General features: G+C 33.5%; 1 protein-coding gene across 5 annotated transcripts; it reads right to left on the minus strand.

Annotated features, from left to right (window-relative positions):
* Window positions 1–13,130: 13,130 nt before the first annotated feature.
* On the minus strand, window positions 13,131–60,475 carry LOC133192017 (frizzled-5-like). 5 transcript variants are annotated; one of them, XM_061327845.1, is made up of 4 exons: window positions 60,188–60,475; window positions 59,581–59,916; window positions 35,006–35,086; window positions 13,131–16,479 (listed from the first exon to the last, which is right to left on the minus strand). In XM_061327845.1, the coding sequence occupies exon 4, from the start codon at window positions 15,742–15,744 to the stop codon at window positions 13,969–13,971; it is 1,776 nt and encodes a 591-aa protein (XP_061183829.1). In that variant the 5' UTR covers window positions 15,745–16,479; window positions 35,006–35,086; window positions 59,581–59,916; window positions 60,188–60,475; the 3' UTR covers window positions 13,131–13,968. The 5 variants fall into 5 exon arrangements, with proteins under 5 accessions (XP_061183829.1, XP_061183831.1, XP_061183832.1 ...); XM_061327847.1 differs by lacking the exons at window positions 59,581–59,916; window positions 60,188–60,475 and adding an exon at window positions 50,915–51,022; XM_061327848.1 differs by lacking the exons at window positions 59,581–59,916; window positions 60,188–60,475 and adding an exon at window positions 46,959–46,976.
* Between the last annotated feature and the right edge of the window lie 11,614 nt (window positions 60,476–72,089).

Consider the following 72,089-nt stretch of genomic DNA (forward strand, 5'->3'; position numbering starts at 1 on the left):
CGAAAATTTCTTAGCCGGTAATCTCATGTATTTGCTCTCAGTAACTCTGGCCTTGGTACCACGAACGTCGTTGAGCATCAGAGAGATGTTGGCAACACTCCATGTTTTCTGAAACACTTCAAACAGTGATAGTCCATAGATCTGATCCTTAAAGCAATATGAGCTGCATTTTTGAGAATTTTATTTTGCTGTTAAAATGTGTTATTATGATTAATTTGTATGTAATTTGAACCTTTTTGATCAATTAGACAGAAATAAAGTATCAAATTGTTTCAGAATAAAGGATTCTGTACAATCAAATATGTAGTATTATATAAGAAATCAACATTGTACAGGACGACAATACTGTAATTTTGCTTCAATCAAAGCTTATAAATAGTCCTACCGGTGGAACCGGAGGGAACTATAGTCCCCTACCGGTGAAACCGGAGGGAACTATAAGTTTCCTCTGCGTCTGTCAGTCTGTCTCGTTTGGTTTTCCGCACTTTTTCCTAAACGCTTGCAGATATTTAGCTGATTTTTGGTATGTGAGTGTATCATGATGATTTACAGTTCAAGTTTGCATTTCGTTCCGCTTCATTGATTTTTGACGGAATTAAGTCCTTTTCAATTTTTAAGGGTTTTTCCGCATTTTTTTTCTAAACGCTTGCAGATATTGAAATGATTTTTAGTATGTGACTTAACCTTGATGAGTTATAGATCAAGTTTGCATTTCGTTCCACTTCAGTGATTTTTGACGGAATTTTGGCATTTTTCAATTTTTAACGGGAACCAGATTACACTTACCGGTCGGGGACTAGTATTGCTAATGCAATACTCTCAGAATGCCTGTTGTTTTTAAGCATTGTGAAAATATGTGCATGTGTAAGAATGATAACTTGTGATATACTGTTGAAATTTGATGCTGATCAACAGACACACCTTAGAAATACACAGTCATTTATTCAATCTTCAATTTTCTGACAGGCGGGAATGGAGTTATCTACTGTTAAAATGACTCGATTTTTTTTCTCTAGCATCACTAGTGTAAGCGCTTGTGCACATGTGTGCAATGTTTGATAGAAAAATATATATATTTCAAATAAAAGTTATTATTATGTTAATTTTTTTTCGGGGGGGGGGGGGGGGGCTCAGGGTTGTCAAAGAATTTCTGAGAGATGTAAAGTGACACCTTCAGTAGGAAAATGACTCCTAAATTAAGCACTATTTAATATCATGACGGTTTTTGTGTCTTCGGCAGAGCAGAGCAACACTTAGGAATCACTTAACCCGGAGTGTGTCTGTCCGTCTGACACATGCATCTTGTATCTCGGAAACTATACGAGGGTTGGATTTGATATTTTGCACATGTATTGCTTGGCACTATGGCTTTTGTAAATTTCCAACCTCCTGATCCTTGACTTTTGACCTTCTTTCAAATAATTCACAGTGCCGATATACAGCATTGTTGCAACCACAATTGAAATAACGACCATTATTGAAATAATTATTTCAATAGTGGTTGAGAGTGAATTTCGAAACTAAACACAGGTTGCAACCACTATTGAAATAATTATTTCAATAATGGTCGTTATTTCGTTTTTGAGAGTGCATTTCAAAACCAAACACAGGTTGCAACCACTATTGAAATAACGTTCACTATTTTGATTTCATATTTCATATGAAACAATGATTTGATAGAGGTTTTAAATGCATTTCAAACATAAACCAGGTTGCAAACACTATCAATAGTGATTGAAATAATGATACAGTAAGTAAAATAATTGTTTTATTAGTTTCTAACAATGTTTTCAATACCAAAAACTCATTGCAAGCCTTGCTGAAATAACCCCAGTATTGAAAAAAAAGAAGAATAAATTGTTTATTATGTTTTCCAACATAATAAATTAAATTCTTGAGTTTAAAATATGATATGAAATTTTATGGTTTCCTTTCTTTTCTAAATATTACTTTTCTATACATGGACATTTCGATTTAATTGACGTATCTAAAATTCAAAATATGCAAATGATATATCTACAAACTTTCTGATGAAAAGATGGTTACTCTTAATCCAAAGGATATAGAATGGAACTCAATTCTCGCTTATATTCATGGGTTTGCCTGTACTACAAATACATTTATGAATAGTAAATCCAACGTTTCTACTCGTCAAGACATTCTAAACAAATTTTCAAATGAAGTTAGTATAAGCATCATAATTACAATAGTGGGTGTTGTTTCAGTAGTGGTCACATATATAAAACCATTATATTGAAATGATGTCCGCTATTGAAATAGTTATCTCAATAGTGGACGTTATTTCAATAGTGGTTGCAACCTGTATTTGGTTTTGATATGCACTCTCAACCACTATTGAAATATTTCAACAGTGGTTGTTATTTCATTAGTGGTTGTAATTATGTATCCACCATTGAAATAACGACTACTACTGAAATAATTATTTCAATAGTGGATATTATTTAATAGTAGTTTTATAGTGTAACCACAATTGAAATAACAACCTCCATTGTAAAAACGCTTATACTTAGTTTCTCCGAATGGTTGTTTTTAATGTCTACACGAGTAGGAACGTTGGATTTACTATCCATGTTTGTAGTATAGGCAAGCCATTGAATATAAGCGAGAATTTACTCCTATTTTATATTCTTTAATTAAAAATAATCATATTTTCATCAGAAAGTTTGTAAAGATATATATCAGTCTTCTTCTTTTTAATGTATATATTCTAATTTCTACAATTATCTGTATTTATAATCTTTTTCTTTCCTCAATTAATAGCAAAGATGAACTTTATATAACAAAATTATTTAAAACTTTTATATATTGATTGATTGTCTGTTAGTTTACGCCGAGGTGGCCAGATTCAGCGGAAGCTTGCATATAACATTTGCATACTTTGTTTGAATTTTAAGTACGTCAGTTAAATCAAAGATGGCCGTGTATTAAAAGTAATTTCTGAAAAGAAAGGAAAACATAAAATTACATATCATATCTAAAACTCAATAAATTAATTTATTATGTTGGAAAACATAATGAGCAATTAATCTTTATACTTTTTGTCAATTATAGTGGGGTTATTTCAGTAAGGCTTGCAATGTGGTTTTGGTATTGAAAACATTGTTAGCAACTCTTAAAATAATCATTTCAATCTCATTGAAATATTTATTTAAAACACTTTTGAAATCTTTATTTCAATAGTGAACGTTATTTCAATAGTGATTGCAATCTGGTTTATGTTTTGAAATGCATTTAAAACCTTTATTGAAATTATTGTTTCTAAAGCGAACGTTATTTCAATAGGGGTTGCAACCAGTGTTTGGTTTTGAAATGCACTCTCAACAACTATTGAAATAATTATTTCAGTAGTGGACGTTATTTCAGTAGAGGTTGCAACATGTGTTTGATTTTGAAATGCGCTTTCAATCACTATTGAAATAATTATTTCACATGTGACCGTCATTTCAACAGTGGTTGCAACCTGTCTTTGGTTTTGAAATGCTCTCTCAACCACTATTGAAAAAATTATTTCAATAGTGGTCGTTATTTCCATATTGGTTGCAACACAGCATATTTTTTTTCTACATCTAAGAGGTAATTCTATGCTATTTAGCATGTGCATTGTTTGTCATAAACATGAAAAATACCAGCGTTACAATCCACTTGACCTTGACTTTGACCTACTTTTGCAAAATTACTCCGGACAGTTTAATTAATGTCTTTTAATTTTGAGAGTCAGTGTTTTAAAAATTAGCGTTTATACATGTTCATGAGGTCATGATACTGTTCTTTGAAACCGTATGATATTCATTTACTACACAAACTAAGAAAATACATCGGGATCGGTATTCCACAATGAATTCTTTGGGGATGTATTAATAATATGATAAACAATTATTGCTAATAATTTCAATTTAATTATTCCTTTGAGAGTTGAGGAACTATATTTTTTTGATTGACAGATTCTACGATAGTCTTACACTATCCGTGGATGTTTTTTTTTCTTTGCGGGCAAATGCATGAACCATAAGAAATAGCTGACCACTCTTAGATGTATATGTGTTTACATCTTTAAGTGTTTACATCTTAAAGGAAGCTACAAAGCAGACCACACATGCGTTCCATGCTAGTTTATATTTATACATGTATCCATTTTTTTTAATTTAAGCCCCCCACCCCATCCCCCTTTAAATCCGCCAGTGAAAATCAACCAATTCCACCCCCCCATATACCTCCCCATTTTTTTTTTTAAGAAAAAACTTCCATTTTTTAAACTGGCACCACTTTCTTAGTAAATGATATGACGACTTTCTATATTAGAGTTATTTCTCTTGGATTGTATAGTCTCGACAAAATCAGGAAATTTCCTCGCGGTACTGTGATAAATTTAGCCTAGCAGTTGCAGTGGCATACATGTCACCCTTGGGCTAGCCATTACACCAATGGGCGGGAAAGAATTTGTTTTGTCAGATAGCAAATTGTAAGTACGGTGCAATTACGGCAGAACAATTCATCAAAGGAAAAATAATGCACACTATTTTAGGGAGCCATATCCTACGAGATACAACTGAAATTACATTAATCTGCTAGGTCCATTTTAATCTTTTTTTGGAGTGAAAAGTTGTGCACTTCGTATTTTTCATAAAAAATTTTTTTTATAGTTTTTTTGTTTTTGTTTTTTTTTTTTTTGTTTTTTGTTGTTTTTTTTCGTTGTTTTTTTTTAAGTTAATTAATAAATGTGATACCTTTGATAGAAGTTTTCTGATATATCGTTTTATTTTTGGTTTCCTTTATGAAAAGGATTTTTTTTTTTTTAAAAAAAGTTAAAATGTTTACATATTTTTTTTAGTATTATTAAATCCAATATTTACATTTTTACTAATACATGTGAATCTATTCTTTCAATTAGTAAGATTTGCAACCCAACCATCTCAAATCTCAAACTATAACATAAAAATTATATTAGTGGCAAATACGCGTATATCACCTTTAAATTATACAATGTCTTAAAGACCTCCAGTTTATTTATTTATTTTTTCTTTATTTATCTGTTATTTATTTTGTTCACCGTGTTTCCAACAGATGGAAGACAGGATTACAAGTATAACTTGAACTTGATTTCTGCTACGTACGGCTGAAATATTAATAATTTAGTAAATGTAAGAAACGGTTTAAATCATGTTTTTTTCAGTGCCATGTTTTTAGCTCTCAAGAATAGCAAAGCCATGATTAGTCATATTGATATGGAAGCATCCTCAGGTAGTGTAGATTCAAGTTTGTTCAAATCATGAACCCCGGGGGTAGGGTGGGGTCACAATGGGGGATCAAAGTTTTACATAGGAATATATAGGTAAAAATCTTTAAAAATCTGCTTCTCAAGAACAGCAAAGCCATGATTGGTCATATTGATCATGATATAGAAGCATCCTCAGGTGGTGTAGATTCAAGTTTGTTCAAATCATGACCCCGGGGGTAGGGTGGGGTCACAATGGGGGATCAAAATTTAACATAGGAATATAAAGGAAAAAATCTTCAAAAATCTTCTTCTCAAGAACAGCAAAGCAATGATTTGTCATATTGATATGGTTGATTGATTGTTGTTTAACGTCCCTCTCGAGAATTTTTCACTCATATGGAGACGCCACCACTTGCCGATGGAGGGCTACAAATTCTGACCTATACTCGGCACTTACGGCCATTGAGCAGTGAGGGATCTTTTTCGTGCCACCGCCTACTGCAACACGGGACCTCGGTTCATACGGTCTAAACCGAAGGACCGGTCTCTACGTTCCACAATGGGATTCGAACCCGCGACGTAAGGATCAACTCCTTACTCCGCGACTCTAGAGCAAAAACTCTAACCACTGCGCCACGCGGGCGACCATATTGATATGGAAGCATCATCAGATAGTGTAGATTCAAGTTTGTTCAATTCATGATCCCCGGGGTTAGGGTGGAGTCACAATGGGGAATCAAATTTTTACACAGGAATATAAAGGAAAAAATCTTTTAAAATCTTCTCAAGAACAGCAAAAGGCTTGTTTAGTCATATTGATATGGAAGCATTCTCAGGTAGTGTAGGTTCAAGTTTGTTCAAATGATGATCCCTAGGGGTAGGGAGGGGCCACAATGGGGAATCAAAGTTCTACATAGGAATATATAGAAAAAAAATCTTTAAAAATATTTTCAAGAACAACAAAGCCATGTTAAGTAATATTGATATTGAAGCATTTTCATGTATGTTGATTCAAGTTTGTTCAAATCATGACCCCTGGGAGTAGGGTGGGACCACAATGGGGGATCAAAGTTTTACATAGGAATATAAAGGGAAGAAACTTGAAAAATCTTCTCAAGAACAGCAAAGTCATGATTAGTCACATTGATATGGAAGCATTCTCAGGTAGTGTAGCATCAAGTTTCTTCAAATGATTACCCCTCCCCTCCCCCCCACCCCAGGGGTGATGGGGTCACAATGGGGGATCAAATTTCTGCATTGGAATATTTAGGCAAAAATATTCTTCTCAGTGGAAAAGCCATGTTTAGTCATATTGTTATGGAAGCATCCTCAGGTAGTGTAGATTCAAGTTTGTTCAAATGATGACCCCCCCTTGGGGGGGGTATGGAGGGGCCACAATGGGGGATCAAATTTTTATAAAGGAATATATAGGAAAAAATCTTTAAAAATCTTCTGCTCAAAAACAGCAAAGCCATTTGTTATATTGATATGGAAGCATCCTCAGTTTAAAATTCAAGTCCCCCCCCCCACCTGTAAACTTTTCAATACTGAACTGATATGTGCTTTTTCCTAGCTAATGTGCTCAGGTGAGCGATGTGGCCCATGGGCCTCTTGTTTACACAATGATGTTATATATCCATTTTTTATATTATTCTTATCCTTTGTTGTTGGTCATTTTGTACATTATTAACAAGCAATTGATTGTATTGTTAATTAAAAATAAAAGCTAAATCCCTTTGTTATCCGTACATAGTCCATTACCGAATCTTTTTCAAAATAATTATGCATTCACTTTTTTTTTTTGTCGACAGTTTTTAGGAAGATTTATGATATACATCTTTATTGTTACGTGTTTAACAGTCCTAAAGTCCAGAATTTTTAAATGGTCGTAATCCGCTCTTGAAGATGTCAGGGAACCGCGCTGTTGACATAGTCCCCATTGTGAACTATATTTCCTGAACGGACAGCCCGGGTTTCCTGGCTCATTAGTTGCCCCTATCGATAGCCTATGTACACTCGATATTCATCAAACATTGGCGAGGACTAATCTCCGTAAAATCACCTATTGTACACACGAAATCATTGAAATTTCAATTGGCAAACACAAAAGTTAAACAGTTTGTGGACAAGTGAACGATTTTGAGGATGTGGTTCAACTAGTACTCAAACATCGAGATAGAAAAGGATACCAGTTAAAGAGCGAAACGTCAGCAAATACACATGTATATGCATAAATCATTCGAAACTATTTTATATCTACTTTTTGTTTAATTAAATAATATAAATAATTTTATTTTATTTAATCTCAAGAGAGAGAACATATCATTTTTGAAAAGATATTTTTATCATTTGTTTTATTTAATTTGTTTTATTATTAACTGTACTTTAAATTTACTGAAACGGAGTATGAATTCGGTTAATTTGACAGTCAGTTAATGAATTTTGAAACGAAAATATAGTTGCTTTTCGTTATTTACTTAAAACTCGTCGATTAAATGTAGACACGCTGTACCGAAAATTAATGAAATAAAGCATTGACAGATAAATGCAATCTGAATTGTGCAGACATTCTTTTTTGCAGAGATTTTTAAGAAAGATTAGTATAGACACAAACGTTAAAACATTAGCTCCATCAGTGCCATGACAAATTCGTGACATGCTCTGGGTGGAAATGTTTATGTACTTGCCAACGAAAGACTGATGAAGCAAGGGGAACTCTAAACCACAAAATGTAGATTTTTCAATATTATTATTATTACTGGTATCTAGAAACTTGATCGCTATGGTTTTTTTCTTCAGTAATTAATATAAAAAATGGAGAAGTTGTATAAAGAAAAATACCACACACATTTATGATAACTATGTGCGATTTAGGGGATCAAGTGCGTTTCATAAATTCAACTGTAAATATTTTTTGCAATTAAGAGATAATGCAATGTAAACTTTTCTAGTCTGAATACAAAATGTGAAAGGAAAGAACATTACAATGCTGGAGGGAAAGATTTAACAATGTGCTGCGCTAAAAGTCGACGCTACTTTCAGGATTTGCAACGAAAACTGTCGCACCGATTTTTTTTTTTAATTCTGAACGAAAGAGTGTATTTAAAACCCTCTGGATATTTAAGAATTTAGGCTACTTAGGTAAAACATATAATGAATATCAATGTATATTAGTCAAATAGGAAGACTTAAACCGCTTAGCGGTCCACAGAATGAAAAGGTATAATAAAAGGGACCTCTTATTCCGGGGCTCATTCCTTGTGCTCATTGTGTTTCAGGGAACGACTTGGCGTAATTGGACGGGTTTAAAGTAGCGGTGGCAGAACTTGTCAAGATGTCACCCTAAGTTGTTTACATTCATTTTTACATATGTTCTTAATTCAGCCTTACTTATACCCAGTTTTACTTTAAACAACAGGTGACATCTTGAAGAACCAATCACCGGCCCATTGGAGAATTTTAAAATGGGACTTAAAAGCTTAGTTAAAAAAATCGATGGAAATTTTAAAGGTCAAGTAAATATAATTATCCAGTAGTTTTTGAATTTTGAAGTTTACAAGAATTTTTTACGGCAATATTTTTATCATAGCAATTTTCTTCTTTTTTCATAAATATTTGGGAAATGCATGAATTGGAGTCTTCTTTTAGCCATTTTAAACTCTGTATATTGAAAACAAGAGGAGTGTGCTTATTCTACATGTACATGTATCATTTTTCGTAAGCAATTTTTTAAGTCATTGATGAGATCTGTTTAAATTCTCTTAAAAATCGCTTTGCCCGCATCTTTAAGAACGTGTAGCACCTTATTAAAGATTTAAAGTTTTTAATTTTGAAATTGATTTCATTCCCAGATAAAAACTGTTTTTGTTTTAAATATTTCTGATGCGCCAATGATTTATAGGTTGATGAATTTTGGTGTTAAAGGAACATGAAAGAGCTTTTTAAGGACTTGGCTGCTAGTCATGCGCGGATCTAGAGGGGAGTCGGGGGGTCAGGACCCCCCCCCCCCCCCCCCCCCCGATATTTGCAGAGTTATAAAAAAGTATATTTTGCTTGTCAAGACATTTTCTTGATTTAATACGTTTGGGATGGGATTTAGGTTTTGTTCGTTTGTGTCTTTGTTTGTTTTTGTTTTGTTTGGTTTTTTTTTCTTGTCAAGAAATTTTTGGGTTAGAATTTTTTTTTTTTTTGACTGGGATGGACCTCCTCTGGAAAAAATTCCAGGATCCGCGCCTGCTAGTTTCTTATTAAGTGCTTTTAATTACAGAAAGGTCTAGGTATAGAAATGGGGGGGGGGGATAAGTCCCAATAGAACGAAATATATTTGTTTTTAAATTAAAAGCGAATGCATATACCGTTTTTAAATTTCACAAAATGACTTTTCCTTCAAAGGTACAGATAACAGAAAGAAGGTTTGATTGTTATCCTGCTTCTAGGGAATCTAGAAATTCCTTCATAAAAATGAAAACCGTTCTCCCTAAAAAAAATCCCACATTATTTATTTTTTTTAATATACTTAATGTAGTTGAAACAGGGTTGGAAATGGAGGAGGGGGATGGTTCAATCCTCTCTCTTTTACGCATTGTTTATATTGATCATAGACAATAGCAAATACATATAGCACTGAAAAATATGTCTTCTACTGGACATTTGATAAAATCTCGATAAACTTACAATAGGAACTATCCAGGATCCGCCCCTCTGTAGTGAATATTTGCAAGTAAAATGTAATAATAATATGATAAAGTATATGCACGATATTGGTACATAATTTTCGACGATATTTGTGTCAGACCGGCACGCGGTGCAAAGACAACAAGTTAATTTGTTACAGGGGGCTCCAGTGATTTGGCACCACAACAGCGTGTCATTAATGATGACACATATAATGGCATATCTTCTCCCTGTATAGCGCTGATAAATGCATACGTCATCATTTCCACACGATAGAAATGTATCTTATGATATGTTAATAAATTACAGAATGTACAAAATTCTTGTCCTGCCGATGTCAAAGGTATTTCTGTAGAAAACATCTGTATTGTTGTGGGATATTGTAAGAGATCATTTATACACGTTGTTAAGTGTAGTTTCTTGTACATAATGACATTTCATCTCTTGATATCTATTATCGCTGTTATTTACTTCATAAAAACTAGTCGAATTTATTATCCAAAAACTAGAATATCTTTCTCGGTTGGCATAAACTAAACTCCTGAAAATGAAGGGCTGGCTGAAAAAAAAGTAATATTGCTATCATTAGTGTTTTAGCTGATTCTATGATGTTCAGAGCACAAGTATTGAAATTATATTTATTTTAGAAACTGTTCGTATATGTATATATATATATATATATATATATATATATATATATATATATATATATATATATATATATATATATATAGCTTATCCCTATTTTCTCTTCAAGGTTCGACACATAGACGTCATTATTCATATACTTATTCAAGCTGATAATTTGAAATTGTATTGAATATTTTCTGGATTCATTCCATTTAGTCAATTACACGATTTCATTTATTAACTGTTAAAGTTTTATTTAACTGTTAAAATTCACGGTATTTTTTCTTCATTTATTTACTTATGATTTCGTAGGTATGTCTCATTCCGTTTGTTAAGTTGTGTGTTGTTTTTGTTGGTTAGTTTGCATATTTAACGCTCATTTCAATTTAACATTTTATAACACATTTTGATGTTTCTGCTCTTACAAATATAGGATTACATTTTATGAAAAATCTGTCTCTAAGACTGCAGTGTGGTATTGATTTTTTTTTTCTGTACAATATATTACAAATAGATTGGCATATTAAAAAGGATAGATGTACCATTTTGTAAATTTCGATTTTACTGAGTGAAGGTAATTGCAAAATTTACAACATAACAATTTTGCATTTTCCTCCATCCATAATTTTTTTTATATTTTAAATTGTGAATGTACTGGTTGGTGGTAAATACAAAATTTACAAAATGATTTGTTGTTATTTTGTACTTACTTCAACCTAGTAAATTCAAAATTTATGACATGAAAGATGTTAAAATTTCTGACTTCAGACAAAATAAATTTATGTAACAGCAACAACGAAAAAGAAGAAAATATAATATGCATGCTCCTACCATTTCACCGCGTGTCAAATATCGATAATTATTTACCACCCAAGTTTCCAAAAACTCTATGGTAAATTGACATGCGTTTTCGAATACATCGTTATTGGTTAAAAAAAAAATAATTATCTAATCCAATGCTTCATGGGTACTGGGGTATAGAGATTGACATAAACCATTACTTTACTCATGTTACACCCTAGAGAACTACATCTGCATGTGTGGCACATCCGGAATGGTGCGTTCATTATTTCGCTCTTGTTCTTTTGTAAATGAGAGATATAGGGTTACTTTATCAACAGTAAGAGTTCAGAAAATATCGGTAGGTTTTCGCACTCCTCGTACATATTGCACATGGTGTGTATTCCGGAATTGTGTATCATTTGTAAACTTGGTTTTTATGGTTCGATTAGCAATTGAGATATACACGAACGACCCCCAAAGAATTGAAGAGTACATACACTGAGTTCGTCTCAGTTCTCAAGACAGGGTTGTTTTTTCTTCCGAACGGAAAGCTTCGCTGTAATTTTGAACGTGCCAGTCGCAATCATTTTTAGTACACATCTATTATACAATTAGTACTTTACAAAACACATTTATTTTTCAGCGTTCGTTTAAGAAAATCGGTTTTAAATTGAACATTTGTTTCAGAAATATATGATTCTACAAATAATTTACTTTTTTACTGAATCTTTTTTGTTTTAGATGAATGTGCACAAATTCTAAACCCAACAACCGTCATTCTGCAAATTCCGCTAACTTAAAAAAATTCCATAATTTAGAGAAATGTACAAGGATATATGCATTCTCTCTACTTTTAAAACTTGTTTATAACCAATATCTTATTGAAAATAAAACTAGGTTATGCTTTCTTTTTGGAATTTTGGAATTTCTATATTAATCTGTTAATCAACCTTGTTTAGTTTGTATATAATGAATTTTATGTAAAATGTTTGAAATCTACAGCCACATATTTATCATTTTGTGGTGTACCTAACACCGTTACTAATATCAGCATTTATACTTAGAAACTTTAATATTATGTAATGAGCAAATTCTAACGGAAGTAAGAAATCTCACACAAAGCCACTCTCAAATAAAACGGGGAGAAAGCCTTTACCAGTAATTTTTTTAATTTCATTTTTCATATTGATGATCCTGCGGGCGAGAAAAATTTCATTTAAGACATTTACAATCCATTACATTGAAAATTTCACTTCTATCTTGCTCAATATATTGACATAAATTTCATATTGAAATCAAACACGGATTTGTGAGGATAAGCTCTTTTGCCAATATTAAACACTGGCTGTTTGTACGCGGATTTTCTCTGTGCACCATTTGCTTTTCACGTCCAAATTAAAGTCCCTAGACCCCCATATTCAACACAGACAACAGGACTATGTTAACAGCGAAGCCTTTAGCTTATTGACAATTTTCGTAATAAAATATCAAGTATTTAATAAATCATTATCCAACCCTGAAAAAAAATCTGAGTCGTTTGCACATTTATTTCCAGATACACAAATATGACTAGCTTCATGATGCACAGGCAAAACGAACTATAGATTGAAATTTTCAATTATGTTAAAAAACAAAACATATAGTCTAATTTTTAAGAAATACTATACGAAAGTTAAAAAAAAAAATACATCTAATTCCAATCATTAAAGCACCATTAACAGACTGCATGACATAATTTTTTGTTTTATTATTAATTTTAGTTATTAAGATTTTCTCGCAATATACTTAAAGAAAATAAATCGAAGTATTTTGACCATCATTTTGAATCTTTATTTCTTGCACAAGGTTGAAATATATAGCACCTTAATGAAAATTATGGCAAAAATTTGATTCTAGATTCTTAGATTACATTTTTTTTCTGATTGTCTCTATTTTACACAGTACTTGTAAATTTTACATATTTGTACACTTTACATAAAAGATTGGCATAATTTCGTAAAACAATACCAACAATGACAAATGAGTATTTTACAACATATGTACAAAATATAAATAATATTACATAAAAAGCACTGGGGAAGTCATGAAATTAAATGCGAACAGGGCATTTTTGAACATACATAATTCACATCTGCAAGCAACTAACATGACATGCTGTAGAAAAGTTCTAATGAATTCGACTTTTAATTGTAATAATATTTTCACTTAACAAGGTGAAAAAATTCCCTTGGGGTAAACATTTATCATCATTTGACAGTTAATCATTTGTAAACATATTAATGAAAATTAGAGATCAATTAACCGATAGACTATTAGAAATTTAACATGCCATAAACTGACAAGTGAAATTATACAAAATATTTTGCTAGAGGATTAACTTTATCATAGATAATAATCTCGCTCCTTCCAGCTGAAATATCGAAAACAAGAATACTTTGACATGTAAGCCCCGATTTGTCGCATCCGAATTCCTACAGACATTGAATTTTTCAGAAAAAGAACATATATCATATCACATTCACATACTTTTTCTTTCTCATTTACATACTGGTACGCTCATAATCTTCGCTTTTTTTCAAAATCATTTCAATTTCAACAGTTCATTTTACCCTATGTTTCTTATCGGAGTATTCCACTTAATAAGTTCACACCTGACTTAAAGGAAGAGGTTTAACACCCGGGTATGTGGAATTAGTTGCTGGTTTTGAAAAACGAGAATTAAAGCTTGTATTGTCACGTCTACAACAGGGTCCATTGAAAAGTCTCTTCCAGGAATCGACCGTTTTCCCAGTCCAGATCCAGAACCCGGATGTGATTCCCACAACTAAACACATAAAGTATTTCAACATAAACACAGAATAGTCAGGCTTTGATTCACTTCCCTCACACGGGCAGTTTTTACTTCTCTCCCATTTTTGTTTGAGAGTCAGTTCGTAGATATAACAACCAATTACAATTGTCGCTGGCACGGTATAAAGAACGGAAAAAACTCCAATTCGAATCATGAGTTTTTCCAATTTGTCTGTGGTTGTCCTTCCTTGCTGTTTGATCACATTTCTAATTCGGAATAATGACACAAAACCTGCCACTAAGAAGGAAGTCCCAATAATCAAATAAACGAACAGAGGTGCTACAACGAACCAGCGCAAGTTATCCAAGTTTTGATTTCCAACGGAACATATTCCGGAAATAGCATCCCCATCCACTGAGGATTTGGCGAGCACTACAATACTTTTCACTGACGGAATGAGCCAGGCGGCAAGATGAAAATACTGGGAATAACTGGCAATGGCCTCCTGTCCCCATTTCAAACCAGCTGACAGAAACCAAGTGAAGGACAAAATAACCCACCAAATGGAGGAAGCCATCCCGAAAAAATACACCAGAAGAAATACGACTGTGCACAAAGCAGGTCCGGTGGTTTCATATCGGATAACATTTTTATTGCACGCTACAGCTTCATGTCCTGCGATCAGTCGAATAATATACCCGACACTCACCATGAAATAGCAGACACTGAGAAAGACTATGGGTCTCTCGGGATACTTAAAACGTTCAGTATCCACCAGAAAAGTTAGTACAGTCATTGAAGTTGAAATGCAGCACAGAATGGACCACAAACCTACCCAGAATGTCGCGAATGTCATTTCGTCAGGAGTAAAATAAGGACTTGTGCAGTTAACAGCACAGTTCTCGAAGCCTCCGGTAGATATTTTGTTGTAAAATGCATTCGTTTCATCAAGATGAGCCATTCTGCATTTGCAGTCACAGTGTCTGTTTAACCCGGGAGGAATGACATAGTTTTGGTCTATGGGATCGTAGGGTCTAGGTATAGGTATATCGGGTCTGTTTGGGTTTTGCTTATTAATTCCTTGGTTTGGTTTCTTCTTTCTTGGGTGGACCGGTTTATTATGATTGTCAGGATGCTCTTTCTTTGGTGGAGAGGCAGTGGATTCCGTCTGATTATGGTCCATGCACAGTTTTCCACTTCCAAAAACAGGTAAATTCTCACATTTCATTCTTTCGGGCCATTCGAATCCGTACTGAGCCATAAGCGGAGCACATCCAGACTTGGCTCTCTCGCAGACGGATCGACATGCTGGTAAGGGATGTTTGTAATCCGGAATACATATCGGAGTATACATGCTGCACAGGAAGAGTTTTAGATCCGGTGAGCAATGGATTTCGACAAGAGGCCAGAACTGGTGGACTTCTAATCCAGCCTCTTCTTGTGTCTCGTGATTAAACTGATTTGGCATGTAGGTCAGATTATATCCAATACCCTTACACATCGGGATCGTGATTTCTTGACATCTTCGCTCCTCTTCTGCCTCGACCGAGCAGATGTTGACATACAAGAAAAATGTGAAAGTTAATACGAAAAACAAATAGTCAACAAACTTATTGCAGACCGCCATCATTCCCTCTGTAAAGTTTATATACACTAATAGCTACCGGCGATACAAGGCATTATATCCTAAATCTTAACTTCTTGCTTTCTCATCAACTTGTGCGTAATTAATGAATAACGCGTGCCATTGATTAGTTCTGTACTATCCACAACACAGAGAAATTATCGACAATTGTTGCACAGGTCGAAGTTTGTTTTTTGTTGATGTATATAAAACAGAAAGCACAAAGAAATTCGTCCCTCCTTCTTGTCAATGAGTGAATGGCTAACTTAATATTAAATGTCTTGTTTTCACATGCGACGTGCTAAAAATCCTCTTATGACACACTAACGGATTAGTTCGCTTTTCAATAATGTACCCGCAATGGTTTCTAAGTCCCGTTTTGACACACAGAATTCAGCTTTATCCTCTTAATCACTGCAGTGTTCCGCAAAAAAACACAAGATAATGAAATTTAAATCTTTTTTTCAGCAGAGGCACTGTTTCTAAACCTCTCTTGGTCAAGTCACTGGGAAATTTTCGTGATAACAAAAAACTTATTGCATGTACACATGTCAGATATGATCAAATTTTTCAGTTTACTTTGGATAAACGTGTTTTATTCATTGCCCTATGAGATGACGCACGTCCATCAAATTTCCGCCAGCCAATCGTTAGTCGGGTAGCAGAGATGTCATAATTATCGTGGCTCCGCCTTCCTCATTAAGATGAAATTTTACGCTTCAAGCTTTTAAGTAAATGGACCTGAAAATACAAAATATTAAATATCAATTGTGCAACTAGAACAAACCAATGGAACAGAACACCATATGTGTATATGAAATAAGAAAAAAAAAGAATTTAACCAGTATCTCAAGTCAATTTTACCGAATACAAAAATAGCCTTAATTGTTGAAAGTTCAAACCAAGCAAATATAGGCGATCATGTCACTTGAAATATTTACCAAAAGTCTCAGCAGGATTTCGGAACCCTATTTATCAAATATGTTTACATTAGACAAAATTTGTATGTTTGGAAAAGTTTTAAAGAGGAAAATTTGCTGTCATATTTCAAGCTCCATACATTGACCGAAACAAAGGAATTGTTTGGCTTTAAATTTGTTTAACCCCTCCGTCTTAGCCAGTATTGTATGAGTGTTTTGTACATCATATAGAACGACACATGCTATTCTGATCACTATTTCAATGATTTAATGAGATTTTTTTCACTTTAGGTTCAAGCAAGTACGGTTTAATTTTTTTTCTCTTCAAATTATTTAATGTCGGTCTGTCTCCACGTCCTGGACTACCCTAACGTATCCTCCTGTCTTGTTTTAAGACAAGGTAAACATAATAAATACGGACGTTAAATAGCCACTTATTTGTCAGGGATTTCATCCAAAACTTGCAAGGAACAGCCGCAATTAAGTTTGAATGACCGTACCATGACATGAAACGGACGAACTTAAAATAATGGAAATGTTTTTTTTAAGTTGTCTTGCTGAAATTTATACATTTCTTACAAGTAGTTTATCTACTCAAGATTCATGGACATCAGTTTGATATCTTGTAATGCGATGAAAAGAAAGCATTTTGCATTTATTTTCTTAAAATCGACATGCAATATTAGTTTCTTAAGCTATAACGTTCATCTAAATACTCTATAAACTGCACAGACTAGCCCCCCCCCCCCCCCTTCCGAAACCAATACTGCATATTTTGTACCGAGTCCTCTTTAAAAGTCTACCTACAGAAATCCCTCTAAAAATGAGAGTGCATCGGTATTGCCTCTGCTAGAACCAAGGTTAAGAGTTTTCTACATGGCGAGATAGAAGGTACTATAGAGACGGACATTTGCCTCCTTACCAAGGCGGTGGACAACAGCTCGATGGGGATCCAGCGGTAATTAGTCTAATTGGGGCTCACCCTTTGTCAAGACGCACTAACAAGTGCATTGTTGGAAACTGTACAAAACATCTCTGTAGTACTTCGGACACAAGGCCACAGAAATGTGGTTGCTGGAGCGGAGAAATTTTCTGAATTTGGAAAAGAATTCAACACTCTATCTGCGCGAGATGGCAGAATTCCCGCAAATGACTTTATTCGGAAATGCTGGGGTTGACCCACTATGTATGGTCATTACAATTCATTATTTTGAATTAATTTATGGTATATTTCATTACTCATCGTTTGTGTACAATAAATGTATAATAATCATAAATACGTCTTTAAGTACAGAAAAAAGAGAGTTCATCTTGAAAGCAAGCCAAGCCCAAAGCGCAATGTTTTAATGAATCTTAGACATCATCTTTGTATTACTAAATGTATTACTGTTGTGATGAATAGCTTGAATTTTTTTTTTAATACAAGATGACATTTATTACACGATGAAAAGTTGTTTGCACGCGTACGAACATGGCCGACCCCTTGACAAACATTTTATATATCCACAAAGCTCCTAATTACATAAATTCTGTTTAAAATATCTGACACTTGCGTAAATGTATGAATTACAAAAAATACGGGTAAAAAGGTACAAGAATTTTATCAAAGTTTGTAGGATAAGTTTTTCACAATTTTTGCGTAACTGTTATCGAAAATTAAGCCAATTTTTGTCACCCCATGTTGTAAATGTTCACGGTCTTAGCACGTATGAGCAGCCACCCCATGGAGCTCAACATTATTCATAATGCGTGTCAATGAGGGCAATCTAATTAACCTTTATACAATTAACAAGATCTGTAAATAACTAGATTACCAGTTCTTTAATTTATCTGCTTAATATTTGTATTTAAAAATATTTCCAAAAAACACTAGTTTGTATTTTTGTAATTGTGTAACGTTACCTTATAAATATGTTTGCCAACAGAGTCTAATGAGCCGATTAGGTGGATCTTTTCCATCAGATTAAGATAATTCTTTATTTGTCCTATAGTGATTATCATTGTGACACAAATGTTCCCGTTGTGGACTCTTCTTGTCTTTATTTAGTCCAAACTAGTCCATAAATATTACATAACGACCCCAAACCAATTGTGCTGATAACAAATTAAGACAACGTCAAATCTATAAGCTTAGGGATACTATATCATTAGAAAAATTATTGAATATGTTCAATAGATATAGAGGCAAAAAACTTTTAAAAAATGGGGGAGGGAATCAATTTGCCCTAACGTATACAAATGACATTCAACAGTAAACCAAATTAGAATTAATTCTCAGATTTTATGCATTTTGGACAAAGTTACTCAAAATTTGACCTCTTTAATTTAAATCTAAATACCAACTGTCTTCAACAATTTTCTCATAAATCATATTTTGTTATACAAAAAAATAATGATAAATTATGAAACATACATAAACTTGAAACATTTATAAATTATCTCATATCCAAACAGAATCCCTCCTGAATTATCCCTAGATCTAGATTTTCCATTTAAATTTCTTTGGCTTGATTTTTTTTCTTATTTTTTTTTTTAACTAGACCCCATTTACACACAAAAAAAAAATCTCGTACAAATAAAAATCAATGAAGCCATTTATCAAGCATAAACAAAGGGATGGGCAAACACATTAAAATGTTTCATAATGGGGCTTAAGACCGATCCGATAAAATATTAAGAAGGTCGGGAGGATTCCTGCTATCTCGACTTAGTGTATCTTTGGGTATACCAGTGCAGATAAGATAGAGCTGAGAAATGGGTTTGTTTAGATTTTACCCACAAACTTGAACATGTCCGATCTTTTAGAAATGACCAACTTTCTGGTTGGCCAATATTGAAAGTTTTTTTTTTAATTCTGGAACTCTTACATGATAAATGTTTAAAAATATGAAAAAAGTAAAGAAATAGCAAGAAGAAAATTAATGTGAAATCAGACACTTCAGGTTTTATTATTATCTAAAAATATAATCAAAATTGTCAAAGAAAGGGTTTAATTTGCTAATAAATGCACGGTTTTTTATGCATTAAATAAATACATGTAATACATATACCCCCAGAATGGTAATGTTCAATAATTAAAATAAATAAATAAATAAATAAACCCAAGAATACTTCCGCATTATTGTGTAGAATACCAACGATAATTTTTACAATTAAAACACTATATATTTTTTTTAACAAATATAATAATATACGACTTACTAAGGAAAACACCGACATATTTATCTTTAAAAAATTATTGCATCGTAATTTTACACTTGAATTGTTCACTTAAAATGCTTTTTTCTTTAGAGCGTACGGATTGATAAGTTTTCTTTTCATCTAGATAAAGATGTTTTTATGAAAAATAAGAATATTAATAAGATTAAGAAGATAAGTAACGGATCTTTACAAAAGTAACCCTGGTACAATAGAATGTTATCATGTACGCCATTGTAGAAAATGAGATTATATTATTAAGCAAAAATGTTTTCTTTGTAATTTACAGTTATAGAGATTGCCCAGTTTTCTTAGGGGAACGATAAGAAACCAAATTTGGCCTTGTTAAAGGTGTTTTTTTTAAAATCTATATTTAACAGCATGTCAAAATAAAACGCAAGAATGGGGAAAACATTATATTATGATGTTGTAAATTTTGAATTTACTAGGGGGAGGTAAATGCAAAATTTACAATTTTGCATTTACCTCCCCCTAGTAAATTCAAAATTTACAACATGATAATATATCAAATCATTGGGAACTATAAGCTAGTAAACAAAGACATATTTTGCCGATTGTGAAAAAAAAATTCTCGGATTCAGACACTCTTTCCCAGCATTCACCGTAAAAGTTTAGAAATTTGATTTTCTTGTCAATTTGATGACATCTGTAAAATTGATAACTACTTCAAGAAATCTCTGCCTAAGTCAGAATGACTCATGTCTCTTCATTACATTGAGAAACAAAAAAGCCCTGAGGAAATAGTGACCAAACTGAAGAACAGTATCGGCAGAAAATTTGGCGTGACACACCACCAAGTCATAATCAGTGACAGGGCCCTCGATTGTAATTAGAAGCTAACGCATCTAAATCTTTGGCCGCAAGAGAAACCAGTTTCTTAACAAATATATCCTAAAAACCAGCTTTTTTTTCAGTGCATGCATTGGACGGATTGGGGCTATTAAGAACATGACATGCATCAGCAAGCACATACTCCTCAGAGCCAAATGAGTGCAATATTTTAATTTTATCCGCCATTTCACGCGCAGCAAAAACTTAAAAAGCTATTTGTAACGTTATTAACTAATCAGCTAGTTCATTAACAAACAGACTTAAAGCCGTGTTTTTTTTTATTTTTATTCAAACAATGTGAAAACGCCTACAGGAAATAAAAGAAGGTAAATATATAAAGAAATTGGATTTTTAAAAAATAAATCATCATCATCGCAGCCCATTTCTCTGCTAAGTTTAGCGATGTACATAAAATTACTATTGTACATTGTACCGTTTTCCGTCTTGGGATGTAGATGATATCTATCTTAACGTGTCAGCCTCTCATTCTTAACATTCCATCCAAAGAAACTCAGGAAAAGTGGACCTGACAGGCTATTGCTTCTGATTATAAGCCTTAATAATCCCTCCTTTATACTCCCCCGCCTTGAAGAGGTGGATATTATAGCGTGTATATATTGGGGGGAAAAACATATACTACAAAAACAGAAAGTGTATACATACAAAGTCAAAAACAAATATCATTAAAAGATAGCATTAAAGAATCCGCTTCTTGCTTCTCCGTCAGAAACTAAGCATTTTATACCAATGACATTAAATTACACTAAGAAACGAATCTTAGTTTAGCTCTCTAAAACCAGCTAATGAATCCTGCAATTTAAACATCATAAAATTACCTTCGCCTAATGACATATGAAAATCCCTGGATGAATAGTCATTCGTTAGCAATTGTCCCTATCCGCGTCTAAGCAGCCGTTCCTCGGGACAGCAGGTTAATAAGAGAAACAGTATCCGGATGCTCGGCATTAATAGACAGATAAAGGTTGATCAGGTGTTTCAATGGGAAACACTCGTCTGCTGTCAGAGAAGAGCAGACGATACCGCCTTCTCCATTAACTGACATTGTTACCCACAATTAACAACATTCATGAGCATGTAGTAATTAATATACGACTGGTAATACTATATATAAGCCTAATGAGAGAGAAAGAGAGGGAAGAGAGAGAGAGAGAGAGAGCAAGCTTCCGTTCCACTCTTCACAATGATAAATTGAGTTTCGATAAAGAAACGATTACTAGAAATCACTCTGATATCAATACAAGCGCTAAACCTCTCTCAATCCGATTGTTCCTGGCATTGTTGACCGACTGTTGAACCTCAGATCCTGGAATTTTTCCCCTGCCCTATTCTTTATAGTGTCTATGTCTTATCTTTTGAAATAAAAAGACATTGCCATTCATATATGCATCGATCCAAGTGCTAGATTTCGTAAGTTGTTTTAGATCGCAACATCTGTCAAAATCGTATTAAAACAAACCCGTGCCAAAGAACATTTCACGCTATTTGTTTTTATTTACGGGGAAATACTTTCCGTATCAACTATCATAACAATTTATTTAGTTGGAAATATCACGAAAACCGGATATTCGGAGCTCTGATTGATATTTTCAACGATTTGACACGTCATCTCAATTTTCCAATCACTGATGCCATCACAGGATAAGACGAATTATCGTCTCATTCGGATTACTGGCAGCACTTGAGCAGACATACAAACACAAGGAACAAACATCTAATATTTTTTAAGTTTACAGTTTATCAACAGTTACAGCAATTTATAAACTCTACCGCAGACATCTACCCGGAGAAGACAGATATCTGTACTACAGGACCGGAAGCTATCAACCGGAAGCTGCATAATTGCTTTCTTTTTCTTTGCAAATACAAGATGTTCATCTCACATAAATATAATTTATTTTCTTTTTAATGCCTTTTTGCATAGAATTCACAACAATTCTAAAGTTACACAAAAATTACTCATAACTAACACTGTATTTCAGCCGAATTACCCGTGAAAGTGTGATTCAAAATCAATGGTATTCGAATATGCAACCAACTATAGGGTTTTTTAACAACTGTGTTTCAATCGAAACTCATTTTGCACTTAGTGTCATGTCGGGTTTCTATAGAATGCATATTACATCATTTATAATTTGCACCAACAAAAGATGTCAGTAACCATTTCCCACTGAGAAGTTAAAAAAGGGCAATAAGATATTCTTTGGAAATATCCAGCGACACAACGAGACAGAAACAATATTAATATTTGTAGAAAGTGTATTTAACTTGCACCTAACAGCAAAGGGCGCTTAAATTTCAATTAAAATCCATTTATGCTTGTATTGACTTCTCATATAGTTCACAGCGAGGGTTTCTCCCCAGATAAAAAGATACACTATTACGAATGCACCCACTTTTTTAACGTGTCAGATTTCGAACCCACTAATAACAAAATCCATTCTGTATTACATACCAAAGTTTACACATGTCATGCGCATAATTTTCAATGGAGGAAATAGTTCTGGACGAGATAAATAGAAATATAATGTGCAATATGGTAAAACACGCAAATGTCATGTGTCAATCAATAGATATCGAGTGATTTCGCTCAGCAGGTGCAGTCCTGGGATTTCTCATTAAGAGTTTAATAATAAGTACAAAAAAGTATATTAAACTGAATAAATAATCAATTTAGCTCTCGGCTCTTTTCGTATTTGCTCTGATGTAATTCCCCTCGTACCTATAAATATAATAATTTCACATTCTATTTCTCTTCTAAACAACATAAAAGGGAGTTAAATTTCATCAATTAGGCTTTCCAGCTTCAAGCAGATCCAATTTACTCGATTAGATCTTATATGGTTGGCCAAAATTGCATTCAGATAGATAGAGAGCCAGACGAGAAATCTGGATCAGCGAAGCCTTCAAGCGAAGACCAAGGCGGAGCACACTTCTCAAGTGTGCTAAACATTTTCCGGAAAAAATGACCAGGGCTGGGATTAGATTGTAGACCCTATTGTCCACGCAAATATCCCTTAATCGGTCTGACCCGTCCAATGTTGTGGGTAACAAAGCGACCGAAGGAAGACACCCGCCGGTTTCCTCACGAGGAATAGGTCACAATCCCTTTAATGATGCTTGAAATATGAGCGAGGGGCAAAAGAGTGTGAAGAATTATTCAAATTTTTTCTTCAATTGGCTAAATCATGCAATGACAAGAAATATTGACAGCCAAATCGCTTTGACAACTTAAGTACCCCCTTGTTTTGGGCAACGCGACTGGATGCTGAATTTTTTCGGGACGAAGTGAATTCCTCTAATTTGACCCCCCGTCTAGTCTTGGTAAACGCTTTCTTCAAAGATATACTTTTAATCCGGTATTGTCATGATTGTGTGTGAATCGAGGGGCCCGCTTATCCCTCGACTAAAATGTTTGAAATCTACTGCTGTGAGATCAAGACCAGAAAAAAAAAACAACACGTGTTTTGCTCAAGTTGGTTTGTTCTAGAATGAATAAACAGCTGCCATTCGTTCGTACCTTATCACTTAAAACAAACAGACTCAAAAATGTCTGCAAACGTGACACTCTGCTCCGTTTCCTGGATTCATTGTTGAACGATCCCGATACAATTTACGTAAAATTGAATGTATATAATTTTTGCAATTCTAAGAACCAGACCTGTATTGTATAGGGTAATAAACTTTTAAAAGAGTGATAAACATATAATGGTTAAACATGAAGTCATATAACTGAGTAGACATCTTGCGATATCATTAACCAAAAAAAAAATTCTCATAAAAGAAAAAAAAGATTTAGTTATCTGTAACGCAAAATGAACCAGACTGATATTTTACTGTAACTATTTCATTCATTGTGTCAATGAATAATTGTAAAATTTATCACAGAAATACACTTTACCCCATACTCCGGGAGACCTGCTAATCTATTGTAAAAATTCTGGCAAGATGAATTTCTTCACTCAAGTTTTCTGCATCTTGAAAATAACCATGTGGAAGTGATGTCAAGGTAGATAATATAGGAACAGTTTTAACAGGTAATTATATATACTAATATTAAATATGTATGTTATCTGTAATGATTTTTAATACTATTCCTCATCTTGAGGGTTGTTTATAATGACTCCTTTACGTAAATTTTGCATGAAACTGCAAAATAGTTCATCTGAATATTCAATGTTTTAAAAGAGCCAAACATTACTAATTACAGAATTCTGATTTGTTTTATTTGGTGTGTGTTTTACTTGATATGCACAGTGTGGGCGGGAAAAGGGACGGACTTAACAGTTAGTTGTAAAAGTCGAAAATGCTCTCAGTTTTCAATCTGTTTTATACCTTATATAGTCACCCACGTCTTAAATAATAAAAAATCTTTTAACTTATCAATGTCAGCTACATTAACGTTGATGAAAACCAAGAGAAAATGAATTCCGACATGTCTTTTCAACTCATTACGACCAGTCAATAACTAAGACAGAAACTTTGACGAGCATCATTTTTTTTTCTCTTCCGAACAGCAGGGGAATCAGAAATATCCTGGACTATATGCTGCCAAAACCCTCAAACGCCCATCAAATACAGAATTAAATTAAAGATATGACTATCACTCATTAGTGTCCCTTAATTATACGCTGAAGCCATCAAATCATGAAGTCAGAGCTAAACCGCTGATTTGCTGTCATCACTGCCCAACCTTGCAAGTCTGCACCGAGACAAACGACGACCATAGAATTTTTAACTGTTAAAGTGCTCGTATTTTTCATTACATTTAAGGCGTTTAGTAGATTCTTTAAATCTAGACAAAATGAATATTTGCAAGTGTCGAACTATATTACTATCGATTTGGAACGTTTAGAATGGAAAATCTGAACACTCTGCACTAATTAATGAAAGAAAGCACGACATTAATTAGAAATCGGTCATTAAGATATTTGTCGACAAAACATCCTGTAGCTGTGACATTTATTAACCAGGGTTCTTACCTTTTTGGCATGTTAAAAGAAGCCTTAAATCTTAAAAAGTAATTTACCGTCAAATATTGCCATGTAACATATCCATAACACGTTTACCTGTTTTCCTTCTAAAAGATAATTTGATATTCTGTACCGGTAATATATTTTTTTTTCTTATTTCAAGAATTTAATAATTTTCCTTTTCCTGTAGTTTCATCTCTGAATTACATTATAAATGAATTTTGAAGAAAAAAAATTTCTTCATAGAAGCTATTGAGAGAGAGAGAGAGAGAGAAGTACATTATTCTGGTCTGAGGCTTACGCTACGTACAAGTAAGTTACATCGTTGCATTTGTTGAAAAGAAAATTGACAGTCACTAAAAGAATTTTAAGGTCAGCGCTTATAAAATTTTTGACAAGTTGTGAAATCGGAGAACAAAAATACATTTAAATCCGCTCATCAAACAGCACGTAATATTTTCAGATTTATACAATCCACAGCAGTAGGCAAGTGTGTTTTCTCTCTCTCTTCTTCTAGCTCTCTCTCTCTCGAATTTTGACCGGTTCACAAAAAACTTACTGTAATCCCTAGCTCATCAGAGATGCTAAAAACACAAATGCCACAAACTTTCTGTCGCCATTTGCTTTTTTTTTTCAAGGGAAAACATGACATCTTTTAAAGGGTAAATCTATACTTCAAGAGGAGACACAATAACTCTATGCAGTTGACTTTAAGTTACTTTAATGGTTATATTATAGAAATAAGCACTTAAAATTCTTACGTATAATAATATCTGAACGTATTTGTATTATTATTTATTAACAAACAATACAAAATTTAAAGATTAAGGCAAGAAGTGACTTGTAGTTAACAATAAAACTCATCCAAAAACTAATGAACGCTACATCAAAATAGCAGAGCGATGTATGATACAAATATGACACGTTTTACTACAGTTCACTTCATTAAATTTGTTGGACATGATTTATTGCGTATTTCTTTCTTTTTAATTACACATTTCTCACGATTTATTGCAACAATTAGGCTACATCGCCTGAAAGTCTGCAAACTGCATGTCTAACAAAGAGCACATGTTTGCGCTTCGAGGTTTATTATTTTAGAATTTAAGGCAATGTGTGTGTCCTGCATTATTTCTAAATCCATTTATTGCATCGGGATCGAGATTCAATTTATTTCTTGCGTAAAATTTATAGTGACGTAATGTTGTTCATTGTTTCCACTTTTCATAATAAATCCACAAAACTCATAAAAATCTTGTTATTGTTAAATAAAAATGACCGGATGGACCAAAAGATAAGTGTGCGAAAAAAAGGCTAGGTGTACAGAATTTTCATTGTAAAATTTCATCTGAGAATTCTTATTTGAAATACAATATGGCAGATGTCTGAGCACTGAGATATTGATTCCATCTCGTTGATTTCCTTAATTAGTAATTGCGAACAAACGACGACAAAGATGAGTAGCCAGCGGTGGTTTGTCCCTCCATGTGGTCAAATAACCAAGTTCCATTATGTCTTAAATAAAATTCTAATATTCAATTAGCTTTTCATCATACTAGATAAATCCATCAAAATTGAGAGGACACGCATGCATTAGAAAACCGATTTTGTAAGCGAAACAACATTGATGATCAAACATCAAATTACAAATTTTACAAAAGGTAAGGTTTTAAATTATACTTTACATTAAAAAAAAAATGAAATCCACATAAATACTCTTTTAGAGAATCTGAGATAATCTTTCGACACTCAAGGTGAAGCCCGGTCAATGGCCGAAGATCAAAAACATATCTACGCATCTTATACGAACTGATTAAGTCGAGTAATCAATGAGAGGTTTTTAGAAAAATCAGGAAAAAATCAATCACTTGATTTGTCAATGTATGCTAAAAACAATGTAGCAAACCATTGTACTACAAGGTACATGTACTTTCGAAAATTTGCAGTATCACTATGACACTGTGTCGAAGAGAGTATACACAGTACTTTTTTTACAATAAATATCAAAGGGAATTCGGAGAACATCACATGAGAAAAAAAATAATAAACCACCATAACTGTCTCATTCTGTTCTAGTCTTACACAAATGGTCAAGCACATGCAGAAAGGGGTACAAGAGTTCAAGTAGATCTTAATGATCCCGGCAGATCTAGCCCATCAACCACCCAAAGGACATTTTACAAAGCAAAATGGCACAGCTAAAGCCCTCGCACAACGGGTGTTGTAGATTGTCCTAAATGTAAATGAAATGGGCATTCATTAGTATAAAATACTTTAGGGGTTTCCCAAACTTGATCGATAGACATTCAATTCAATTTTACCATTTTTATCCAACATTAATTTTCAGAATGGATAGGATAAGAATTGATTTTGGCCTAAAAATTTTAAAGATGATTTCAGAGATTTAAAATATAATTTTTCGGAAGTTTAATGCCCGATGATAAGAATACAGGATTCTTTTCAAGAAGGATTGAATCCTTCGAATGTGATGATCACATATTTATTTTTAAAAAAAAAAATTCAAAAAAATGATGAATTGATCTACTCTCATCGAGAACAAGAAGACAAGTAGAAGGTCCCTCAGCCAACTCTTTATCTTTCCTAGCCAAATATATGTATTTACATAGCTGGTATGACATTGATATTTTCCCTTTTATAACATTTACGAGAACCTTTGGGAACAAGAAAAACCCCTAAAATCCTTAAAACGTCTTTATCTCAGATACTGAAGTGACAATCAAAGAAAAGTTATCCATCCAGGCTCAAATAATTATTTATCATACCTTTTGCAAGAATATTGACCAAGTCGAGAACATACCTTTTAAAGTGTTTAATATGGTCGATATTAACGCAATTTGAAAAGAAATACAGTAAAACCTCGTTATCTCGATCTCAATGGGACTGAGAAAAAAATTCGAGATATCCGAGGATTCGAGATATCGAGGGTTAAATACTTAAAGAATGAGTGGTTGGGACTTCCAAATCACTCTATGGTATTCGAGATATCAGTGTTCGAGATACCGAAGTTCAACTGTATTTTTTTTCAAAGTGCGTTCACTTGGTCTCAAATTAAATGCACTTTGAAAAAAAAAAAATCAAAGTGCGTTGTAACAAACGTACCTGTACCTACTATTAAGTCTAAGGGCCAAAAGAAAACCCTTTTATGTTTTCTTTCAAGTCTTTTCCTTTTATCATCGTAGACGGTTTTACATATAGAAAACTATTTAACTGAGTGTTAACCCTTCATTAATAAATGATATATTTTTGTCGAAAAGTGACTATCTTAGGTACGAAGGAAATAAAATAAAGTTTCCAATACATGTACATACATGTAAATAAACAGTAAAAACCAACGGGTCGTAAATTCGGGGAGCGTCAAGATTTTTCTTTCATTCGCAAATATAAAATTGTTATACACGTGCTTAACACAACAAATCAAACTATTAAAGGTAAAATAACTCCACATCTTACCAATTGCAATCGACATAAACAAATTCCGTTGGACGCCTCGTGATCAGATACAGACGTACAGATTTGACGTGATGACATATCATGCAATCCTATGATTTTTCTGCAGACTGATGCCAGAGATAGAACCACAAACAGAACATTCTTTGTCAGCATGTCCCGTAGTAGGAGGAAAGTCTTTTTTTTTCTTTTTTCTTTTTTGGTTAGAGCGTAAGTAAACGATAAAAAAAATCATATTTTGAAATGATCCCTGTACTTCGTCATGTTAAATGGCGGCAAATTCAAATTTATTAATATCCAAAATGCTAAAACACAGTCATGTGAAATATTGAAGACCATTCTTATTACATATGTTTGCAATCAGTCGGGAATCGACTGATGAGATTGTAGCTCTATTAATGGGTATACTTATAAAAAGAAAGATGTATCTTAGTTTAGTCTACTTGTGTAAAAAGTCTAATCAGACCAAAAATGTAGAAGGAATAGCGTTTTAAAAGATTTCGAATAAATTCAAATAAATTTCTATTTTTAGTAATCATGGCAAGTTGCCAACTTTAAAGTGCCGAGCGCTTGGCGAAGGAACAGTTGCTACCTATTTTTTATCGACTTAGGTCAGTCGCGGCCGAGATTCGAACCCACGACCTCCCGATCACGGAGCGATCAACAAACGTTTTAAATAAATAAATGGTCAACACAAATAATCAATAATTAACTCTCTCAAATGCTTCTCATATATTTCTTAAAAAATAATAATAATAAAATAAAACTGAAAAAAACAAACAAAATAATCAGACGTTTCTAACGAAACTGTAGCTCTACTGGCAAATACTTTCAATAAAGAAAGATATACCTTAGTATATACTTGTGTATCAGGCCTGAGATCCGACTAAACCCGGTAGGATGAATAATGTTTTGAAAGAATTTCACAGAAATATCTATTTACAGAGACACATAGCAACATCGATTGTCGAATTCAAAAATTGATAATTATATAGAATTATTCATCTAAATATAATCTACTTCTGTACCAAGTCGTACTGATATCAGAATTAAACTGTAGGAGGAGTAGCATTTTGAAAGAATTACACAGATATTTCTATTTGTAATAACCATGGCAACACCGTTTATCGAAACCAAAAACCGATAAAAAGAATTATGTATCTTAGTGAAGTGTACAAATGTACCAAGTTTTATTGAAATCAGACCGAAACTGTAGTAGGAGTAGCGTTTTGAAAGAATTTTAAAGACATTTCTATAAACTAAGGCAACACCGTTTGTCGAAATAAAAAACCGATAAATAGAATTAGGTAGCTCCGTAACCTTGTCTACCTGTGTATCTTATTGAAATTGGACAAACAATAAGAAGAGGTGCGTTTTGAAAATTTGTTCACGGACGGACGACGGACGCCTTACTAATGCAAAAGCTTTTTGGTCTCTCACCAATAGAGCTAAGAACTACTGTACAGCAAAATAACGCTGTCGGAGTATAACTCTTGAATGATTGATACTCAGTCCTAGTTTTAAACTATATTATTAGGTACAACTAACAAAAGGCAGACTTGGTGCCTGGTGCAATTCTTTTTCTCTATGAAAGGGTAAAATGACCTTTATCCACATAAAAAAAACAGAATACAATGTAGGTGTGAAAGTCAAAGCAAAGAACAAAAGGTTAACATATTCTTCTTAACAAAATATCCTCTTGGAAATAAACATTTCAGAGCCTTTAACATTTGAAAATAAATATAATTGATACACTTTACGCAGTGGAAAAGAATTCTAACTCTCGGGACCTTGGGTCGTGAAATTCAAATGATTAGATAGAATGATTAAGCTACCTGAATGAGTGTCACAACAGTATCGACGCGGTGTCATCTGGAATATTGATAGATGAACAACCCCTAAATTAAGACCTGCCAAAATCGTACCTTTAAATCACAGGATATGACTTAACTTTTGCGGCCAAAAACAATGACCTGGCATTATACTGGGATTTAGCAATCACGTTACAGCCCAAACAAACCCCCATGTATTCTTATTACAGCTGAGAAGTAATGCACCGTGTGAATGTCTGAAGACCTAGGGATAGAACAACACATTTAGAATTTTAATCGTCTAATATCTTAATGCACACATGTACCCCGTAAAGGTTAAGGTCTTCCTGCATGTAAAATGCTGCATGTCTATGAGTTTTTATTATTATGAATTTATCAAAATCTTTAATTATAAATGTTAACTGTCTTATTTTGTGTAAGGACACAGTTCCATCCCTTTTAATGTAACAAGAAGTTTTGAAAAACATGTACGGTGCTAAGTGTGGATAATTTGCATTCAAAGCATCTTTTAAATGCGACGTATGAGATCTTTGTTAGTTATCCTGATGCTTATTACATGTACAATATAAAGCCATATACATACACGTACATACTGTATATATTTGTATCAAACCAGCTTTATTAAGCCGTTCTACAACTACTTTTAACATATAGTTTGTAATTATATCCTAAAAATTCTGAAGACGATAAATTTCTTGCAATAAAAAAGGTTCCCATCTCGTTTCATATTTTTTTTTTTTTACAAATTAAAAATATTTAGCAAGAAATTAAGAAAAATTATAATATTTATCAGGAAAACCATTGGTAAAAGCTGGTGATGGACAAAGGATCCGACACCTTTGAAGCAACGGCTGCAGTTTGTGTAAATTCATACGCGTGGCCATGATCTAATATCCCACATTGTTTAATAATTTCCATTATCTAACTTTTGATGCAATCTGTTTGTAAGATACCCATTATACCTTAAATCCTTGTGAAACACGACATATTGTTGTTTGTTATGTACTCTGATGATGTTTGGGTTCTGTTTATTCAAGCTAGCCAATTTTGACTTCTAAAAGCATGTTGAAATTTTAAAGGGAACTTGCTTTCCTTTCACTATATTTCTAAGCCATAATTTTATCAGTGATCAAAAGATTTTTGAATGTACAAGAAAACAGATTCCTTAGAGCAACCTTAGATTCTATCGTGGAAACACAGGTTAATTACCATTTGCAAATATTTGCCGATTGATTTTCTCCCTAAATTGGTGCTTTATTATAAATTTTATTTTTGTTAACATAACGCGTGTTGCATTGTGCAGTTGCAACATCTATTATTTTAAAAAAAACAAGGTGGGACGAAAGAATGGAAAGGCAATGGCGAAAGATTTTCGTCCATAAAAATCTTTTGTGGCGGGGGTATACAACATCCCAGAGATGCAGAAAATCAGTGATTGGTTATCGATCTGCTAAGATAATACTATAGCAGATAAACATCAATAATTACACAGTAAAGACTACATTTATTTACTCGAGGACAAAACCAATTCTATTGTTTGTTAACGAAGCAATTTTTCGCTTGTCCTCACCGTTGCAAAAATAATGATCAGAATAAATTACTCTTCCGATAAAATTCAAATTCATTTGTTTACCACTGAATTCAAAAGTTAAAGGGATATCGAAATCAAATGCTTGATAAGTGTTATCTCGACATCGTCTTTACAGACCGGGTATAGTGCGTAAAATCGCTAATTGGTGTGCAATATGAAGCAATGAATGGTTCGTGATGTGTCACACCCTTTTCAATGTATTCAGCTTTAAGAACAGCTTTATGTTAAATTTATTAGAAGACATTAATTCTTATTCTAAAAGAGCAATTGGACTGTTTTTGACGGTCAAAGACTTGACAAAAGTCGAAATAAAATGTCTCTGTTTGACATTAATTTTTATTTGATACATATAGTTTTATATTTAGTAATTACAAGTACTTAAAAAGACAAATTTTGTATTCTAAAGTTTAAAATATCACAGTAAAGAAACCACTGGAGGATTATGGACACATTTTAAGCATCATTTGTGTAGAGAGTTGCTCCAAATCAGAAACATGAGAGACGTAAAAAAAGATATTGTGTATTTCATTCGGATGTTCAATGGTCCGTAAATTTCAGAGACTGTACGGCAGGCCCTTAGATCGTTTTAATCCGTTTTACAAACTGGGGGTAAAAAATAAAATTTTATACCTCCCGTTAGTCAGTTCGGTTAAAGCGATCTAAAGGCCTGTGCCCTGTACGATTCCAGGACTCGTATGTTGAATGTAATACAGGACAACATAACTGAACAAAAGAAAAAGTATTAAGGTCTGACGACACGTTCCTCAAATATCTAATTTGTATCTCTTAGTAATGTTTGAAAAATTATTCATAATTGTCATTCTCTTGTGAATTATAAACTGTTTTCAAAATGTCTTGGAAAATGAATACACCAAAAAATGTGATATTGGCAATTCAAGCGATTTCTAATAGGATTATATAGGAAAAACCCTCCTCTAATATCTTGCACAAATGCCTGGTAAGGTACCTCAATTCTTTGTGAGTAAACTTGTTAAAGTAGCCGTACTTCAACGACAAATTCTTGGGAAAAAATATATATATTATTGAGGAACGTGTCGTCTGACCTTAAAAGAAGGTGAGGGAGGGGGTGGAGAACACTTGTGTCCTGACGGCTACAATTTGTCTTCCTCTGTCTGATCCTGCAAATCAAACCTGTCACTCAGTATTAACATAACTCACCTGTGATGTCATTAAAAATAAACCATAATTCCAAACATAATTTTACTAAGACCTCAATATTGAGTCTGTTAGAGAATTTTGCGATTTAAACAGCTTGCGTGTTAAAGACTGGCGCCACAGATTTATACGTACATTTGACATCAGGACACATAATTCTACAAATGTGTTTGCGTTTTTCTCTATACCTTCGGGTATTTATGCATACCTATTATTTTCAAGTTTCCATTGTTTTACAAAACTAAAAGCACTTTCTTAGCTCTATCTTGTCAAAATAACTCCCAGTGCCAAAATATCTCACAGTACTGAAAACTAATTTACAATACAGTACATGTATATTCAATGTTCTCTATAGCTATAGTTGGAAATGGAATTAATTTCACGAGTTAGACCCGATTTTTTGTTTATACATATATGTATATATTTTCATGAAAGAAAAGCAAGAGCGAAATTTAAAAAAAAAAGTCTTGAATTAAACGTTTAATGTGCATCTGCATGCAATGACACTTAGTACTTTCATGTAGCTTTCCACCCATCGATACTTTGAAAATGAAGATTCATTCACAAAATTTTCTCTATTCACAAATGCTCATAGTGTGCATGTCAAAACCCTTTCTAATTTAACATCCCCGTATTAAGTTACTGTACACAATAAGTAAAGGCTTACGTGACAGTATCAATCCATTTCGATTTTGACGCGAACCTTTTTTAATTACTCTTCTCTTGCAATGAGAACGTGTTCAATACTGCGTTTTTTGGTCTGAAAATTAGAAACATGGACAAAAATAGTGAATCTAATTTTGCACCGATTTTTTAAAGACCAAAAACACATTTGTTCAAGGTTAAGAGGAATTATTTTCACGAAGCAATGAAAACAATTCGCTATAAAACCTTCTTCTTTTTTAAATACAGACCCCCACCCCACCTCCCAAAAAATCTGAATTTTACATGTAACCAACTAATCTTATTCTTTAATGTAATTTGAAATAAAACACAATGTCCTTAATTATTTTTACTTTTTAGTTAAAGAACAAAATTCTATTAATAACTCCAAATTAAAAAGAAAATACTCCCAGGTTTTTCTTCGCATTTCAATTAATAAACAGATGATTTGTGGAAATAGCCATTACACGTGAATTATGATAAAAAAAATGTAGTGAACGAACAGACTGATGGAATTTAAGACTCGCCAGATCTTAGAATTAAGAGAAGAAAGACTTTATTAAATGGCTTTCTTACCGTAAAAATCAATACACCGTCCCAATTATCTTCGATAATGTACTTTCGAGTCAATATCACCAGCTTCTGCCACCTCTATACCTGCAAAAGGAAACTCTTCTATAAGATCGGGTTTATTTGACCGAGAAGAAACATGTTTGCAATTGAAAGTCAGCAGTTTGAATGCAAGGCATTGTGATCTCTCTTTGATCAAATCTTCCCCATGCATCTCATTGCACCAAATAATATATCAAACAGTGTAATTTTTGATATGCTTTTCTCATGTGTGTAGAAAATTCGATACAATTTTCGATGGTTGCTCCAAAGTATCGACACCAATTTGATTCAGTTCTACTAAACAATTCTCTAAAACAACTAGAAAAGAGAGACAAAATCATGTAGCGCCTGGTATTGGGCGTATCTTGACATTACCCTGGCCCTTGACCAGGTGACCTTAAAATCCCAATCTCATTCTCTCTTTAGCATTATTAGTCCCCTACCGGTGAAACCGGAGGGGACTATAGGTTTCCTCTGAGTCTGTCCGTCCGTCTGTCTGTCTGTCTGTCCGTCTGTCTGTCCCTCCGTCTGTCTGTCAGTCTGTCCCACTTGGTTTTCCGCACTTTTTTCTTAAAAGCTTGCAGATATTGAGCTGATTTTTGGTATGTGAGTGTATCTTGATGAGTTACAGATCAAGTTTGCATTTCGTTCCGCTTCATTGATTTTTGACGGAATTACGGCCTTTTCAATTTTTACGGGTTTTCCGCAATTTTCTTCTAAACGCTTGTAGATATTGAGCTGATTTTTGGTATGTGGCTTTACCTTGATTAGTTATAGATCAAGTTTGCATTTCCTCCCGCTTCATTAATTTTTGACGGAATTATGGCATTTTCAATTCTTAACTGGAACCAGATTACACTTGCCGGTAGGGGACTAGTATTGCTAATGCAATACTCTCAGAATGCTTGTTCAACCTAAGAAGTTAATGTGAAATCTGTTGAATAAAATATATTAATAGTTTTTTTCATACAAGAGTGTATTTACGGACAAATATTTTTGACCTTGACTTTTTGAACAAAGGACATAAAATCGATAGATATCTTCGATCATGGTTCACCTATTTCGTACATGGGAATATATAACTTATATATAATCCGAATGTTATTCAAAATTCTGAGTTTTTGCACAACAAAAATGTGTAATTGTAATTCCAAATGTCTTGACTTTGTGTCTTCGATCAAACTTTTATTCCTCAAATGAAGTCCACCCCACCCCAACCTCATCCAAACAAAAAAAAAACCTGCGGTCAAATAAAATTTTAGTGGTTATATCAATAATAATGACCTTCATTTGACCAAATGAACCCAAGCTTTAAAACTGCCGCCCTTTAACTCCCAACCTTAATCTAGGTTGAAAGGTCATACACTGTCATATAAAAGCGTTAAAGGACAGATAGGTGCTTATAAGGCACTTGTATTCTAATACATTGCGGGACCTTCGCCAAATTTCTGGGGGTACAGGGGGGGGGGGGTCTAGGAGGAGTACACCTATTCTGAACCATTTTTAAACGAAGTCACATGACCTCCTATATACTAAGCTTCAAACGGAAGCTGCGCGTAGAGTACCTCGATTGAATCTACGCAACAGAGAATAGTACAGAAATTGCTTCTGTCAAAGTTAAGATACAACATCAAACAAAGAAAAGTTATTTGAAGAATTTTCTACACAAATAAATGGTACTGTTGAAACATTTTGAAAATCTTGATGTTCTTTTTTTTTTGTTTTTTGTTTTTTTTCTGTGTTTGATTGTTTGTTTTTTTTGTGTGTTTTGTTTGTTTTTTTTTTTGGGGGGGGGGGGGTGTTTGTTTGTTCACATATTAAATGAACAAAATCTGGTAGTTTTACTTTAAACAGATGAATAATGAATGTTTCAAAAATATATTTTCGAGTACGTGTTTTTAAGGGGGTGGTGATTACACCCAACACAACCTCTTTACAACGACCTTGCTCTGATCTGGTAAAATAATTACAGATTTCAAAACAAGCAAATGCTGCAATTCAACCAAGTGCAGAAATGAGCCTTTTTTATGAGATCTCACGAGGGCCTTGGAGTTACGAGACTTCGTGTCAAAGGATGATGTAAAGAATACATGACAAATATTGCTGGAGATGAGTGGGAAAAGTATTGAGGAATGCAACGCTTTCTTCAACGAATTGCGAGGTACATTTACCGGGCAAAAAATATTCTATAGGAATCCCGATACAGTCATTGAATTTCTGTTTTCAAATAACTGTATGCTATTGTTAATTAAGTTGCACTACAAAACAGCATGTGCAACTGTTTTCAAATTACATATCTGTCATTTGTGCATACATTCGCAATTTACAACCAACTATCAACTGAATGGCAAATATTTGAATCTGGATAATTGAAATTGATTTAAACTCCAGCAGTTGACACTTTTACAAGATATGCTTCCAATGCATATTGATATTTTTATGACAACTTTATTGTCTCTTTAAGTGTCACGCTGACGTATTCGTAATGTTTTCCGGGACCTCCATGAATATAACAAGAGAAACAGTATTTCAAGATTGAGTGTATCTCAAATATTTGCAAGAACTGACGAGTCTACAGTACACGTGTGTTTGTTCTGACTCCTATCGTTCCCTTACAATTGTGATTCGTCATTGCATGCTATTTATACAAGGCGAAACACATATTACGCCAAATAGAGTAATTTGGAAAATAAATACACCAAATAACTCCAAATATATGCAAGCATAATTTCTATTACTAGATTTAGTATATGTCCAAAAACAAGATATTACAATGCTGGTATAATTAATAGAGACAAATATGCCGTACATAATTTGACCTTTAAGAGTAATTTATAAAAACATATATCAATCTTATTATTCAGTGTGAAATTCAAGTTGTGAGATTATATTGATATACCATTGAAGATTAATATATGTACTTTTTTTCAACAGTTCCAGTAATTTAGGATGTTTTTGGATCGAAGGAACAATGAAAAAAGAAATTTTAAAAAATACAAAAAAATCTAAATAATGTCATTGACCTGGAAAGTCATTGTACATGTCGAAATAAGTACTATACATGTATAATAAGTTATATCAAATCAACTTTCGTGAATAAATTTTACTAAATACTATGGTAGAAAATATACATACAGTGACATACAGCTTCTTTTTAAATTCCTATGTGAGAAATGTCGAATCTTATAAATTCTCACCCCCTCCTAATCGATTCATAAATCTGCCAGAGTTTACGCGGGGTTCTTATAAGCCTTGTAAACAGTTTGACAAAGAATATGCGCTGATCCTCAAGAACTACTTGTTATGAAGTGCAATCTTCTAAACATGCCATTTCATTCTAGATGTATTACCATCTGTAATGTGCGAGACATGCAAAATTTACAATCTGTTTGAGCAATCGTAAACATTTCATGGTAGCCATTTCGAACGAGGAATGAAAGCAAAATGAATATTTTAGATCCTAACTTTGACTGGTTGTGCATGTACGTGCAAATTTCATATGAGCTTGAACCTAGGGTCTATGAAATACAAAAGATCCTTGTCAATAACCCAGGTTACTTGTGTATTAAAATAAATTAATTTTCATCCCGTTCATCAAACATGTCTTTAATGTTCACCTGTATTGCATACTGAAGCATACAGTTTTAGAAGTCAATTTGTTTCTTAGCCGTCAGAACCTTTTTCTAACTATTCCACAGTAACTTGTATTTCATTATCCCAACACCCTACAAAACTTTAAGACAGTTTACATTTGGCTTGAATCTAAGTACTCTCTTTTGAAGAGGTCAGATTTTCTATTTTTTAGTAGCGTCATATTGTAATTCTTGAATTAACCGGGTGTTAGTAAACATAACAAATACAATATGACAACTGTTGTTATATTGTAATTCTAATTGTATTTTCTAACACCCGGTAAATTCAAAAATTACAATATGACAGTAGCCAGAATTTCTCTACACTTAAAACGCGTTTTCAAATTTTCCCCATATCTGGACTTGAGAATGATCAAAATTTAGTCAGATCAGTTTGGGGTAAAGGGTTACACTCTCACAACGATCTTAATTATATGACTATAAAGTGGCGCATTAACAAAATATCCAGCCGGATAAATGTGTACCTTGTAACAGTTTTTTTGTTATATATATATATATATATATATATATATATATATATATATATATATATATATATATATATATATATATATATATATATATATATATATACAACTATATATATATTTTTTTCTGTTATTTACTTCTTTAACACACTTACTTTTATAATATATAGATGTCGACAATCCAGTTATTGGAGGAAGTTGGCATCGTAAATTTCGATGAGATTTTTTTCCTCCAAGGCTGCAAAGCGTCTTAACATTTCCTTATTACCTATATACAAGAAATTAGCCAGGATATTAAAGATATTAGATTCAGCTTCGATTCATCCAAATTGAAACATCTCAGTCTTGCAAAACACAGCTACCTGTTTCAGAGTTAATCAAGGGACATAACCAGGAAGCCCGAAGACTAACTGAACTAGTATACATGTATATAATGCCAGTGTGAAATGTGCAACAATTTTGTCTACAGTACAGACTATTTCAAAAGGTTTCGTCATTTCTGATGAAGTAGATTTAAAAAAAGATACTCTAAAATAACCGCTTGTAAACTATAAAATGTGAAAAAGATAATATTCATTGTAGTCCTTTCACTTGAGTAAACTCCAGTAGTTTGGTTCAGACGAGCCAGTGGTTTTAAAAACGCAAAAATACAAAATAGTTACAACAGAGACCACACGGATTATAATTTGAGAAGATATAAATCTACAGTGTAAACGACGCAGGTTAGGTACAATGTTTATTAAGTTTCCAAATTAGAAGAAAAAAAATCAAATTTTATCAAAACTTATTGAAAAATAAGAAGAAAAGAAGGGATTATAACATGAAGCAGTACTTTTATTAATCTAGGAAAGGTATCAAAAACATCGTTTCCAGGGTGAAAAAAAATTACAATCTGAGCACGATTTTAATATTCCCAGATTACGTATAAATTAAAAGTTTCCATAAAAAAATCAATATATTTTTGATAATTAATTATTTCAGTTTTAAACTTAGAAACAAATGAGGCCTAATTAAATGGGAACGTAATTTTAAATATCTTATTTGGTGCCGTTAATTACTGGAGGGAGAAAATGGCTGCATGAAAATATCATCTTGGAAGTTATCACTCGATGATGAGGACCGAGTGACTCAACGTTAATTAAAATCAGTACTGACATTTTGAAATTTGCTTTGTTATTAAGGAATAATCACAGTTTATAATTAAAGCCCAAGTTGATTAACTGCTATGTATAAATGCTTTAAATGAAATTTAAAACTAAAGAAAAACGTTCGTAAAATCCCTGTCACATCCTTTTTCTTCAACGAAACATAAAAAGTGCACAGTAGTCCAATACAAGTACTAGTATACCAAGACTCAAAGCTATTCTTCTTTGTCGTACATCATGATTCCCAAGAACATGCTACATAAATTCTTCAAAATAAATTTCAAATTACTCAGTACATAAAACTTCCCGCACAACAATATAAATATTGCTACATAAACTTTCTGAATGATAGGGAACATAAGATCACATAAATCATACCTTCTAACCGCCTTATACAAATTAGCAATCGCAAAGAGGTGCTTAATTGAGATTTAATCCCCGACACGGGGGCAATAATACTTACTGCATAGAGCGTGGAACGTGCCTCCCCATAAATCAATTCCTGTGTAATACGATCAACTATTAAGTTAACCTCACTAGCGTTCTATCCGAAAGATGTTCTCAACAAACTTGTTCAATGCTAAAATACCGCATAATCAAAACCAAATGTTCATAGACATAAACAAAATGAAAATTATTTAGCCTTTGGTTCAGCCGTGAGGTATACAAAAATCATCGCTTTGTAAGGGAGCTTTCTAAAAATAAAAATTTGTTTTAAACGTCGGTATTTCTTAAATGTTTAACATTTTGTATTAAAGTACTCGCTGTATTATTCGGCTGTCAGTCCATTGATGGAAAAATGGCTTTTTTTCGGATCTGATACGACCCTAGCACCTTTAAAGACCTGTCAAAATCTACAGATATTCTATAATGATATGACATTGGAAAAAATTCAAAATGAAAACATAATAGTAGAGGAAGGTTTATCTTTTACCGATCGGCCTGATCAGATTGTATACAAAAATGCCATTATTGATTGGCATACGCATTCATGCACAGACACGGAAAGAAAAAAAATACGAGTGCATAAAAAATGACACAACGAATCAAAAAGGCGTCTCTGGCATATTATCCGATCTTTCATATACATATGACTTTTGATAGCTTGATGTGCAATTCCATTTAAAATAAGATGTATGTCTGTAAAAACCTGGAGCCCTAATAAATGACATGGCCAATTAGAAATTTAATTTGCCATTGAAATGTGGCTTTCTCTTCTCCCCGACTTCAACGGAACACCCATTTTGTGGTGTTTAATCAGATCTTGGTCCAAAGGATGTCTGATAAATATCGAAACCCCCTAATAGCTGATAAGGTGATTTGAAGGGAGATAATTCAATCAGGCAATTCAATTGCTGACAGAAGTCCAATTCATCGCGAGAAATCTCGCGTCTTAGATTTTGTTCAATGTTTTTGACATTTGATAAAAAGATTTAAATTTAGGAGTTTCTCATTCAGATTTTTCCAAAGATTTCGTCATATCTGATCAGATATCACTTCGCAGAAATCAAACCAAATCATCATTATATTGTGATTATTAACTTTCTTCTGCATATTTATAATCCAGGATAATGAATTGGGTATTGTTGAATACTTGGACCAAGAAATATGTGTGCGAGGAGACTGAATTCTTCAGAAACATTACTCAGACTTTGACAAGGTCAACGACTGTATGCATGTACAAGTATGTCGAAGTCCTTTGCAAGAAAGATTTTTAGACCTTATTTGCCACAAATATAGCTAACGAAGAGGTTTTCGAAAATTATAATTAGCCGACAACATTACAATAAATTAAATCGAAAACTTTTTTCCCCATATGGAACAATTTTTGCATTTCATTCACACGGATACCCACTTTCGAAACTAACTGCCATCCCATTGAACTTTTAAACCTGTATCACATTTCAACTTCGTTCACTTTTAAATTGGTAGACTGTTGATTTCAGTAGCAAGGGATGACCTTTTGCACGACCATCTTGGCCATAATACGTCATGTTGACAAACTCAGTGTCATGATTACAATACCGGAATCGATCAATTCTCCATCATTACTGAACAAGTCGGTGTCGGATTTCCGAACCCGAACAAAAGGAGTGATTTTTTTAAACGCGGATAAAAAAAATTGGCAGGTTTTTTTCCCCTTACCAGCAAATCAATTACAAAATGAAGTGTTGGTCAATTACATTTTTTGTGGACTCAATAGTCTGAAGTCATTATTACAGTTATAAAATGCAAGGAACATTAACTCCTTTAAAAATTCATATTTGAAAATTAAAAGCATCTCCTACGCGATTAGGAAATTCATTCTCCGTTATCTGTCAGAATATACATAATATTTTCTGACATTTAAAACATTATTGAAAAATAAAAAGATTAAAGAATCCGCTTCAAATTAAAGCTGGATCAAGCATATATACGTATGATAGTGTCCAATATCTTTTATACAGTTAGTAAATCTTCAAATATTCATACAAAGTTTACTCACAATTTGCCGTATTTTCACAAATACTGTCGGTTTAAGATAAACATTTGTACAATTTTCGCTAAAATCATAAATAAGATAAAACAATAGTTTATGATAAGAAGTGACCAACGGTCATCTTGACCTGTGTCAAACTCTCCCAACACCTGTCCTACTCGCAGATAAAGGAAACACCACACAGACGGGTTTTTTTCTCTTCTATGTATAAATTGACGTTGAGTAGAATATCCGCCCGAGGCATATCTGTTTATGAATACTTCAAATTTCTACGATGATGTTCATATTAATAAACTTGTACATGCAAACATTTACACCTGGGTATTCTCATAAATAAAATCTGTAGATCTTGAGAATTTTTTCTCTTTCCTTCTTTTCCCGAAAGTGCCATTTAACACTTATTCGATTTCTTGTCGCTGTAAATATTCAAGGAAAATAATATAAACGTTTAAGGACAGATGATACAAACTTTTTTTCAAAAACCATGAAAATAGCAACTTGTCATGTTTATATAAGTAAAATGAAAAAAATAAGTTTAACCCTAACTATTTTAATTTTTCATTCAAAATTTTACGATATCTTATAAAGCGAAAAAATTGTATAGATTTATAAGGGTGATTGTAGACAGGTAGAATTTTGAACATCACATAACGTTACAATTTCTTTATATTTTAGAAATTTGATATTTGCATCATTTACAACCAGAATAGGTCCAAAATATATACCAATCCAGGCATCCATTTTTTGTTTTTTTATCATCTGTCCTTAAGTTTTTTTTAACATTCAGTGACCTTTGAGACCAATACCTTAAGCTTTGCGGCTACGGTATGTCATGAACGGATTAAAAGTGGCGTTATTTGCAAAGTTATAATCCTCTCTTAAAATGACACTTTACCATATCATAAGATGATGAAGATCTCGGAAATCATACGTCAAAGTCAGAAAGAATAAACAAAAAGAATATGACATGTCCACCGCCCTTATTTGAATTGTCCAAATTTTCGATGACAAGTTTGGTCAACTTATACTTCATACGTATTTTTCCAGGGCAAATACTTAGCAGTGTATGAGCATTTAAGCATATTGAATGTCTTCATCAAAAATCTAAAAAAAATTTATTCATGATAAGACAGGACTACAAATCTCTTTATGTATAATCTTTTTAGAGTGTACAATACGGTAAAATCTTATTTTCGTGGGGTCAAAGTCAATTTTTGTGGAAAAAATATTGTTTCGTAAGGATTTGATTTCCTGGTTGAAGAAGAGTACTAGTTGTTATATTCGTAGAGGTCATGAATTCGTGGGTCTCTTCATACCACGAAAGCAACAAACATTAATACCTCACCCCTCCCCCGAAAATTTATGATTTCCTAGTATTGCCCCAGTCCTCCTTGCGCCAAACAATTCTTCTCAAAATCTTCAATACAATTTTTAAAAAAACAAATTTCAACAAATAGCTTCAAGACAATACGAATCCAGAACACAATAAGTTTTTCACATTAAACATTCCATACCCACACTAAGCAAATAAAACTTCATCATAAAAATGATTTCATTAATTGAAGGTCGTTGGCTCTTAAAGTATAAAAAACTAACCGAGCCAAACACGCAAACAATAATTATATTTTATCCAATGCTTAATTCAGTTTAAGTCTTTTGACAAGCCTGACATATGACAAGTGTCAGATATATACTAGGTATTGAAACATTTAAAAATTCCACATATTTTGTGTATTGCATCATTTAAATGTTAATCCACGGAAGACTAAATAATGGCTAGTCGCTTCGTTACATCCCAACAAACCTAAACGCACGGGTGTTGTTCGTTTCCCTTCGCAGAATCCTTCGGAGCTTGTAAATTAGGATTTCAAAGCATATGGAAAGAAGTACTAGTAGTTTTCTTCAGGAAATACATGTAGGTCTTATCATTCTTATGAACAGTACGACGATATGAATATGATAAACTGACCTTTTTAATGGTCAGATTTTTGATTGCGCATTAAAATTTCAGGTGGAGTTTTTTTTGTTTGTACTTTTTCGCATTTATAAAAGAGCTGGTTTCTTTTAAGCAATATACTTATATTATGATAAAGGTTAAGATAACGAACAGTGACCAATCATATAAATAAATTCGAAAACAAGACAAAACCCAGACCCATGGAAACAACGTATATAGGAAGAGTGAGCATCCCCTGTCGACCGGTCACACCTGCTTTGCAGTGTTTTTTATTTTTCCTTTTAACATGTACAGAAACAAGAGTTTTACTTGTTTAATTAAAAATTCTCTTACATGTATCTCAGATGTACTGTTTAATTCTTATGCTACTTTAGAAAGTTTTAGCCAAAATTACTGGTAGTGCTGATCAGTAAATGCGAGAGAATTTAAAAGGTAAACAAATTATAGGATAATAATTTATATTAAAGCATTTTTTTAAAGGGGGAATTTAAATTCATAATATGCTGTGCACAGTATTTAACCAATCGTATATTAAAGTTGAAGATAACACTTTGACTTTCTGCATTCTCTACTGAGGTGCAAGGTTCTTCGAGAGTGTTTGCTTTTCAAGTTTCCAAATGCATGTTCAGTAATCTCCTCAAATTCTTATCAACAGGAATCAAAAAGCCAGAGGCGAACCGTGATAAATGAATCGTTAAGTTAGCCATGTTTTGGAATGTCGAACAGTTTTCCGATAAATACCTCATGATTGGCACTAATAAGCTAATGAAGTTAGCCTGGACTTACGGTTTAGCAAGAAATCTTTTCTAAAATGGATCATTTTATCAAAAAACCCTGGCGTTCGCTTCAGCAAGAGCACAAAAACTGTACTTCCTGGCCCTGTGGCTTTGTGCTGTTACGACAGAGCTTCTCTATAATGTTACAGGACACGCAAGATTCGGCCTCTGCAACTTTACAAAGTACTGCTGCACCCTACCCAACGATTTGATTGACAGCAGACGTCACCATTTCCTAAGCCGTGAATTTTTCATAAACAACCCGTTCATAGGTTTATTCCAATAAATGTCTACTAGGATAATCGTCAAACAGTTACTTCATAAGCATAGCCTGTAAGTATAGCACCTTGTTAATCATACACAAAGCTAGGATCCTGTTTACAGTTTGTCTACAATTACTTTTAATGCGCATTATGGCTCCCATGCCGCGTTCATAAAGAGTGCCCAGAAATACAATCTATGTTTTTATAAACTACCGGAAAACAGCGAGGTATATGCTGCTAAATGTCCGATAATAGAGAAATAATCAGAAACAGATTCGATAACTAGTGACGAGTCGGTCTATGGATTTATTACAAGGTAAAATTATTTTCTCTCTCTCGTGTCTCGGAACACATTTGGATAATTATATCTTTGTAGCCTCTGAGAGAGAGAGAGGACTATCACAAGAGAAACAAAAGTACATGTATTTAGTTCAAGGGAGAGAAAGAAAGCGATATGCTTATTGAGATACAGGCAGAGATTGTAACACGTCGGTGGTTTGAGCATCTGTAATTTTCATTTTTAAAATGTTTACTTTTCTATTCATATCTAACTGTTCTAAATTCCAGAATGCAGTACAAATTTATATACGATGATTTAAATACGAGAAAAGAAATATGGGATAATTGAATTAATTGACAGAATTTGTAGCAAAGTTTGTAGGTGAATAGTAAGTTTGTACATGCAGCAATCATCATCACTACTTTTAACAACCTGTGTGTTTTGCATAATAATTATGTTTGTATATAATATCTATGTTCATTTCCAGTTTTGTACTCAAATCGCATGATCATACTAATGAACTACATATTGTCATATTGACTTGGGTTTAAAGTACCTATAAAGATGAAAAAGTTTTCAAAGCAACATCGTGTTTTCACCCTTATTGCAAATTTACTTTTGTTTTAATAAAATAAATCTTTCAACTTTACCACATTTTTTTGTAAACTGAAAAACCAATTTAAAAGGCATAAAAAATCGACTATCGAATGATTTCCCCTGGAAGTAGTCAATCAATTATACCATATTTCTTCCGGATTGGAAAATGCATCATTTGTAATACAACGAGATAAAACTTACTCGAAAAACACATTATCTCGGAAGATGTTCTCATCATCATAGACAATGATATAATAGCACAAAAAACTAAAAACATCATCCCTCCTAATGTATACCTACCTAAAAACTCTTGAAATTTCCAAGTAAATGTAACACCAGAATCTTATCATGCAGCATGGCATTTGGAATACACAGAACTTTGTCTGTTGATAGGTTCTGCAGAAACCGTATACGTCACGCATTTTAGGATCGTAAATCACGCATTTAACATGGAATGCAAACATAAACAATCTAATACAACATAATCCTCCTTATTGTAAAACAACACATCATCGAGTGTCTTTTTACTGAATGTATTTATAAATGTAAAACCAAAGAGCCTAGCGACAGAACAGTTTTAAGGGAAACGAATGTTTAAAAAGTAACGCACACGTCTTGTCCGAAGTTTCTCTACAATATTGCCCTTAGAATGTCTAGCTCTCGTAGCAAGTTTTTAAAAAATATTAATGATAGGAAATATTAAATATGATATTTAACGTAGGTCGCGGGTTTGCTGACGTCGTTAAAACTGGGTACGCAATTTATATGATTTAGGCGACTTTCTTGTGCACATTTGATTATGACGTCACAATGAAAATGAAATCTGCGATGATTTTTCGTTTTACTAAATTCTTCAGTATATCATTATTTAGCTATAACTTTTCTTGGAATTGGTAGTTTAGTGTTATATTATTTAAGCAACAACTTATCTCAGATAATGAAGGCTTTTTACGATTTGTATAGTCGATACAATACTTAGATAAAACTTTTGTTGGAATTGGTAATTTAGTGAAGAAGGTTTATTCGAATGATCGACACTGGAAATATTAAAAAAAGTTTAATTATTTTTTATCAATCGCATCTTCTCGGGCCTTTCCGGCAATCTTGGAAAAACAAGTGGTTGTTTTTCGGCTTGTCGGAAAGGCCCGAGAAATTGAGTTTGGTATCGCGAAACGATATGGACACAAGATTCAACTGACCTTTTTTTCCTTTGATTGTATTTGAGTTATCAGTTGATCGTATTTGAATTATCAGTTTGTTTTATTAAGAAAGAAGCCATTATCTAAAAAAAAAAAAATCGCAAATACACCCGTTACATCAAAAGATTAAATTTTATTTTTAAACAGGTTATTTTTTAAAATATATAGATGTACAAGTTTATCATAAATTAAATACTGCTAAGGTATGATGAAACATTAAGACAGTTTTTTAGCGACACTGACCTCCTGTTAGGGGACAACTATTTGATTCTGAGGGAGAGGTTGGTGGGGGGGGGGGGCAAATTTTAACGAGTCAGATTGTTTGTTTTCATTTCGGTGAAGGACAGATTATTTATTTCCAAAAAACAAGGACAGATTATTTATTTCTTCTTCACTGAAAAAAGTCTGTTAAGCAAAAAGAAAAAAAAGAAAAAAAACAAAGTTGAACACTCACGGAGGGGGTGGGGTGGGGTCTAAAACTAGTCTTGGACAGATTATTTATTTTCTTGCCCAGTCGAGAACAGATTATTTATTTTCAACATTTTCGAGGACAGATTATTTATTTCCAAAATCTGTAAACCCCCCCCCCCCCCCTGAAATGATCATCCCCTAAGCAACAGCTTGCAATGCTGTATCCTACAGATTTTATTCGCTACTTTGCTTTCCATGTCCAACAAGTAGAATTAATGTTCTTAAAAAAAACTGGCTGTTGATTATGTCAATAAAATTAATTTTTAAATCCTTGTCCCATTTACCCCTCTGAAAATGTGGTATGTAAAAATAAATATTTTGTTTAAATATATACTGAAAATATATTGTATTTAGCCGGGACGATATTTGGCAGAAATTCGAAGATTTGAGCGCCTTGCTGAATGGTCAAAATAAAAACATTTTATATACTTGAATTACTTGAATTAAAGGATACCGTTTTCTGACAGCACGCTTTAAAAGAAAAATACACAGCCAAATGTAAGGATACGTCTAATCAACGAAAAAAACAAAACAAACAGAAAACAACACATAAAGAAAGTAAATTGGAAGAAAGAAACTAAAGGATTGATTGTTGTTTTACGTCCCTTGCGAGAATTTTCACTAATATAAGACGTACAAAAACCCTAATCTGAAGAGAAACATGTCTAATAATCATTTCATTGATATGAAATTATTATGATACGATTCACGGGTCACTTGAAAGCAGACAGACGTGAATTTCTTTTTTATAAAAATTATTTTAGCGTATTTTTCTGCACCGAATACCGGATAGATATTCACGACGTCAAGCATGACGTCGCGATATTTTATGACGTCGTTCTTAAAAATGTTACATTTTGCGATATAAAAGCAATTATCCACATTTAAATTACGCGAAAACTAACCCGAAGACATATTAATTTTTTCACATTGATTTATTTCAAATCAATTCTTTGTTAAAATACCAAAGGGAAAACAATTTCGTCTGCACCTTTTAAAAGTTATTGATATTTTTTAAAACAAAACCTTGCCTCAAAATGAGCCGAAAACGAACGTTTTTCTTATATAATTCAATAGAATAACGTCGAAAATGTAACGACAACAATGGCATGTTTGGGATTTAATTACACAAAAACGATGCAGACGAATTTGATAAAATTTTCAGAGAATATAAAACGAAGGTAGAGGATTCATATAACTAATTTTCATGGTATGTTTTCGGACACTTTTAAATGGCCTGCAAACCCGCGACCTACGTTAACACAAGGAGATACAATGTTACTACAAATTTAATGTATCTTGACGACATAGCATAATCATACAAATTGAATTCAAGGTCAAATCAAATTTTGAGACAGGAAGCGACACATATAAGTGTGTGTGTGTGAATCACAAAAAATCAGTTGCTTTCAAATTCAACGAAAACGAGGATAATTATTCATTTTTTGCATGATTTTTAAACTGAATATTATAACAGCGAGTGATCTTATCCAAAAATATCAAGGCTCCGGATTTGCATTACGATTTATGCTAGAATCCTGCGGTTTTTATGCAACATCATTTTCAATTCGAAAGGATCCGGACTTGCAGAGATCGGATTATTTCGACACATTATGCGGCTTGTGTGACATCAAGAATAGTTCAATAATGCATTGTTTTCAATCATATTTTAAAATCGATAATGGTATTAAAAATGGCAGCTTTTTCTATCACGCAGCTCTCAGGTGTTGCATCCAAAAAGGAGGAAAGACGTGGCGACAAAATGTGCAATACAGTTCTGCACATATTGTTGCCAACGACAATATGTGCAGGGATGACAATAGTGCCGATACACATGAAAAACGACTTGCATTGTATATATCTTAGAGGTCTTCGTCACCAAAAATTCAGAATAAGTAATATTAAGTAAGTGGAATAGGTACTTGTATTAATAGTTATATATTGGTATGATGATACATGTAAGACATTTTCCTGATTTGATGATGTAAATAAAGTATCTTAATAAAGAACTTATTTCGATTTTTCCTTACATCGGGATTTTTTAAACTTCCTCCTAATGGAAATTATGGATGCATCTACGACATCATACATGATGTGTAATATGCACAAAATACCTTATAGGTGACAAGGGGACTCTACATTACTCTTGCGAACATTGTGTATATTCCAAAGAGCCATGTTATAAAAGACATTAATTTTTACCTGACAGAATTAGCAAACCAAATATATTTAAAATGGTATCTCTTGACAAAGTCTTGTCATTATGAGCGACAAAACGCGCATTTAATTACAATTTGTATTTAAATACGCGAACTACGTTTGCAACAATCTAATTATGCGGAATATTCCTTGCATACTACCTAACAAAGGTGTCTTATTTCTTGTATACATTAAAACAAAACATCAAAAATGTAAGGAAAAAAAATCAAGTGTTCGTGTATGAAATGTTAGAACTACAAAATATGATTTAAATCTTATATCATACACTTAATAAAACCTTATTGAAGAAATGACGTTTTCAATTAACCTTCTCGACTTCCGCTTTATCGAACAGGTAATGTGATCAAGTTTAAAATTTCGACTCACCTATCAATCAGGTTTGGAAACCGGCAAGAAGTTAAAGCACACACGGCCCACCTGACTAGTAATCACAGTTGGGGGACACAGTCATTTACCGTATCTTTCCCACTTTTTTGATCACTGAAGAACGCGGTCACCTTCTTGCGCGCGCCCTGCCTAATTGCGAAGAAACTCGTCAGTCAGTTGTCAGCTTGCTATTGAAATCGCCACTCTTGCTCTTTGTTTTTATGTTTCGGTTGACCTCATGCGCGTCAAGTTTAGACTTACAATTAATTGCTGGAGAGAGGCGACACGAACTTTTCCATTTTTCTTAAGAATGAATTATGCATTCATGGTCTTATTATAAATTGGCCACATATTCACCAAGTTAAAAATTTGTCCTATCCCGTAGCTCTTCGACTTCTAGAGATTCTGATGTAGAAAACGTTTATAATTTCTCAACAGGTTTGGGGTTTACTTTCAGTTACGTAGTAATTATATTTCAGTAAACATTTGGTTTTACAAGTAAATATCTTATTAATGTATATTATTTGAAGCGGAAATACGGTATTTATTTGATCCGTAATACATGTCATTTTATAGTTAAAAAAATTAAAAATTTGCTGTCATGCAGTTAAGAGGATACTAAAATATCAGGAAAGATAATAATATGAAAAAGTTATCAGATTATCAGGTAATTCATGCATATGCCGTCGCTCGCGTGGCATAGTGGTCAGAGTCTCGGAGTGAAGAATTGATACTTAGGTTCGATTCCACTGCGGGACGAACGTGGAGACCGGTCTTTTGCATGAGACCGTATACACCGACGTCCCATGTCGCAGTAGACGCTAGCACGAAAAAGATCCCTCACTTCCACAAGTACCGAGTACAGGTCTAAATTTGCAGCCTTCTACCGGAAATTTATTGCATCCCAATATCACTGAAAAATTCTCGAATGGACGTAAACAAAGGCACAGCAATGCCAAGCATATCCTTGCAACATGATTTTATTCAAAGATATTTCTCGGAATGAAATACCAAAATATCCATGCTCAAAAATCTAATTTAACAATATAAATTGAGAGCAGAGCAATCACGGAACTCTGAAAACTTCAAAAGTGGGATCAGGTACCAGGGAGGAGTAAGCATTCCCTGTCGACCGGTCACAACCGTCGTAAACCCTTTGTCTCGAATGGGTAAACGGATAAATCCTTAGTCAGTTCAGTATGGAAATGGCTCAACAATTTGTGTTTAAGGTAGTCCGATCCTCAGGTTCTGAAAATCAGGCATTGAATAATTGAAAATGCTCACAAAAATGTCTCTGAATTCTTAAAGTAACGTGAATTTACGTACAGCAATCGTTCAAACTTCATCATTAAAGTTAATCATATTATATAGGAAAATTAGTAAATTTCAAATAAATTTCAGGAAATGCGAATAGAGACACCTACTATACATTTTCTAATTGGAAATTGATCAACAAAAACATTTTAGGATAAAAAAAACTATAGGTATCCAGGCATTTGAAGAAAATTGCATGATTTTTATACTTAAACAGTACTTTAGTTTCTTCTGTGAACTTCAATTATTTATAATGCATAGTTTATAAAGTGTTTCCTATCATTGCAAAACACCATAAATCATTTCTAATTTCAAATCATGCTAATTAGCATCGATATCTAAGGCTAAATTAAAGGAAAAGTCACTTTCTTTAAATCTGTATTTTAAACATACGTTTATAGGGTAAAAATATCAACGTTTTAAAAGACTGTTTCTAAAACTTCAAAGAACCTTGAATCACATTGAAATGCATAAAATGAAAATTGTTGCATGAAAAGATTTCATATTTAAGCTTCATTTTGAGACTTTTTGAATTAAATAATATATTAAAGAGTTGTCCTTCCTGGCTGAGGATCGGATATCCTTAAAACGCCAGTCAACATTCGACCTATGACAGGTTGTATTTGCAATCAAGGTCAATGTATCGACCATAGAATTTTCCAAATATTGGTTTAAAACGAGATTGTTGATACCCTTGTAACATCAACTTAGACGTCATTAGCCTGTCTCGGTTTAAATATTGATCGTACGCATAACATACTCTTGCGTATCGAATCAACTGGAAGACATACACACCATATGCAGGTGATAATGGTATATTGCTACATAAATAAGGAAAGCTGACTATAGAAAAATTGAATTGTTCATGTTTAGTATAAAGTTTAGTTTTTAGTTTCCCATCGATGTCGTTCTCTAGTAAAACATCCAAGTATGGAGCAGATGTGCCAGAACTCTGTGGTGTCTTTTTCTTTCGAGTTCTTTGTGATGTACATGTATCAAATGAATGTATGAAGGAAAATGAATATAATTAATTGATAAAACGTCATCGATATATCTAAATGTTGAATTAAAGGCCAAAGCAAGTGTTTTGTTCTTTTCATGTAGAGGTTTTTTAATAAATCTTGTTTCATTAAAAAAGGTCTGCTTATAAAGGTGCACAATTAGTGCCAATAGAAAATCCAACAGTTTGTTGGAAGATTTGGTCTCCAGTGAATTTTAATGGTGTTCAGAACACCGTTAATGAATACCAATACTGTCCAAGACCTTTAATTGTTTTGGTCTGGAATCAATACTAGAATGTAAGACTGGAAAGACAATAAATATTGATACTCTAAAATAAAAAAAATGTTTTCAATTTAGTTTGCACCTTGACCTTTTGATGTACAGGTTCGTTCCCCGTGTCATCTACCCCTCTATAGCAAGTTTAAGAATGAAGTATTAAATAATACTCCACATATTGTGACCACAGCACTGTCAAATGAATAATAAGTTTGTGTCCATAGTTTTAACGTACCTACCGCCTCTTTAGCAAGTTGAACACTGAAAGGATATATTGTGTCCATAACACATTGTTGGGGACAAAATGGAAGGACGTACAGGCATACGAGCATTTTAGTATAACTCATACAGGTGTTTCGAGGGAATAGGTATTAATCAAATTTGTGTATTGCATAAGGCAATTAGAAAAAGTACTTCGATTAGAAAACAAGCTAATTTGAACTTGTTAACCTGTTTTTAAAAATTATTTTCTACCGTCAATATGTCTATTTATACGGATTTCATATTTAGCTAAGTGCTAACAAGGCCTTTAAGAGATATCAGAGTGTATATAACTCCGACTTCGGAACACCTTTTATTGATGAAATGTTTATTTCAAATTATCGAGGTAACTTACTTACTTTAGTTGTTAGCAAATTAATATCTTTTATTACATTGCAATTTAAGGGTTTTAATGATTTCCTTGACCTTGAACCGACCTCTCTGTACCATATGTACATCGCACTGTACATGATAAAAATTTGTAGTATTACAATATCTCTTGAATAACTTAATTTCGCTGTTCAATGTACTTCAAGTGGTTAAAAGTTCCATATCTATATGTATAACATACTGACTTAGTACATGTAACTTACTTGCCCTTTCACCCACTTCTAACGAATATTTTATGCTGTCAATTTCTCGGCCCTTTCACCTACTTCTTCTAACGAATATTTACCGTTCACGATAGCTCAGTCGGTAGAGCGCTCGCTTCGTGATCGGGAGGTCGTGAGTTCGAATCTCGGCTGCGACTGACCTAAGTCGATAAAAAATGGGTAACAATTGTTCCTTCGCCATGCGCTCGGCACTTTGAAGTGAAAGTTGCGGGTCCTTCGGATGAGACCTTAAAAACCGAGGCCCCGTGTCACGACAGGCGTTGTCACGATAAAGATCCCTCACAGCTCAATAACCCTAAGTGCCGAGTAAAGGTCAAAATTTGAAGCCCTTCACCGGTATATGGTGACGTCTCTATAATGAGTGAAAAATTCTCGAATGGGACGTAAAACAACATACAATCAATCAATCAATCTAACGAATATTTTATGTTGCCAATTTCTCTAGCTTATATAAGAGGTACATGTACACCTTGTATATTTAGCATTTCTTCTTTGCCACAGTATTTAATAAATACCATATATACTGACTTTATCGACGAGTTTGACTTATTCAATAAAAGAAAGTTTGTTCTTCATTTTCGCGACCACTAGAACTAGATTCTTTTGTTTGAAGTCAGCTAAAAATGTAAACATGTGTAATAATGCTGCATGTTAAAAAGACTTTGAAACATGTGATATAATGACGTTAAATTTGATCTTAAAGACGGCTTTTTATTAAATTTCCAACAGTGAGTAATTGAACTGATATTTTCACAGGTGTTATCTTCTCGTGGAAATAACAAACAGAACTACACATATTCAAATGCATATAGTACCAAATGCTTAAATAATTCCTTCATACTTTTAAATTAACATCATCTGAATAAAATATTCAAACATATTGAGCTTTTTTATCTTTCGCATCATTCTAACAGACTTTTATATGATGCACATTTCAGCAAATTTCATTTTTACCGCATCATTTATTTCTTGTTAAAATCTGCGGGAGTGAATCACTCCTGCACCATTATGGAGACCCGAAGGAGTTGTAGCCCTCTCCCTCTCTAAAAAAATGGTTTAGGGCTTGATGAACATAAAAAAAAACTAAGAAAAACAACCGTAGGTTTATAAACAACCAAAATTTAAAAAAAAAAGAGCCTTATTCTCTTAACAAATTACAGAAAGTATACTTCGTAAATATATGTACAGGTACAAGAGCATATAAACCACTTTACGTGCTTTCAGTACTTTGATTTCTATTTTGATAATTACAACCCGCCCAAACCGTTTTTAACCAATTCACAGAAAGCTGAATCAGTGGTTTAAAAAAGATTTTACTTGATCCAAACCTACTTTCGCAATGTCCTAATTTTCTTTATTTGTTGGATGGGGTGGGGTGGGGTCCTTCAGCAAACGATAATCTTTGAATCCAATTTTAACTTGCCAATGGATGCTTTTAGTTAAGGCCCTGGAGAGGTCTAAAATTCGAAAGATTATCGGGAAAGAACGCCAAACAGACAACAAATAAAGCCTAAACCTTTGGACCAGGTAAGCTTAACGCTAGAAAATGAATGGGCATTAATTAACCTGTTATTGACGCACGTGTAAACTCAAATTTATTCAGTTAAAACATATTTAAGGGGAGACAACTTGCACTTGGTTTGCAGGCATGATAGAGAGAGGGAGTACATGGATCGAACACGTGTTTCCTTTTCAGAGAAAGAGAGAGCAAGTGCTTACACTGCGTCAAGAGGAAGCCTTTTGAATACATTGTGCAGCTATATTTGGCTCAATGTCCCTATCGAGAGTGGTGATAACTAAGGCAAGGAATACTTAAGGATCGTTGACAAGATCGACTACCAGGTCAAAGGCATTTAGTTTTCAAATCTGTAAAATTTATGCCACTTAACCCAAATCTAATTCTTAAAATCCGAAAAAAATAAAACAATGCAAAAACGTGCCATAATTCAAGATCTTGGGGATACCAGAACATTAGCGTGGCATGACTGCTGAATATTACACCTGGCTCCCTATATAACCTGTTTCCGTTTTTGTGTATTAGAATTTATTCAAAGTGCCAATTTGGTGTAGTTTGATTTGGCGGTGAGTAATATTGCTGTAAAATTTAAAATGAAATATTTTCCGAACTGATGAATTGTAAGTTTCGTGCAATTTTGTGTTTAGTGACACTTATAAATGAAAATATCCGCCCGCACCACAATGAACATTTCTCATGTTTTACAAACAAGAAAACGACATACCACTGAGTCACGATAGATAGATATTATTTTTCTTGACACAATGCGATAAGGTGGATATCATACGTGCATTAGAACGCATTATGGATCATTAATAACTACAAAAATATAGACATAACAAAAAAGGTTTACACGGGATTGCACGGCCGCCACTTGCTCAGCATCAATCTTTTTAACCCCAACATACCGAGTGACCGAACAAGCCATTCTGTATCCACAAGGCTTTAAAAAGTACTGTTTTATAAAGTTGAGTAAGTAAAATTTGGCAAAAATACTAGTACTTATTATGTGAAATTGATATTAAGATAATAATAGATTATTATATGAAAAAAATAAAGAAAAAAGATTCTAGATCACAGGACAATGCGAGTGTAAAAGAAATAAGAAAATCAGTTGATATACAGAACACGACAAACCTTTGTTTTATATACACAATCTAATCCTATTGTTCCTCGAAATCTTATGATTCATAGGCCATCCCATTAAAAAAGGAACCAAATGTCGGACAAAAAGTTCCTATTTCCAAAGCAGCTCAGCTTCGCTGTCGGTTTTCAACAAACAGATAACTGTTCTTAGTGAAGCATTACAAGAGAATGATGACTTACACGTCGGAATACGTCTTAATTAAACGATTCTGGAGATTGTTTCTGATTTTAAACAGATTAACCTGCAACTCTGCACCACTGACCCAACAAGGAAACGGTGTGTAAATTTATCCCGCGCTAATGAGCCAGGTAAGTTATGCCCTGTTTCCTCTTGCAGGGAAAACGTGCATGTTTCACCCGGTATCGCTTTCTCTAAATTTTTGTGCAGTGCAGGTGAATACTTGACCTTGAAATTTAATATCATATCAAAATTATGTAATGAATTATTGTATATCATACCTGATGGCATCTATCTTATGAAGTAATTCGATTTCTCATGACTTGCAAAAAAAATTTTTTTTAAGTTGAATCAATGTATTTATAAAGTTGATGCATCATTCCTGATCAAAATGGTTTTTCCAAAAATACAAATCTGAAATCTTAAGGATATTATGATTATTGTACAGAACAAATGGTAAACCCACCCCACTCACTACTTCATATCCCTACTAAATCAAATTATGACAACATCTTTTAAAATATGAATGTAGTGGGTCAAAATAACTTAAATTGGCGCGACCCATGCAACTGAATATTTTGATTCTTGCATTGTAACTTGCCGACTGTATTCATTTTTTCCTCCAGTCCGGAATAACAAGGTCTTATTGTTTCATTGAACAATACAACAGCATGTAAAACTGTATTGATGTAGGCATCTGATAACCGACCTTTTGATCGCATGGCATGTCGAGGAAATAAACTCCTTCTCCGATTCCCATGCCAGAAATGCAGTTTTTTGTTCATTATACATTATTTAGATTTATTTTTTCAGGTGGGATCATGACGTATGGGAGACAGCTTGTCACGTGACTAGAGTGAATGCATTCCTTTTTTTCTTTTTTAGAAAAAAAAAAAATTCAAAAATTAAAACAATGCAAAAATCCAAACTCAAAGGGAAAAAAACAAACAAATTAGAAGGAAACACAGCAAAAACAAACAAACCAAAATAACAATTAAACAAAGACAAAATTAAAAATAAAAGAAAACAAAAATTCTCAAATATGAAAGTCAACGAAATCTTGGGTTTTTCAACTTTGAAGATGAACATTAGCAGAATAAATTATTTGAAGAACACTTGTTACAAACGAAATAAATTGAATGCATGTATAGGTACATATTTTCTGGACTTTTTTTGATTGTAAATGACGCAGATATCACATTCCTAAAGTATTCTACGATATTGAAAATTCTAGATCTCTTTTTACTGTTCCCCCTAAATCTACACAATTTTTCAATCACTTTATAGAACATTCTTGAGAAAAAAATTTAATGTTATTTTATTTCTTACTCATTTTACTTATATAAACATAGTTTTAATGTATATTTTCATGATTTTTAGAATCTTGGCCTTAAACAAAATTTCAATATTGTAAACAAGTGCACACCCTTAAAAAACATTTTCTACCATTCTGTTCCTATAGAATGTGTTAACTAACAATTCGAAATCAAATTCTCTAAATTGGAAAAGTGTGATATGCATGTGCCAGTCATAGGGGACCACGAGTTTGATATAACAATTATATGCCGGTCCACGATGGTTATTATCGGGAATCTGAGCCCCATAACACCTGTTGAACATGAATTTATTAATAAGGGGCATTTATTTCTGTCGTTGATTCATCGATTAGCTAATGATTGGACGATCAAATTTCAATTTCATTATTTATTTTCTTGATATTTTCACAAGTGAATTTTCACATAATTACCATTTGACCCTATTATCCATGGTAGGTTCAACGATTTCTCCGACGAAAAAGATACATAAGATATGAGCACTAACTTATGAAATTCGATCGAGACAACTGATTTCAAATATGTATCAAAAGCTCTTTTGCCAAAAAAGTGATTGTGTTTTCTTGTTGGTAGGACAAACAATGAAAATGAACACCTTACTAAACATTCTGTGCATTTTTTGTTCAGTGTCAATTTTCATTTACTGGTACTTTCCTTAACTACATGTAAATACATCAAGAAATGCTAGGTATAGTGTTAAAAATATTGACGGTTTTTGTTCAGTAAAAAAAAAGACAAAGACATTCAAGCTTTTCACTAATTTAGCTTACATAATGAAAGATACAGAATACAGTTGGAGCTTGGGGCTAATCTAAATACAAGTCCTTGATTAAATATCTCAAGATAAAAGGAGGAAAAGGTCAACTATAAATTAACAATGTCTCGATTAAAAGAGCCAAGTAGGTCGCCTTGAAGGAAAGCCAGAGTCTCGTTTATCTCGCAACATGGCTCGAAAAAGCAAGAAACTTGGTTTGAAGAAGCTGAAAATGACTAAGAAACAAGAGATAACGTATAGACATATATACCTTATACTGCTCTCTGTAAAATACCACGAGTCTGCGTTTCCTCTGCCATTGAGTTTTGTCCAGTAATATTTACGAACGTTTTCTCTCTGTTTAGTGTCATACATTGAAGTTCTTACCGAAAATCTTTAATCCACTGCGACCGCTGACGCCTAGGAAACAATGACATGTGCAAGCAACACACAATATCACATCTCGGATTCTACCGCCGAAGAGCGTTCCGATAGCAGGACGTTGTGCACGCACTAAAAGTCGTCGCTACTCGATATAACCCTAGGAGAGGTGAAAGCGAGATGTCACAACTGGTTTCTGTTACTTAATTCCTGTAGTCTACCACCCCTGAAGTAAAAATTTAAAATTTAGTAAGATTTCTGATTCACTTTGAATTCAAATTTTTCTTCTCCAACAAAACATGGCATATGAAATGAAGAAGGAGATTGAAGAAAATTCAGTGCTTACGTACTGCAGATGATGAAACGTTTTTAAGGTGCAGAGATACAGTGTAACCTTGTTGTCTCTGTTTCTTCAATTTATACTTTAATCTCTTAATATATCGTGATATATAGACAGAATGCATCAATCTCTCTCTCCTTTTTTTAAATGTACTCACCTTTTAAAGCAACCCCACTAGGCAGTATCTAAAGTGAATAATGGTGCTACTCAGTGGAGGGGGGAAACATACAGTGCGACTCTGGCATTTCTTATTAATTGGAGCAAGGACGATACCCTAAAAAAAAAAGTCAATTAAATCACACTTGTGCAGCTCTCTCCGGCAGATGTCACTTTTCATTAAGCGTGTTATCTTATCATCGAAATCGTTACCATAGTCCAGTGGAGGGGTAATCCCTCATCCTTTCACCCCCTGAAATTCAACAACAGATCCTACCGCTTCTGTGTAGTTTCCCCGACGTACATGACGCGCGATAAAGTAAGAACAAAAACCGATTGGCATGTGCGAAGTTTCAGGTCTGTTCGATTTCAGTATGAGTTATGTTACGACTTTTGTTGCATATAGTCATAATATTCGTTTTTTACGACACTAAAGTTTTCATCGTTGATAGACAGTTCATCCACAGATAACTGAAACATTTTTTTAAAGTTAAAATTTCATTACAGATATTTGTTATGCTGGTTAATTTTTCAATTCACTCGGACTTAATAAAGAAAAAGTTTTGCATTGGAAATTTTTTTTAAATTTCACTTTTTTGAAGAGGAGGAACTGTCATATTGGTAATACTAGTTGTTAGAATCAAGTTCACTGAAATGTGTTCCAGCTTGCAGATTTATACTTAATCAACAGGCATGCACTGATAGGGCTTTGAATTTCGAAAATTTATTGCGTTACAAATATCAGGCACATTTTTATAGGTATACATGTATCTAATCATTTTTAATGATATATTATCTGCAAATACTAGAATTATATTTGAGTAGTATGAGTAAGTTTATACCTTATGAGAAAATGAATGGACACAGACCCTCCGCCCCCCCCCCCCCCCCCCTCCTTTCCCAATTAAATTTTGACAGTGTATATCCTTTACTTCTAAACCAATAATGTTAATTCGCGAGACAATAAAATAATACAAAAATCACAGAGTTTCTACCTTTTATTTAATTTTGTTTATGTTTAAAGTATTACTTATAGTCTTATAATTTGTTTATGGAGATAGAGTCTCTTACTTGAACTTCTCTAGAAAATATATGTAATATAATAATTTGTCGCCCTACCTTGGTGTTCCTATGGATTCCTTCATGAAAAACACAGAGTGTTATATTGTAACAAGAGGCCCATGGGCCACAACACTCACCTTAATAACTATGGCCCTTCTGTTCTTTATCAGCAGATTTTTTTCTCAATATATTTCTGTGTAAAATTAAGATAATATATGATGGCCCCACCCTACCTCCAGCCCAACCCTATCCCCAGGTGTCATGATTTGCACAAACTTGAATCTGAAGATGCTTCCATACATGAATAATCATGGCTTTGCTGTTCTGAAGAAGAAGACTTCAAAATTTTTTTCCTAAATATCATTATGTCAAACTTTGATTGGCCATTGTGGCACCATCCTACCCCTGGAGTCATGATTTGAACAAATTAGAATCTACACTACCTGAAGATGCTTCAAATAAATATAACTAACGATTGCTTTGCTGTTCTTGAGAAGAAAGATTTTAAAGATGTTTCCAATGTATTCATATGGAAAATTTTCATCGAATATAGTGGCCCCACCCTGCTCCGGGGGGTCATGATTTGGACAAACTTGAATCTACACTAAATGAGGAAGCTTCCTTCTAAATATGACTAATCATGACCTTGCTGTTCTTGAGAAGATTGTAAGGATTTTCCCTATGTATTCCTATGTAAAACTTTGATCGCCCATAGTTGTCCAACCCTACCCCAGGAGTCATGATTTGAACAAATCTGAATCTACACTTCTTGAGGATGCTTCCATATAAATGTGATTAATCAAGACCTTGCTGTTTTTAAGAAGATGAATTTTAAAGATTTTTTTTCTATGTATACGTATGTAAAACTTTGATCACTCATAGTGGCCCACCCTACCTCCGGGGGTCATGATTTGGACATAATTGAATCTGCACTCCATGAGGATGCTTCTTTATAAATATGACTAATAATAATTTTGCTGTTCTTTAAAAGAAGAATTTTAAAGATTTTTATCAAGTGTTCCTTTGTAAAACTTTGATCACCCATTGCAGTCCCACCCTATACCCTCAGGGGTCATGATTTGAACAAACTTGAACCTACCTAATCTTCGGCTCAGGTGAGCTAAAAATTAAAACGAAATCATAATATAATTGGTTTATACCACCAATCGAATATTTGCCCATGAAACTGCTTGTCTGCCCATCTGCATGTGATCTGTTAGATTTTCACTTTTTCAACTTCTCCAAAGCCATTTGGCGATTTTAGCCAACTTAGAACAAAGTATTCTTGGATGAATGGGATTCAGGTATATTTAAATGAAGGGTTATGCCCCACCCCCACCCCAAGGTTAGATAACAAAAGTTTCTCAAGGACATCTGAAGCTGAAAAGAAAAATAAGAAAATAACCGAAGTAAATGTTTATTTATTAAATTATGGTTAGTACTAAACTGCAGTGTTGTAACCCTCTCCATTTTTAAAGGGGGGGGATCAGATTAAAAAAATCGGAGACGGCTACATTTATATTGTATCAAGTTAGCGACTCTACGTACGCTATAGTTAGTGAATGTTAATTGAATTCATGTACATCTAATCATGTTTAATGATATATCCACAAGTACAGTTCTGGAATAATGTATAAATAGTTTGATTAAGTGTATACCTGATGTGCAAAATGACTTGAATAAACCCTCAGCCATTTTCCTTATATAATTTCCCCCTCAAGTCATTGTAATAATGCTTTTAACATTTCCAGAAAAAATCCATCCTGATATAACTTAAAAACATTGAATAGTCATAATAATTTCCAAGTCTTAGCTGGAAATTAAAATATTTCGAGTTTAAACGATTATTTTGGTTGAAGCTAATTTGTACGTAACATGTAAGATAGGCATCGCTTCCCTCGGATGTTGTTTTAATGTTGCCTATATCTTTAAGTAACTACATTACGTGTTTATGGCACCAACACGACTCCTATTTTATCTAGATAACAATGGCAGAAGATTGATTTCTTTATATCGTATAACTGATCCACAACCGTGTCTATGTGGTGCAAAAAACGCATGTCTGACTCCATTCTATCGACAGCGTTTTTGTCATGCATGGGTCGCTTGGTACGTAAACGAAAGAAATTATATGAAAAAGCCAACTCTTATATAAAATTAAAAACATTCGCTATAAATGAACACTGCAAACATTAGAATGTATCAAGTATTTCTCTCAAAGAGATTTTTCGGACATAGGCCCCCCCCTTTAAAAACGTGTTCGAATGGTTATCTTCTTTCAAGATTTAAGTGCTGTCTAACTTTGAAACATTTTTATTGCCCTACCTTTTCGAAGCGGATTACAGTTTTTAACGCATCTTTTCTCCAAAATACCTGAGTGTTATTGCATATAAACATCACAATTTGTTGTTTTGTAGTTCTTTAAAGGATTTTCAACCTTTTTTGCATAACTTTCTATATATTTGATCCCCCTTTATATCCCTGCCCTAGGACCAAGTTTTAAAAATAAATTGAATCTAAGTTTCTTCAAACTGCTTATTTTTTATTTATTTTATTTTATTTATTTTAAATTTGAAATCTTGTAAAGTTAACGTTTTTGAAAAGATATTCTCAGATTTTCAAACAACATATACAAAACAATGAACCGCCTTTGTGACCCCATTCCCCACATGTATCACAGGGGCTTTACATGGTTTAAACAAATTAGGTTGCAGTAACTCAGCTGAAGGTAGGCGAGATTGTTTATTGATGAATCTTTCATAATCGTAATTCTGTGCCTTTTATTTTCCTATCCCCTTACTTCGTTGCGAGGGGATATAAGTAACGCGCTTGTGTGTGTGTGGGGGGGGGGGGGGGCAGTGAGTGCGTGCGCGCGTAACGGAAGTTACGTATAAGTAATATATTCATATCGGGATAGATGTACTCTTTTGCAATGGGATGTCGCGCGTTGTGGTGCGTTTGTCTTGTTTTGAATTACAAGGTCAAGGATATTTCAAAATTACTATTCTGACAAAACATCAAAGAATCTGATAAACAAGTGTTATAAATTACAGCAGAGATGCCTTGATGATTTAAATTAAAATTTGTGAACAGACTTGATTAAAATGACTGAAACAAAGTGTAATTAAAATTACACGGCTCGATTTTTTTTCATTTCAAAAGTGCGACAAGGTCTTGTAATATAGATCAAGATGTCATCAAAAATTTCTGGAAAGTCTTTTGTTGTTTTCATACTTTATATAATAGAGTCATAAAAAAGCAGTCCACTTACATGTACCCGTCCAATAAGTTTACCTATTATTAGAACTGATTGATAATCTTTTCTACCATAATGGTCGATTTTTATATTGTAGGCTAGGTCTTAATGAAAATTACATTAAACACAAATATCAAGACGATGATAAATTTAATATAATTCCGATGCAAAATCAGTTTTATAAACAAGAGGCCCATGGGCCACATCGCTCACCTGAGCACATTGGCTAGGAAAAAAAGCAAAAATCAGTTCAGTATTGCAAAGTTTATGGGGGTGGGGGAGGGGTGGTGTGGGGGTGGGGGTTGAATTTTAAACTACCTAATGATGCTTTCATATCAATATAACAAATGGCTTTGCTGTTCTTGAGCAGCAGATTTTTTCCCCATATATTCGTTTGTAAAACTTTGATCCCCCATTGTGGCCCTACCCTACCCCCAGGGGTCATGATTTGAACAAACTTGAATCTACACTACCTGAGGATGTTTCCATATAAATATGACCAATCATGGCTTTGCTGTTCTTAAGAAGAAGATTTTTTAAGATCTTTTCCTATATATTTCTATGAAAAAGTTTGATCCCCCATTGTGGCCCCACCCTACCCCTGGGGGTCATGATTTGGACAAACTTGAATCTACACTACCTGAGGATGCTTCCATATAAATATGACCAATCATGGCTTTGCTGTTCTTAAGAAGAAGATTTTTAAAGATAGTTTCCTATATATTTCTATGTAAAACTTTGATCCCCCATTGTGGCCCCACCCTACCCCTGGGGGTCATGATTTGAACAAATTTGAATCTACACAACCTGAGGATGCTTCCATAAAAATATGACCAATCATGGCTTCGTTGTTTTTAAGAAGAAGATTTTTAAAGATATTTTCCTATATATTTCTATGTAAAACTTTGATCCCCCATTGTGGCCCCACCCTACCCCTGGGGGTCATGATTTGAACAAACTTGAATCTACACTACCTGAGGATGCTTCCATAAAAATATGACCAATCATGGCTTCGTTGTTTTTAAGAAGAAGATTTTTAAAGATATTTTCCTATATATTTCTATGTAAAACTTTGATCCCCCATTGTGGCCCCACCCTACCCCTGGGGGTCATGATTTGAACAAACTTGAATCTACACTACCTGAGGATGCTTCCATATAAATATGACCAATCATGGCTTTGCTGTTCTTAAGAAGAAGATTTTTTAAGATCTTTTCCTATATATTTCTATGTAAAACTTTGATCCCCCATTGTGGCCCCACCCTACCCCCGGGGGTCATGATTTGAACAAACTTGAATCTACACTACCTGAGGATGCTTCCATATAAATATGACCAATCATGGCTTTGCTGTTCTTAAGAAGAAGATTTTTAAAGATCTTTTCCTATATATTTCTATGTAAAACTTTGATCCCCCATTGTGGCCCCACCCTACCCCCGGGGGTCATGATTTGAACAAACTTGAATCTACACTGCCTGAGGATGTTTTCAAATAAGTTTCATCTTTCCTGGCCTAGTGGTTCTTGAGAAGAAGATTTTTAAATGATGCCACTATTTTTTCAGTAATTCCTAATTATCTCCCCTTGAAAGAGGGCATGGCCCCTCATTTGAACAAACTTGAATCCCCTTTACCCAAGGATGCTTCATGGCAAGTTTGGTTGAAATTGGCCCAGTGGTTCTGGAGAAGAAGTCAAAAATGTGAAAAGTTTACAGACGGACGGACAGACAGACAGACAGATGGACGACGGACAAAAAGTGATCAGAAAAGCTCACTTGAGCTTTCAGCTCAGGTGAGCTAAAAATGCTCCTTTGATTTGTGAAAACAATAAGAAAAAGTTGCAAAATTTCCACTACCAGATTACATTAACACATTCCTCCTCTCAAAATCAATCCATGGTAAGGATTTGAAAGACATGTTCCCGTCACAGGGTCTTAAATCATAGTATATATAGAAAAGGCCTGTCATAGGTAATGCACTTGTCAAATATGAACACCCTATCTTCTCTCATTAAAAAAGTTATTATCCATGTTAAAAACTTATTCAAAGTCGGTAAATTTGGAAAAAAGTTAATAAACAAGAGAAATGTTTTTCGGAAAAGATATTTCAATTGACATTTTACTTATAAGTAACCATATTTCAACAACAATATTTTTTTAATTCCTATTTTACTAAGAGGTCCAATTAAAGACCTAAACGGTCACATGAGCATAACACAACCCTGAGCAGAGAAGATTTTCAAAGATTTAATTCATTTTCAGCATTTAATCAATAGAGTCTCACCTCAACACCAGACCACCTGACCCTGGACCAGAATTGCTCATCATAACTATGCACTTACTTTTTCTGCTTGATATATTAGGGGAGAGAAGATCGAAAAAGAATTTATGCATTTTCACTGTATAATCACTTTCTCATCAATAAAGCTCCGCCCTAACACCAGAACCCCTCATCCAGGGCCTGTGAATTGCACAAATTTTGAAGAGGTACAGTGTATCCTTTCTCATCATAACCATACACTTACTATGTTTGCTAAATACTCAGGAACAGAGAAGAAAATTTTCAAAGAAATAATGCATTTTAACAATATAATGAATAAAACCCCTGACCCAGGGGTCATGAATTTGATACCTTTCATAGCCATGTACCTTGTTTGTTCGGCAGAGAAGATTTTCAAAGAAATAATGCATTTTTACTTTATAATGGAAAGAACCGATCCTAACATCAGAACCCCTGACCTAGGGACTTTGAATTTTACAATTTTGGAAGAGGCACCATAGTCCATTGCTCACCATAACCATGCAAATTGCAAATTGTTTGCTAAATATCCAGTAGCAGAGAAATAGATTTTCAAAGAATTAATTTATTTTCACTATATAATCACTAAAACCCAATACTAACACCAGTACCCAAGGGGGTCATGAAATTCACAATATTGAAAGAAACACTCTTGTCCATCTTAACCATGCAATTTATTTGTCCGATATGTATACAGGGGAAGAGAAAAGGTTTTTTAATTAATTTCTGCATTTTCACTATATGATCAATAGAACCCCATCCTGACTCCAAAAACCCTAACCCTGGGGCCATGAATTTCACAATATTTGTAGGTGACTGTGTTTAATGCAGTTTTACTGCTTGATGTCCAGGAGTAAATAAGATGTTTAAAAGATTGCAATAATTTTTATGGTTTAGCCCCTCCTACAAGGCCCCAGGAGGATGAGGACCGTAACGAAAGGCCACACCCTGTTTCAAAGAGAGATAATTAAGAATGAGTCTTATATATGTACACATGTAAAAGTTTTCCAAGCAGATGGACGTCATCGATACAAATCCCTACAGTGTGATTTCATCTCGATGCTCGTCCCCGACGTCGGATATTCCAGGAGACAGCCAAGCGTCAGACTGAATTTTCCGAAAACTTAACTCCTACGGAGATTTTTCTGTAGAAAAAATATGAGACTGTCTTATATCATTATAATTTCTTAAGTGTATCAAAAATATTAGTGTGAATAAGATAAGTATCACTTATTTAAACATATATTTGATTTAATATGAAATACAGGGATGAGGATGGCTTTTGTGTTTTTCTTTCTGTAAAATCGAGAGCCGTCATTTTGAAGTAAGAACTTGCATATTAGATAAGAAAACATACATATGTCATGTACATAAACGTTATGGAAGTAAATGTATGGCCTATTTTATAAATGAAAAGGGTTTTAACAATTTTTGATGTATACTTTTTCTTTAAAGTGATTTAAACTTTAATTCTCAATAACCTCCCCTCAAAACCGCATAAACCAGGCCTTAAATTAGCACGGTCAAAGTCCTGATTGCAATTGCAGAATGAGAAGCACGTTTCGGTAAAACACAGTGTCCATTAAACTGTTCTTTTTTTAATTCTATCTCATATAGGATGTATATATTATAGAAAGAATATATATTAGAATAACTTACCTTGAAGATTTGAATCAGTGGTGTAAGAGAAAGAACGATAACTGTAAAGATTTGTATATATATATATATATATATATATATATATATATATATATATATATATATATATATATATGAAAATTAAAAATAACAAGGCAACAATGTTAGTAAAACGTAAGCGCTTTCATTATACTTTTTCAGACGTTTTACAATTCAAAACAATTCAAACATGTGACGTTATAACGCTACCTGATGATAACGTCAACAACAATGCAATGACGTCACAATGCTTATAGAGGAAACAATTATAGAGTCTAAGTAAAATTACTTTGTTCATTAATAGCGTAATAAATAATAGTCATGAAACAGTCTATATTAAACTATTTAAGGACGGTTTAAAAATCTTGATGAAATGTTTTTCTTTTTCCCGTCTTTCTAAAAGATTTTCTGTTTTGAGTTTATAAAAGGGATAAACTGAGAATTGTCCCTGTCCACAAACAGCAAGATGTTCACTGAGTTTTATTTTTCTGTACTCGGGTTGGTTGATATGTTGTCTATGTATGCGTATACGAGTGCGTAGTGTGGTCCCCGTTTCTCCTATGTATAATTGTCCGCATCCAGCGCATGTTATACAATAAATAACGTTTTTAGATGCACAGGTCATATCTGCATTGATAGTAAATTCTTTATTTCCGAGTGTAAAAGTACTTCCCTCTTTAATATACTGGCAGGTTCCACAACGTGAATCAGAGCATTTATTGACCACATACAAATTCCGTTGGTGAAATGTAGATTTACACAATATTCTTCGGAGGTTTTTAGGTTGTCTTTTACTGTTGATGAATTTATATTTTTCCAGTACTTTGGACATTTTCTCATCCGTCTGTAGAACGTTGTTGAGGTGACGCACTGTAGAGGTTATATTCCTGTTCTTTGGATTGTATGTAGTTACAAGCGGTAATATTGCAGAATCTGATGTGTCACTTTTTGAAGAATTAATAAGTTTATCTCTGTCGATTTCTATAGCCTTTCTGATTCCGTCCTCAATGATTCCAAGAGGATAGCATTGTTCAAGCAGATATTTTTTTAATTCATTCAGACGTTCATCTCTTTTTTTCTTGTCGCTAACAATAGTGCAGATTCTTCTAGCTAAATTGTAAGGGATTGAACGTTTCGTATGACTTGGATGACAGGAACTGAAATGGAGATATTGATGTGTGTCTGTCGGTTTGTAGTATATGTCTGTCGAAATACATTCTCCATGCTTTGCTATAAGGACGTCCAAAAACGGAATGCTTTGTAAACTTTCGTCCATTGTGAAGTTGATGTCAGGATCTAGATCGTTTATAATATTTAGGTAAACTGCTAGATTCGCATCGCTGTCATTCCAAATAATAAAACAATCGTCAAGGTATCTTTTCCAATTGTTCTTTATATTTTCTGAAGTCTGTTGGTCAAAGTACTGAGTAGTTTTTTCATACATCCTCTCCTCTAGATATCCTAGTGTAAGGGTGGCATAAGTAGGGGCCATTTTTGTACCCATTGCCGTTCCTTTGTTTCGTGCATAATGTTTGTCGTTAAAAGAGAAAGTATTATTTTCCAATACTATTTTACTAGCCTCTAAGATGAAGTTTTTGCTGAAACGCTCATTAATTTTTTGTGGATATTTATCAATCCAGTCCTCGAGCGCCTTGACACCAAGAGAAGTAGTAATATTAGTGTACAAATTAGTAACATCCATTGTGACTAGCTTGGCATCATGACTAACTTTTTCAGGAAGATGTTTCAGGAAATCTAGATCATCCCGAACATAGCTTTTTACTTCTAAACATAAAGGTTTCAGTAATATGTCCATAAGATGACTCAGCCTTTGTGTTGGAGCTTTTGGTCCACCCACGATAGGTCTAAATGTAAGATTCTCTGGATCGCTACATGTAATGTATGCAGAGTTTTGTATTTTGATCGCTTCCTTAATTATTTTAGATTTGTGTATCTTAGGAAGTCCATAAAAGGCACTTTCTCTAAAATCAAAATTAGTCAAAAAGTCCTCTTCTTTGGCTGTTAAAAAGGAAGTTGTATTGTGGTTTTTTATTAAGTTTTTAATTTTTCGCATTGTCTTTTTATCACTGTTCTCTGATATTTCATCGTAAAACTCGCTGTTATTGAGCATTTGTAATATTTTTGTTTTGTAAAATTCTGCGTTCATAACTACTACTGCTCCACCCTTGTCTGCTTCTTTGATTACGATTGAACGGTCGTTTGTCAATGATTGAACAGCCTTTTCCTCTTCTTTTCGTAAATTATTTCTTGTATTATTTTTTTCATTATTTAGAGGTATATTTTGCAGAGTATTACAAACGGTGTCAAGGAGACTGTTCCTTCCTTTCTTTGGATTAAAATTTGATTTGTTCCTAACAAGATCACCTTCAGACGTGTTTTCGTCTTCGTCATCATTATGAAAATACTCTGCTAGTCTTAATTTTCTTGTATATTCCTTGATATCCTTAGATAATTCCTGAAGATAAGAGTCACTTGGTGTTGGTGTAAATTTTAATCCTTTTGACAGTAATTTTATTTCAGCCGCGTTTAATGGCCTACTTGACAGGTTTATCACTTTTGGGTCTATGGTTCCCAATTTTTCCTCTGTCCTTGTAGGTATTGGTATTGCTGAAATCGTTGACCTTGGCTCTGTTTGCCTCCTCCTAAAAAATAATGTGAAGATTTCTTTCCAATGTAAGTTGTACCATTTCTTCTGAATAAGTTTCCAGAAGGATTGAAGAACTTCATAGGTCCCTGTCCAGGATTTCTGTTTCTAAATGATTGTTTTTCTGTTGAATATCTTCCCCGAGATTGGTGGAATTTGTTCTTGTTATACCTAATTGTTGAAGGATTATTTTCTCGATGCTGCATCTTCCATGTTTTTCTCCAATACACAGTATCGGGAATTTGAAACGAACTCCTGTTAATTTGTTGAGTGGTTTCCTTGTTACTAGATATGTTTTTCGGTCTACTGACTGCTTCAGCATAGCTCAATTCCTGTTGTCTTGAGTTAGTTGCTTGTAGTGTTTTCTCTTTGTTATTTTTTGTTGTAGACTCTTTATGAAGTCTTTCCTTAATAACTCCGTTTCCGTATTTTCTTACGTAATCAAGTAGCCAAATTTCCTTGTATCGCCATCTATCAAGTGATTTCTTTTCTTCTTTTTCGCAATCTGATTTCCAAATACTTAGAAGAATTTCTAAGACTCTACCCGTTGCTTTTGTTTTTAATGCTGTATTTAATTTGTTTTTAATGCTAGAAGAATCTGCACTATTGTTAGCGACAAGAAAAAAAGAGATGAACGTCTGAATGAATTAAAAAAATATCTGCTTGAACAATGCTATCCTCTTGGAATCATTGAGGACGGAATCAGAAAGGCTATAGAAATCGACAGAGATAAACTTATTAATTCTTCAAAAAGTGACACATCAGATTCTGCAATATTACCGCTTGTAACTACATACAATCCAAAGAACAGGAATATAACCTCTACAGTGCGTCACCTCAACAACATTCTACAGACGGATGAGAAAATGTCCAAAGTACTGGAAAAATATAAATTCATCAACAGTAAAAGACAACCTAAAAACCTCCGAAGAATATTGTGTAAATCTA

Source organism: Saccostrea echinata, unplaced genomic scaffold (genome assembly GCF_033153115.1).
Source record: "Saccostrea echinata isolate AGI-Se365-2 ecotype Australia unplaced genomic scaffold, CSIRO_AGI_Sech_v1 ptg000025l, whole genome shotgun sequence".
Taxonomy (NCBI): Eukaryota; Metazoa; Mollusca; class Bivalvia; order Ostreida; family Ostreidae; genus Saccostrea; species Saccostrea echinata.

What these genes read in the sequence shown, in the direction of transcription:
- LOC133192017 (XM_061327845.1), bottom strand. Translation starts at nt 15,744, where the DNA reads ATGATGGCGGTCTGCAATAAGTTTGTTGACTATTTGTTTTTCGTATTA.